This window comes from Akebia trifoliata, chromosome 8, assembly GCF_017979445.1.
Source record: "Akebia trifoliata isolate Shusen 1 chromosome 8, ASM1797944v1, whole genome shotgun sequence".
Classification (NCBI taxonomy): Eukaryota; Viridiplantae; Streptophyta; class Magnoliopsida; order Ranunculales; family Lardizabalaceae; genus Akebia; species Akebia trifoliata.
The window spans coordinates 48,824,284-48,895,967 of NC_141382.1; the positions used below are offsets into that span (position 1 = coordinate 48,824,284).

At 34.2% G+C, this 71,684-nt stretch overlaps 5 protein-coding genes across 16 annotated transcripts; 3 read left to right on the forward strand and 2 right to left on the reverse strand.

Annotated features, from left to right (window-relative positions):
• Positions 1-4,130: 4,130 nt before the first annotated feature.
• LOC147397435 (WD repeat protein) lies at positions 4,131-10,129 on the reverse strand. 8 transcript variants are annotated; one of them, XR_015180231.1, is made up of 9 exons: positions 9,931-10,128; positions 9,588-9,834; positions 7,822-7,884; positions 7,553-7,689; positions 6,439-6,476; positions 6,262-6,307; positions 5,613-5,723; positions 4,700-5,049; positions 4,131-4,399 (listed from the first exon to the last, which is right to left on the reverse strand). XR_015180231.1 is itself a non-coding variant. In XM_086449114.1 (8 exons), the coding sequence occupies exons 1-8, from the start codon at positions 10,037-10,039 to the stop codon at positions 4,811-4,813; spliced, it is 813 nt and encodes a 270-aa protein (XP_086305240.1). In that variant the 5' UTR covers positions 10,040-10,128; the 3' UTR covers positions 4,131-4,810. The 8 variants fall into 8 exon arrangements, 2 of the variants coding, with proteins under 2 accessions (XP_086305240.1, XP_086305239.1); XR_015180234.1 differs by having other exon boundaries at positions 4,131-4,390; positions 4,700-4,818; positions 5,613-5,777; XR_015180233.1 differs by having other exon boundaries at positions 4,700-4,818; positions 5,613-5,777.
• An 8,623-nt stretch (positions 10,130-18,752) lies between these two features.
• LOC147397436 (serine/arginine-rich splicing factor RSZ21-like) lies at positions 18,753-26,909 on the forward strand. Of its 3 annotated transcripts, XM_086449118.1 has the most exons (7): positions 18,753-18,906; positions 20,372-20,626; positions 23,483-23,584; positions 24,304-24,392; positions 25,052-25,256; positions 25,590-25,688; positions 26,099-26,909. In XM_086449118.1, the coding sequence occupies exons 3-7, from the start codon at positions 23,496-23,498 to the stop codon at positions 26,121-26,123; spliced, it is 507 nt and encodes a 168-aa protein (XP_086305244.1). In that variant the 5' UTR covers positions 18,753-18,906; positions 20,372-20,626; positions 23,483-23,495; the 3' UTR covers positions 26,124-26,909. The 3 variants fall into 3 exon arrangements, 2 of the variants coding, with proteins under 2 accessions (XP_086305244.1, XP_086305243.1); XR_015180235.1 differs by lacking the exon at positions 20,372-20,626 and having other exon boundaries at positions 25,590-25,759; XM_086449117.1 differs by lacking the exon at positions 20,372-20,626.
• Positions 26,910-29,662: 2,753 nt separating this feature from the next.
• On the reverse strand, positions 29,663-33,947 carry LOC147397437 (putative xyloglucan glycosyltransferase 5). The gene is made up of 5 exons (XM_086449116.1): positions 32,512-33,947; positions 32,015-32,323; positions 31,629-31,919; positions 31,432-31,545; positions 29,663-30,814 (listed from the first exon to the last, which is right to left on the reverse strand). The coding sequence occupies exons 1-5, from the start codon at positions 33,232-33,234 to the stop codon at positions 30,167-30,169; spliced, it is 2,085 nt and encodes a 694-aa protein (XP_086305242.1). The 5' UTR covers positions 33,235-33,947; the 3' UTR covers positions 29,663-30,166.
• Positions 33,948-46,688: 12,741 nt separating this feature from the next.
• Positions 46,689-55,165, forward strand: LOC147397438 (amino acid transporter AVT1A-like). Of its 3 annotated transcripts, none has more exons than XM_086449120.1 (12): positions 46,689-46,944; positions 47,991-48,190; positions 50,820-51,034; positions 51,862-51,885; positions 52,008-52,167; positions 52,523-52,742; positions 53,382-53,517; positions 53,638-53,657; positions 53,763-53,908; positions 54,223-54,266; positions 54,535-54,597; positions 54,836-55,165. In XM_086449120.1, exons 1-12 carry the CDS (start codon positions 46,775-46,777, stop codon positions 54,926-54,928), a joined length of 1,491 nt encoding a protein of 496 aa, XP_086305246.1. In that variant the 5' UTR covers positions 46,689-46,774; the 3' UTR covers positions 54,929-55,165. The 3 variants fall into 3 exon arrangements, with proteins under 3 accessions (XP_086305246.1, XP_086305245.1, XP_086305247.1); XM_086449119.1 differs by having other exon boundaries at positions 52,008-52,188; positions 54,836-55,164; XM_086449121.1 differs by lacking the exon at positions 54,535-54,597 and having other exon boundaries at positions 52,008-52,188.
• Positions 55,166-58,719: 3,554 nt separating this feature from the next.
• On the forward strand, positions 58,720-67,318 carry LOC147397439 (amino acid transporter AVT1A-like). The gene is made up of 12 exons (XM_086449122.1): positions 58,720-58,959; positions 61,649-61,926; positions 62,245-62,459; positions 63,100-63,123; positions 63,232-63,412; positions 63,538-63,757; positions 63,834-63,969; positions 64,083-64,102; positions 64,208-64,353; positions 64,812-64,855; positions 65,456-65,518; positions 66,810-67,318. Exons 1-12 carry the CDS (start codon positions 58,799-58,801, stop codon positions 66,900-66,902), a joined length of 1,581 nt encoding a protein of 526 aa, XP_086305248.1. The 5' UTR covers positions 58,720-58,798; the 3' UTR covers positions 66,903-67,318.
• Positions 67,319-71,684: the final 4,366 nt, after the last annotated feature.

The window sequence follows — 71,684 nt, forward strand, 5'->3', positions numbered from 1 at the left end:
TTTAACTGGTAAGCGACGGCTTCTTGGAGGGATTTGCCGGCATAAAATAGAAAAATAAGAATGTGGTTTTCATAGAAGAAAAAATTTAGTCTAAAAGGACGTGGGATGCATAGTGTCAAACGGACAGCTGAGATGAGAAGATATTCTTAGAGATTCCAAATATAATGATCTCTAAGAAATATGAAGTGATCCTACCAACCTTTTGTTTTCCAGAGATCCAGCTGTACGTTTGAGGCGAGAGAGAAGGTTTTTGCATAACCTGTTGTGTTGGCCACCGAATACCTATCCCTCCTCGATGACACCTACAATTTGGAGGGATTGACAAACTAATATTTAATACAAATTGTCTATTTCGAGAATATATGTCCAAGAATCAAAATCATAACTAAGAGAAATAATAATCAAGGATGGGACAGGTCATGGCTTTAAAAATACAAATCCCAATCGTTAAAAACACATAATCTAATTATCAGATTTATCTTAGCAAAATACAAGATGATTCTCAAAATATGTGCTTTATTTCGATTGTTGGATTGATGTGAATTGAAATGATAGTAGCAAAATAAGCTTAAAATTATTGATTGTTAAGTTTCAAATTCTAATCCCAAACCAATAACACAAATTCTATTATTTAAATTTAGCTCAAAAGTGTCGAAATTGTAAAAGAAAAAAATATTATAGACTAAGGTTCTTGTGCTTTCCTTAAAATTTATGCAACTCAGAGGTAAAACATAGGACAACTTAACTTAGTGGTAAGACCTTGTGGAGGTTGTTCTCAAGGTCTTAGGTTCAAACCCCTTGAATCCCTTATTATGCTTGTCTGGATCTGTCTCAATACAGGCTCACATATGTGGAGACTGTTCCCAAAGGTCCTTATGCTTTCCTTAAAATTTATGCAACTCAAAGGTAAAACATAGGACTACTTAGCTCAGTGGTAAGACCTTGGGGAAGTTGTTCCCAAAGACTTAGGTTCAAACCCCCTACCCCTTCTTATGTTAGCTCAGTGGTAAGACCTTGGGGAGGTTGTTCTCAAAGACTTAGGTTCAAACCCCCTAAACCCCTTCTTATGCTTGTCTAGGCCTTCCTCGATGCAAGCTCACATATGTGGAGTTTGTTCCCTAGGTCCTTGTCCTTTCCTTAAAATTTATGCTACTCAAAGGTAAAATATATGATCATTTAACTAAGTGGTAAGACCTTGTAGAGGTTATTCCTAAGATCTTAGCTTCAAATCCCTTAAACTCCTTCTTATGTTGGTTTAGGTCTGCCTCAATGCAAACTCACATATGGTTTTAAAACTTAGATTATTGTCTTGTTCGAGGCATCTCATCTCAAACTAGACCAATTATTTTACTTGAAATAATTTTTTTTTTGTTAATATATATATATATATGTTAGGTAAGGAGATATTGATTTTGCTAATTTGAAATGAAGGGTAATATCAAATCAGTAGGCATCATATGCATAGCACTATCGTTAAAATCGTCAATTTTAAAATGTTAATAACTGATAAGATAATACCTGATCACAAATAATATATATTTTACATTATAAAAAAAGAAATAAATTTATCAAAAAAATCCAAAACCTGATTGTCTTGGCATATATTTTCAAAATATCAAACAAGTAATCTCAGATCTTGGGCTAGTCAACGTGAGGGATGATTCACGTTGCATTTCAAAATATAGGCCCATATGCTTGAATGCAACCCAAGAGGACTTAGTCAATTTAAAATTATCGAAAGGACCCCATCCAGGCTCACTAATATCCCAATCTCAACCCAACAAAAGTTGTCACTTTTTTATTTATTTCTCATCTTATTAACAAATAAATTTCATCTTAGTTGAACCCACGATCTCCTTTATTACATTAAAGAAATGAAATTCTGCAGTTTAGACTCTAATTTGAAGTTGTAAGCTAAACCTCTTGATGCTACAAACAAAAGCGTGCACTGGGTCTTAGTCACTCACGGAATTAACTCGTGAGTCATTGAGTCAACTCAATCTTATCAACATATTATAGAGTTTTAAACACATCATACAAACTTATACAAAGGAGTTGTGACTCACCAGGTGGCATACTCTGGATTCGAATCCCTGACGTGGGCAGGTTTGGGAATTGTAGATTTGTACTCCTCTAGATATACAATTCCCTTGAGATGCATTTTTTTATGGGAAAACGCAATCATGTATCCCCGGATGTACAGATCTACCATTCTCAAGCTTGTCACTTCAGGGGCCAATTGAGTATGCCAACTAGCGTGTCATATTATCAGGACTCTTGTACAAAACATCATATCTAAGAGTTTAGAGATGTAATGTAATGGAGTCCGAGTTAGGAAGCGTTCTGAGTTGCAAACTCGGATTATTACACAAGTTGTAAACAATTGGACATGCTCTTAAGCATTATACATGATGGCTTCAACTGACTTTTTATACCATTTAATCATAAAACCTCGTATTAATCAAACTCATAGAGATCAACAAGACGAGAATCCCTATGAAAAACTTCCCACCTTAGCCGTTCGTTGGAAACTAGTATTTTCTTATAAATAATGAAACAGAGCTTTTAAAGGAAAAATAGCAGAGAAGCCATGGCTAAGGCTAAGGAGGTGTTGTTGCCTATGACCAGTGATTCATCTCAGCCGTTGGATTCAACTACAATACTAATGGAGGCTCTTGATCTCCCTCTAAAAACAGGGAAACCCATGTTCTCAATCACTCTTCTCTTGCTCTTCCCCTTCTCTCTTTTTGTTCTCTTAATTCTGCCATTAATGCAGGAGTTTCAGAACCTTGAACTCCATGATTGCTTCTTTAGAATCCAAAAAAACCTCGAATTTCTCGTGGGCATCGAAGAATTTTTCTGGATCATCTTCTATATCGTCACCCTATTCAAGATTAAACAGATTCTTCAGTTGGTGAATCTCAAGGATTTATTAATGAGGTTTAGATCGCTGACGACGATCTCGATGAAGACATGGGTATACTTTTCTTTAGTTACCGTTGCTTACATGTTACTTGTCGCTGTTTCGGTTGTGGCTTTTGTTGAAGTTACAAACAGAGGTAATTACTTCGATTTGTGGACTGGACTTGTAGGGGTTTTGGCTGCAGTGTTTTATTTAATCTTAGTCCGTGCTTGGTTGCTCGGTTTAGTTAATTCTGTCTTGGAAGAGGATTGTTATGGGTTCAAGAAGAAGTTTGAAGGGCATGTTCTCGTGTCCTTTCTGCTGCTATTAAGTGGTCCAATTTCTGTTCTGGTTTATCTCAAATCTTCTGAAAATAGCCTTGGAATCAGCTCAAGGTTCGCTTTAGGGTGTTTAGTGTCTGTTTATTTTTTTGTAGAGAAACTTGTCGTCTTTGTGGTTTATTACAAAATGTTAAATATCCATAAAGAGAGAATAATAGTGGAGGAATTGGGGAATGGGGAATGGGTGTAATTTAGTTCCAGATAATATCCATCTTAATGAGACACTCCCAATGATTTAGGTTTCTTGGGTTTAGTGTATCCCTTCTTGGGATTGATTTATTTTATTTTGTTATTTCGTTACAAACTAAAAAAGATCAAATAAAATTGCTGTTAAACTTTTAACTAGTTCACTCTTGTTTCTTGTAGCCAATCTCTCATGTTTCTTAAATAAGGGGTAACTTGGTTTCATCTACATATCATAGTAATTGGGGACCTTTTGTATTGTTCTAATCTGTCCAAATCTCATATCAAATATTTTTAAATTATAAAAATAACTTTCGATGGATACATCTGTGGAGTCGAAATAATTTCCCTTTATCTATGATAATTAAACTGACAAATAACCAATGTATAAGCAACAAATCTATTTTGGCTTTTAATGAAAAAAAAAAAGGGAGGGGAGCGTTTCATGCATTGTAGAAGTTGATAACGTTATAATTTAGTAATGTTTTAAAAATCGAATCGATGGGTGGGCAAAACTTTGCCAAATTTGTTTGATTGCACCCAGACCCTGATTTTGTTGGACCGACATTCGTTAAAAAAATTGTATAATTTGTATCCTAAATTATCTAGAGAGAGAGAACATTGAATATACAATATTAAAATTTGATTATTAAAGGCTTATATATAATAATAATAAAAAAAAAAGATAATAAAATGTCTTATCGTGTTTTAAAACATTCACATTAAAAAAAAAGAAATTTTTTTTTGCCCAAAATTAGGTCAAGCATGATCCATTCACTAGTTTAATCTAGTTTTTATAACACTGCCAAATTCAATCTAACCACCCATACAGATTAGAAAGCGAGAAAAAAAAATTGCTCACAGAATTTTTCCTCATAGGATCCGTTACCCCGTGTGTCTTGAATGGCATCTCCAACTGACAAAACTAACCTCATTAGGCTTTATGTGTCACAAAGTAGAGAACCTGTGAAATCTACAAGGAAAAAGCCCGTGAGAAAAAAATCCCTCAGAAGCCACCCTCTTACCCAAGAGTAAAGCGATCCCTATTCTTATTCAGCCAAAATGGTTTCTAGGTTTATTATATGTTGAAATGATTTTAAAGGAATATGCCATTTAACATAAAAGTGAGATTTTTTCCCAGCACTAATCCAGTTTTATTTTTAATTAAAAATAAATCAAATGCTTTTGAAATCTAAATCTTGAAAAATAAAATAAAAAAGGTAAAAAATTAAGCACATTATACTATGTCACCATTCTCAAAGGAAAAGCTTACCTCAAATCTTCAAACACAGCAAAATACTCTTTTCTGCCAAACTTGGAAACTCAAGACTTGACATATTTCACCGATAGGCTCGTTAGTCGATCTTCTAGCATTCTCATAGAACTACTCAGCTGCTCTGACGTATAAACCATGTGACAAGCAGGAAAAAGAAGAAAATACATTCGTTCATTTATTTTCTATGCTAGAAGCATAATTTTTCACCATTAGAATCTCCCCACAGAATTTTTTAGGTACTTGTTCAAGTGTTTTCCCTTCTTGCCATGCTTGTCCTACCATTACTCCAGGTCCCACATGACGAACATACAAGACCACATAATCATTGAAAGGCCATGGATGTTTTACTGTAATTGAGAAAAAAAAAAAAAAAGCATTGTCCCAATATTATGTATTGAAGCTACAAATGTAAAGATACAAAGAGATTACCACTTTTATAGGCTGGTTCAAGACCATACCTTTGTCCTATTTTGGGATTATTTTTTTGTTTCTAAACCTTAAAATTAGATGGTGTTCTATACTTGAATGGTGTTCCATAAGTTCAAAACATTATCAATTTTATGCTGGTTGGCATTCATTCTAATGTGTTTTATCAATTCAAAGATATACTATTCTGCAAATACATTTCTTAGAAGTTAAAAAATATCTACATAGAATTGGTATATTATTTATTACTAATAAATGGCATAAAGACAAACAAAGGTTCAATAACAATGACAACTAGCATCTGATTGTGATTATAACTAACAAAATAAATAATTATTCAAGTTCATAAACAATATCAATTAGATCGCCAGTGTAATGGAAAGAGCATGATCCCAGATAATGTACAAAGTAAGCATATTCACATGTAAACCATGAAACTTAGATATCATATGGAACTTCTTGTACTAGAAATCGATTAACTCACCAGGTTTTGGGAAGCCTTGTGGGTAGTCATGGAGATCCAAAAGCCCATCCCCAAATTCATATGCTAAATCACAAGGCTGTTCTGTTGACATTACTTCTTCATGCTTTCTTACGGTGAAGTACAATGGACTAAATGAATTTGCAAGTCCAGCAAGAAGTGAGCCACCTGAATATATATATATATTGTCAGATTATGAGAGAAATAAATGTCACTCACGAGAGACTAATCTTAGTTTTAATTTCATCAGATATCTTTAGGTTATTCTTTTTTTTTTTTTAAATAATTATAACTTATTCTTTTCATTCCCCCCAAATGTGTATATATAATGAGATTTGAGTTGCATGGACTGAAGGACCACCTATCAGTAAGGACTGCACATCCACATGGCAACCAAAAACATGATCAGGTGCCAAGCGGATGAAAGCACAAAATTTTTAACAAATTTTTTATTTATTAAGATGTGTGTGTGTGTGTGGTGTATATGATGCAAATCCCATAACCTTCAAGTGCATGCACACCTGAGGCACACCAGTCAACATCTTGATTAAAGGAATTTGGAAATGACTAAAATTTAATAACCTATACCACACAAGTATATGAACAATAAAAGATATTGTTCATATACCACAAAAGAATATAAACAAATTACCAACAATTATCCGCCCATAAGCCTGCCCATCGCAACAAAATATAGCCTGACACAATGGAATACAGAGACTGCAGTTAAATAAGTGGCCTTATTTGACATAGGTGGTGAGTGAAATAACAGAGCAAAGTAAAATATTGTAGCTTAAGGACTTCCCCGAAAACCAAGTAGAGGGTTGACCTTCGTGAAGAAATTTATCCAAGTAACAGGCAAGGGTCCTATTTCATAATGTTGAACACCAACATCATCAAATATTCAAATGAGAAGTATAACAAAGGTATAAGAAGATTTCAAGTTTAGAACTTCAAAAAATTCAGAGGATTACAAAGATTAAACATGCAATAGCACCAGTTTGACAAAATAAATAAACATACCTGCAATCTAGAAAATCCATAATAATGTAAATTTGACCTTGCATCAACATAATTTGTGAATACGCACATAAACTACTGAAATTTATGTATCTCACAAACATGTACATATAACTCTCACAGAAAATATACATGATTAATAAAATGTGATGAAAATCTGAGGATAGATACTCGGTTCATGGTCAAGGAAAGCTATAAAAAAAAAAAATCCAGTCAACCAAAGTCAATTGCAGTCAGATATGGTTAAACTGGCCCAACAACCTCAGGAATGGCTAAAGACATCATAGTTCCAAACAAAATATGACAAGAAATTTTATCTTTTATGGCATCTTTATGCAACACAGGAGTCTCAAATGATAGAGCTGATGACCATGAGTACGCTTTTAGCACCATTGATTTAGAACTTTTCTATATGTTTCTCGAAATTCTTGATTGGAAAGTCAGGATCATCCTAAAGAGAGAATTTTAATTCGTGGCTAAACCAAGGCAGGCCAACTCGAGAACTTTCCGGGTAGATGACCGCTACACAACCCCTTCTAAGACAGTGATACTTGTTACTTTTAGGAGTTGGGATCCCAGTATATAAATAAACCCCTCCCCCAAAAGGTATGATCATTCAATTCATTCTACCTATCCCTTATACTCAAATGCCAAATAATTTTTCAAGGTGTGGGGAAGAAGTCAGACCATAGCAGATTTTTTTCCCACATCCAATTCACCCAATCCTAGCAGCACACATGAGAGAGAGATTCTTAACAGTTCTTGCCAATTTCATTGCTCATACATTAGCCACATTAAAAACAAAGGCATATTTTCTAAACCACAAAACAGAATAATTATTTTGTAGTGTGTGAAGGATTTTCTAAAATCATATTTAAGCGGATAAGAACAAGAAACTGAAAAGGAGCAATTAGAAAAATTACCTCCACTTTTTCGGCAATTCCAAAGCTCAAGTGACATTACACTAACTCCATCAGATAGCAAGCAAGATGCACTTTGCTTCACTAGCTTAGAATCCTCATATCGTGTGCCAGCTATTTCCCAAATTCTTGATATCAACCTGCATTACAATCAAACAAAAATATCTATTACTTCTAATTAAACCATTTTTAAATAAGTAGCACATCATACAACTAAGGAGCATTCGTTATTTATCAGGAAAAAAGAACTTTGGTGCATTTGCAAAAACAACCTAGGTTCCAGCAAATAAAGCAACCGATGTCGTCTTTCCTCTGGTATATCTTCAATTTTTTTCCTAGAGATCATAACAGATCATAACAAACCAAACTTTTAATGAGACAGGAACAACAGTTCAGAATATATCATGAAGTGAACACGACTTAAAAAATATTGAGAGACTATCATGTGTTAAAATGAAGAAAGCTATAAATTTCTAGTAGTAAATCTTCTAACATGCCAAAATGGATACAAGCAGCTATTCAACTGAACAAGAATACTGACATGAAAAGCACAAACCATAACTTGAGTTGAATAATCTTATTCACATGCAAAATTATTAACTGGAGAGGAAATTAGCGATTATAATTAAACCTTCAAGAAACAAACAATAACTAACCCAATTTAGTATGGTAAATTGATAACTTTTCAGTGGCACTATTTATATAGGTTTACTGAATCGAATATACAAAAATGGCCTTCAATCATCAGGATCACTGAAATCAAACGAGTGAGAAAAAAAACTTTTTTTTTTGTAGGTTTAAGCGTGATGGTGGGGTTTGTATTGCCACTCACAGACTTTAGCACATCCCTGACGTGGTAAAAGGAGTCCATTTGGTTTAACATATTAACAGAAATGATGGAGAACAAGTAATTAGAACACACATTCATCCTTGTAGCATGTATGCCTTGGTAATGTTCATTATAACATTGCTGCTATGCTGGGTTCCATTAGCAATGCAATGTACTTAAAAGTTTCTTCTTAATGAACTTTTCAGAAGATGTCTATGAAGTTTGCACCTGAATTCAGTCCATATGCAAGAAAATAATACTATAGCTAGTGCTGTCTCATCTAGTCATCTCTCTCGGTGACATGTGCTTAAAGGTGTGCAATTGATCAACCTTCATGCAGTTCAAATTTCAAAAGACTGGTTATTATTGCAACATGCCTAGCATGATGCATTTATGACAAAGAAACAAGTAAGTTATGCCAAGACGCACAAATGGGCTATACATCATTGAAGGAACTACCAACTTTCGCGTGAGAAATCATATTGAAGGGGTAAGGATAATCATAAATCAACCTTTTGATTATTCTATGAACTTAAGCATCAAAGCCTCTTTAGCAGGTACCCTAGTGGTGCCCAAAGACGACAAAGATAGTAGGTTAAAACAGAGTTGATTGTGACCTATTGGTGATCTAGAGGTTTTCATGATTAAAGGGGAAAAAAAATCAAACTACAATTATATATTTGTATTAATACAAATAAACGAGGAATACTAGGTAAGAGAAGCTCCAAGATACAATGAGATATGTCTTTCTTCATTCTTAGCTAGGGAGCAATTCAATCCCTCAACCAATAGAAGATACTCCTAATTCAACATCTTGTCACATAAAAATGCTAATAACATAACATAACATAAACTATTTGTGTCGGGTAAGTCAATTAGATAAGAATCTCCACAATACATGCACGGTAAGTACATATGACAATTTCAATGGAAAGTAAGGTCATCCAACACAACTTTATATCAAACCTTTCTCACTATCGGCATCGTAAATTCCAAAGAGAGCTAAAAATTTATATCCCAAAAATAGTTCAAAATAGCACAATAATTCAAAGACTAATACCCACACCATACAACCATATTTGAAAAAAAAAATCCAAGTTAATTGCAATCTTTTAGATGCAAATAATTGTCTCAAATCAAATCGATTAAACCAGGAAATTCTCAGCTTGATTTGCTCAAACAAACAGAGGGCAATTATAGGAAACAAACCAAAGGTACGCAGCAGGATTATACGAAGATGGATCCAATGGAATCAGATCTTTCGGAGGATCGAGAAATGAGATAATATCTTGTTCATCGAAGTAAGCTCGCTTTCCACCAGGCAATAATTCGTACGGACTCTCGTCGTCCCACGGTGACGAATTCTCTCTTCTGTATCCATTAACGGATTTGATTCCTCCATAAGAAGCAGAAGTACTCCTCCAATGGCGGATCCGAAGCGCTGAATACTTCGCGTCTGCAAAAAAAAAATATGGGTGGAGATTCAGAACAAAGAGGAGAAATTGAGGCGACGCAGGAACAAGAACATCTGGTTTGAAGAAGCGTAGCTTACCAAACCCTAACCCTAGATATTGAAAGTTGATTTGGTGGGAAAAGCAAGCGGAGACCGTTGAATTTAAACACAGAGAGTTGCGAGGCGGGTTGCAGGTTATCGCTCGCATTTTGCAGGGAAGGGTTGTTAAGTGGGTTTAGCTCGTCGCGCAGAAATCGCTTTTCTCCCTCGCTTTTTTTTTTTTTAATGTCTTGTCTATTTAATTTAGACATACCCTGTTGGTTTGGGTTTTAGTGAATAATACACAAATATTTTTCAAACTGACGAGATACCCCCTGACCGTAATCTTCTATGCAATAACAAGATAAAGTGACTAAAATACCCTCATCGTCAATCTTTATCCTTTCAAGTGCAGCCTTGTTTCACACCTAGGTATGCCAATGGATCGGATCAGGATTGGGTAAGGGACTGATTCGATAAATATTGAATCGGATTCTTATCAAATTAGGTTTCATCAAAACTCATATTAAACTTTAGATCTGATCCATTAACAACTGGATTTAGTCAAACCCAATTTTATATACAAAATTTAAATAAACTTCACATGCCTCAACAAATATATGATATAAATTATATGATTTCTTATATTTTGTTAGATCCAATCCTTATAGGATCTGGACATGGTTGATTCAAATCCAATTTGAAACTATATAAGATCGGATCCTTAACAGAATCTAAAACATCAATCCAGACTTAAAATTATCAATTGAAATATATCAGATTTCGGGTCTGATCCGATCCATTGACAACTCTATCCCCACCCCCAACCCAAGTCTCTTGTGTTCTTGATTTTGGTCACACGATCGCCACTTGTCCGGGTAGGATTTTCTATTAGTTTATTTTGTGGTGCATAGGGATGTGTACGATGATGACATTTGATAATTGGATTGTTATTGGTGGATCTTTTATTCTCGTTTTGTTGGGGTTCGTGTAAGTTTCTTCACAAGGTACACAACATATTCGGTCATTTATCCGTGGAAATCTTGATGGACACGTCACTCTCTACGTGGCAAGAGAAAGGATCCTACTTACCCTTGAATAACCGACATTGTTTGACTGACACGTTTTGGGTTCCCGTGACTGGCGAGAAGTTCATCCTCCTGCGCTCTCTGTGTTTCTACAAAAGCTATCACCTTCACTCGATTTCAGGTAAACTCTCTCTCTCTCTCTCTCTCTCATAGTCCAGGTGCATGGAATCCGTTCAAGGACAAAAAAAAAACAAATACATTCCAAAAGACTTACTATGAATCCATTTTTAAGCCATTGGGAACAATTTTTTATTTTTTTTTGGATAGATCTTTAATTATGATTTCTATTTCTCTTTAATAATTAGACAGAAAAAGGATTTTCTGTTGAAAAGTTGTTATATTATTTATAAGCATAATTTAATCAATAAAAATACAAAGAAATCAACATAGATGTTCAAAGAAGTCGAGATGACCTAGCAAGACTACTTAACCAAAAAATAAACAAAAAACATATATTAGACGACCTGCTTATACCCCATAAGGCTTAGATTTCCATTTAAATTCATAGGTAATCTTTAATTTTGTAGACAAGTTAGATGAATGAATTGTTATGCATCTTCTATAAGATCTTCTCTTTGATAATGGTGTTCATTTCATTGTTCTCTTTTAACAATCCAATTTTTATTCTATGAGAAACATCTTTCTCAATTTCTCCATCCTTATGTGTAACAGACTGGAGATAGAAAATGATTGCTTTGGGATATTTTCCGACCATAAATTTGTTACGTGCCTAAATGCAAGGAAGGAAGTAGTGTAACTTATAATGGTTGAGAAGCATAAGATCATAACTCAAGTAGTTTTAGACTATATTTGTTTCATGTAACTAGTGGGGTAGATTATGGAAGTCTTAAGAGCTTGTATTTAAACTTATTAGTGAATCTAAATAAAATATGCAGAGTAATATTATTAAGTCCTTCGTTGGATTTAGGAGACTGACTAGGGGCGGAGTCAGGATTTTCTTGTAGTGGGGGTAAATTATAATTGTCCGAGAAGATTAAAGAACATGAATATGAGTGGTTTTGAGGCAAAAATTCATGGTTTGTTTGTTAGATGTTGTAGAAAATGGCATTTAGGTCATTTATTATTAGTCTATGAGAAAAGACCTAAGTCAAGTTGTATTTTCATTAACGAGAATGGAGATAACTGCTAAATATTAATCAAGTAAAATGGTTCTCCCAAAAACTTGAGTGGGGTGAGGGCAAACTCAAAATATATCAAATTCTTAAGGAGAACCTTTTTTTTTTTTTTTTTTTAATTGTGGGGGGCAAGTGCCTCCACTGTAAATTTGTACCTGAGACTGACCATCTCGAATTGATCTGGAGGTCGACTACCTCGAATTAGATCCCTTTCAATCTTATTCCTCTTTTATTTTTATTTTTGTATTCTCTAAAAATCAGGCACGTAACAGAATTTTATTCCACACTCCTCCTTGTAGGTGTAATACTAAGTTACACTCTACATATTTGATTTAGATTCTACTTAGAGTCGTGATGAAGGTACACGGTTGACGTAGATTCGTAGGTGATGAATCTAGTTGTTTGCCACGTCAAATATGCATCCACATCAGCCAAAATAAAATAAATTAGTTTTTGTTTCTTTTGATATCCCTTTATGAAATAAAACAGAGAAAGCCTTTCTTCTTACTCCCACTTCCACTAGACCTCAAAAAGGTTTCCAATCTTTCATCTTCTTCGATGAGAACATCTTCTCTAACGAAACGATGATCAAATAGTAGTGATTTTTCGACAAGACGACGATTAGAGCTATTGTTCAAGGTAAATGTTTCATCTTCTCCCACTCTCATAATAAAAAATTCAGATTAATATCCCTAATCTATAGAACATTAACCCTTTCTCCTTACTTATCTTTCATTGTTGTAGAAAAATGGGTTTGTGTAATCTTCATTCCTTAATCTACTAGAAACTTTATGCTAAAATGGGTTTGTGTTACCCTCACTCCCACTCTTTCCCTTACTCATCTTACATTCTTGTAGACGAATGGGTCTATCGATGTATTCTTGTAGACAAAAGCCTTTCTTCTTACTCCCACTTCTACAGAAACCTCAAAAAGGTTTCCAATCCTTCATTTTTTCCCCATCCCTCGTCCTTCTTTTTTGAAGTTTTCCCTTGTCATTTTGAATCCATATTCCAACTTTGTGACTATGTTATAGAATACATAGAGTCCAAGAACTTTAGAATAAGTAGAAGAGTCGTGATGAAGGTACACGGTTGACGTGGATTCGTAGGTGATGAATCCAATCGACCGTCAGGTCAGGTACGCATCCACATCAGTCAAAACAAAATAAATTAGTTTTTTTTGTTTCTTTTGAGATCCCTCTAAAACAAAAATACAGAAAACTTTTCTTCTTACTCCCACTTTTAATACAAATTGTCTATTTCAAGAATATATATGCCCAAGAATCAAAATCATAACTAAGAGAAATAATAATCAAGGATGGGACAGGTCATGGCTTTAAAAATACGAATCCCAATCGTTAAAAACACATTAACTATCAGATTATCTTAGCAAAATACAAGATGATTCTCAAAATATGTGCTTTATTCCGATTGTTGGATTGATGTGAATTGAAATGATAGTAGCAAAATAAGCTTAAAATTATTGGTTGTTTAAAATCCTAATCCCAAACCAATAACACAAATTCTATTATTTAAGTTTAGCTCAAATTGTAAAAGAAAAAAATATTACAGACTAAAGTCCTTGTGCTTTCCTTAAAATTTATGCAACACAGAGGTAAAACATAGGACCACTTAGCTCAGTGGTAAGACCTTGTGGAGGTTGTTCCCAAGGTCTTAGGTTCAAACCCCTTGAATCCCTTCTTATGTTGGTCTGGGTCTGTCTCAATGCAGGCTCATATATGTGGAGTCTGTTCCCAAGGTCCTTGTGCTTCTCTTAAAATTTATGCAACTCAAAGGTAAAACATAGGACTACATAACTCAGTGGTAAGACCTTGTGGAGGTTGTTCCCAAGTTCTTAGGTTCAAACCCCTTGAACCACTTCTTATGCTAGTTTGGGTCTACCTCAATGCAGGCTCACATATGTGGAGGTTATTCCCAAAGTCCTTGTGCTTTCCTTAAACTTTATGCAACTCAAAGGTAAAACAAATGACCATTTAGTTCAGTAGTAAGACCTTGTAGAGGTTGTTCCCAAGGTCTTAAGTTCAAATCCCTTGAACCCCTTCTTATGCTGGTATAGGTCTGCCTCAATGCAAGCTCACATATGGTTTTAAAACTTGGATTATTATCTTGTTTGAGGCATCTCATCTCAAACTAGACCAATTATTTTACTTGGGAGTATTTTTTTTTTTTTTGGTTAATATATATAATATTTGGAATCTATATTAGGTAAGGAGACATTGATTTTGCTAATTTGAAATGAAGGGTAATATCAAATCAATAGGCGTCATATGCATAGCCCTATCGTTAAAATCGTCAATTTCAAAATGTTAATAACTGATAAGATTGGTAGATAAGATAATACTTGGTTTCAAATAATATATATTTTACATTATAAAAAAATAAATTAATTTATCAAAAATTCCAAAACTTGATTGTCTTGACATATATTTTCAAAATATCAAACAAGTCATCTCAGACCTTGGGCTAGTCAATATGAAGTATGATTCACGTTGCATTTCAAAATCTAGGCCCATATGCTTGAATGCAACCCAAGAGGATTTAGTCAATTTAAAATTATCAAGACCCCATCCAGGGCTCACTAATATCCCAATCTCAACCCAACAAAAGTTGTCACTTTTTTATTTATTTCTTATCTTATTAACAAATAAATTTCATCTTAGTTGAACCCACGATATCCTTTATTACATTCAAGAAATGAACTTCTTGATGCTACACATGCTACAGGCAAAAGGGTAGACTGGGTTCTTAGTCACTCACGGAGTTAACTCCTGAGTCATTGAGTCAATTCAATCTGATCAACATATAATAGAGTTTTAAACACAACATACAAACTTATACAAAGAGTCGTGACATGCCAGGTGGCATACTATGGATTCAAATTCCTGATGTGGATAAGTTCGAAAATTGTAAATCTGTACTCCGTGAGATACACAGTTTTCTTGGGATACAATTTTTTTTTATGAGGAAGTGCAATCATGTATCCCAAGTTGTACAGATCTACAGTTCTCGAATTTGTCTCTTGAGGTGTCAATTGAGTATGCCACCTGGTGAGTCATATTATCAGGACTCTTATACAAAACATCATATCTAGGAGTTCTGAGATGTAATGTAACGGAGTCCAAGTTAGGAAGCGTACTGAGTTGCGAACTCGGATTATTACACAAGTTGTAAGCTATCGGACATGCTTTTAAGCAAAATACGTGATGGCTTCAACTGACTTTGTAAACCATTTAATCACAAAACCTCGTATTAATCAAACTCATAGAGATCAACAAGACGAGAACCCCTATGAAAAAACTTCCCATCTTAGCCATTCGTTGGAAACTATTATTTTCTTATAAATGATGAAACAGAGCTTTTAAAGGAAAAATAACAGAGAAGCCATGGCTAAGGCTAAGAAGGTGTTGTTGCCTATGACTAGCGATTCATCTCAGCCGTTGGATTCAACTACAATACTAATGGAGGCTCTTGATCTCCCTCTAAAAACAGGGAAACCCACGTTCTCAATCACACTTCTCTTGCTCTTCCCCTTCTCTCTTCTTGTTCTCTTAGTTCTGCCATTAATGCAGGAGTTTCAGAACCTTGGACTCCATGATTGCTTCTTTAGAATCCAAAAACACCTCGAATTTCTCGTGGGCATCGAAGAATTTTTCTGGATCACCTTCTACATCGTCACCCTATTCAAGATTAAACATATTCTTCAGTTTGTGAATCTCGAGGATTTATTAATGAGGACACGGGTATACTTTTCCTTAGTTACCGTTGCTTACATGTTACTTGTCGCTGTTTCGGTTGTGGCTTTTGCTAAAGTTACAAACAGAGGTAATTACTTCGATTTGTGGACTGGGTTTGTAGGGGTTTTGGCTGCAGTGTTTTATTTAATCTTGGTCCGTGCTTGATTGCTGGGTTTAATTAATTCTGCCTTGGAAGAGGATTGTTATGGGTTGAAGAAGAAGTTTGAAGGGTATGTTCTCGTGTCGTTTCTGTTCTGGTTTATCTCAAATCTTCTGGAAATAGCCTTGGAATCAGCTCGAGGTGTTTAGTGTCTGTTTATTTTTTTGTAGAGAAACTTGTCATCTTTGTGGTTTATTATAAAATGTTAAATATCCATAAAGAGAGAGTAATGGAGGAATTGGGGAATGGGGAATGGGTTTAATTTAGTTCCCGATAATATCCATGTTAATGAGACACTCCCAATGATTTAGGTTTCATGGGTTTAGCGTATCCCTTCGGGATTGATTTATTTTATTTTGTTATTTGTTACAAACTACAAAAGATCAAATAAAATTGGTTTTATTCTTTTAACATGTTGACTCATGTTCTTATCGCCAATCTTACCTTGGCTTCATCTACATATTATGGTAATTGGGGACCTTTTTTATTGTTCTAATCTGTCCAAAACTCATATCAAATATTTTTAAATTATAAAAACAACTTTGGATGGATCCATCAGTGGAGTGCAAATAATTTCTCTTTATCTATAATAATATAAAGTGACAGATAACCAATATATAAGCAAGAAATATATATTGGTAGTGTTATAAAAACTAGATTAAACTAGTGAATGGATCATGTTTCAAACTAACGAGATACCCCCTACCTGTTAGGGGTGCATATGATTCGGATTTTGACAAAATTAAAATCGAATCAAACATGATCGGTTCTACAAATTTGGAATCGAACCAATCTAATTACTCTATAGAACTGAACCAATCCAAATCAACCTTAATTCGGATTGATTCAGATCGGTTCTAGGTTCTCATTCTTATTATTTTGACTAGCAAAATTAAAATAGTTAAAACTTAAAACTAAACAAAATAAATATTAAACAAAGCATCACTCATTACATGTAACATACATAAATAAAGCATTAACATACTTATTATTTCAACATAAACAAAACATCACACTCAACACATTAAAAATAAAAATCATTTAACACTTTCCTTGTAAAGGATGATTAAAGATCAAAGTCATTCTTAAAATCATATGTTGTTTGTTGTTTATTCAAAGTCAAAATCAGATGTTGCTTATTGCTTTGTGATTAAAAGTAAATGGGCACATTTTTTTATGAGTTTTTGTTAGAAAAAAAGAACAAAGGAGATAAAGTTTAATACTTTGATGAGTTACCTCTAACACATTAACACAATTGAGAAAGAGAGAAAATAGAAGAACAAAATTAAGAAAATATTTTATTTTTAAATAAATAAATAAATATATTATAATAAATATAAAAATTGGTTCGGTTCTATTATACCCCTAATCCGGAATCGAACCAAATCAATCAAAATTTTCTTTTACAATCCGCACCCGAACTAAATCATGCTCAATCCGAATCAATCCAATAAAAAAGACTCGGATTTACCCAATCCAATGTGCACCTCTACTACCCGTAATCTTCTATGCAATAACAAAATAAAGTGATTAAAATACCCTCATCGTCAATTTTTAACCAAACAAGTACAACCTTGATTCCTACCCAGGTCGGTCAATGGATCAGATCAGGGTTGATTTGGTACCAATTCAGAAAGGATTGGATAAGGGACTGATTAGATAAGTATGAATTAGACTCTTATCAAATTGGGTTTTATTGAAATTCATATTAAGCTTTAGATTTGATCCATTAACAATTGGATTGGACCAAATCTGATTTTATATACAAAATCTAAATAAATTTCACACATCTCAACAAATATATAATATAATTTATATAATTTCTTATATTCCGGTGGATCCATTCCTTATTGGATCGGAACATGATTGATCCAAATCCTATCTAATAAGATCTTGGATTGAAATTATACAAGGTCGGATCATTAACGGAATCTAAAACATCGACCTATACCTGAAGTTATCAGATTTCGGATTTGATCCAATCCATTGACAACTCTATCCCCACCCCCACAAAGTCTCTTGTCTTCTTGATTTTGGTCACAAGATCGCCACTTGTTCGGTAGGATTTTCTATTATTTTATTTTGTGGTGCATAGGGATTCATATGATGACATTTGATAATTGGATTGTTATTGGTGGTTCTTTTATTCTGGTTTGTCCGGTAGGATTTTCTATTATTTTATTTTGTGGTGCATAGGATTCGTATGATGATGTTTGATAATTGGATTGTTATTGGTGGTTCAGTTATTCTCGTTACGTTGGAGTACCTAAATATTTAGCTACGTGTAAGTTTCTTCACAGGAAAATGTTCAGCAAACATTTGGACAAAACATTTTTCAAAACATGGGTTTGAGGTTTTGGAATGGGCTGTTTTTTGGTGAGGATGATCTCTATGGTGAGGAGATCATCATCACCAAAAATCAGCCCATTCCAAAACTTCTAACCCCATTAAAAATGGTTTACAAAAAATGGACGGTCCACAATTTTTCAACTTGTAAACTAGGGCTAGAAGTTTTAGAATGGACTGACTTTTGGTGAGGATGATCTCCTCACCGTAGAGATCATCCTTACCAAAAATCAGCCCATTCCAAAACCTCTAACCCATGTTTTGAAAAATGTTTTGCCCAAATGTTTGTTGCTGAACGGGACCCTTCTTCACAAGGTACACAACATATTCGGTCATTCATCCGTGGAAATCTTGATTCACTCTCCACGTGGCAAGAGAAAGGATCCTACTCTAGACGAGAATTCTGGACGGACCATCCGGAAAACTTGTTTACCCTTAAATAACCGACATTGTTTGACTAACACTGTTTTGGGTTCCCGTGACTGGCGAGAAGTTCATCCTCCCGCGCTCTCTGTGTTTCTGCAAAAGCTATCACCTTCACTCGATTTCAGGTAAAGTCTCTCTCTCTCTCTCTCTCTCTCTCTCATAGTCCAGGTGCATGGAATCGGTTCAAGGACACAAAAACAAATAGATTCCAAAAGATTTACTACGAATCCATTATTAATTCATTGGGAACAATTTTTTTTTGGATAGATCTTTAATTATGATTTCTATTTCTCTTTAATAATTAGGTAGAAAAAGGATTTCTATTTCTATTTATAAGCATAATTTAATCAATAAAAAGAGGAGAAAAAATACGAAGAAATCAACATAGATGTTCAAAGAAGTCGAGATGACCTAACAAGACTACTTACCAAAATATAAACAAAGGAACATAGATTAGACGACCTGATTTTACACCATAAAGCTTAGATTTCCATTTAAATTCATAGGTAATCTTTGATTTCTAGACAAGTTAGATGAATGAATTGTTATGCATCTTCTATAAGATCATCTCTTTGATAATGGTGATCATTTCATTCTTCTCTTTTAACAATCCAATTTTTATTTTATGTGAAACATCTTTCTCAATCTCTCCATCCTTATGTGTAATAGACTTGAGATAATGAAAATGATTGCTTTGGGATATTTCCCGACCATGAATTTGTTACGTGCCTATATGCGAGGAAGGGAGTAGTGTAACTTAGAATGTTTGAGAAGCATAAGATTATAACTCAAGTAGTTTTAGACTATATTTGTTACTTGTAACTAGTGGGGTAGATTATGGAAGTAAAGTGTTAAGAGATTTTTTCAGAGGTAGTTTCTAATTTTTAGGAGTGATCCAACATGTAAGCCTTGTAAAACGTGGGAATCTTGTATTTAAGCTTATTAGTGAATCCAAATAAAATATGCAGAGTATTATTATTAAGTCCTTCGTTGGATTTGGGAGACTGACCAGGGCCTGAGCCAGGATTTTCTTGTAGTGGGGCCAAACTATAGTTGCCCGAGAAGGTTGAAGAACATGAATATGAGTGGTTTGGAGGCGAAAATTCATGGTTTGTTTGTTAGATGTTGTGGAAAATGGCATTTAGGTCATTTCTTATTAGTCTGTGAGAAAAGACCTAAGTCAAGTTGCATTCTCATTAGCGAGAGTGGGATAACTGTTAAATATTAACCAAGTAAAAGAGTTCTCCCAAAAACTTGAGTGGGGGTGGGGCCAAACTCAAAATATATCAAATTCTCAAGAGGAGAATCTATTTATTTATTTATTTTAATTGTGGGGGGCGAGTGCCCCCACTATAAAACCGTCCCAGAGACTGACCATCTCGAAATTAGTTTGGAGGTCGACTTCCTTGAATTAGATCCTTTCAATCTTATTCCTCTTTTATTTTTATTTTTGTGTTCTCTAAAAATCAGGCACGTAATAGAATTTTATTGCACACCCTTGTGGGTGTAATTCTAAGTTACACTCTACATATTCGGTTTAGATTATACTTACTGTCGTGATGAAGGTACACAGTTGATGTGGATTTGTAGGTGATGAATCCAGTCGTCTGCCACGTCAAGTATGCATCCACGTCAGCCAAAACAAAATAAATTAGTTTTTGTTTCTTTTGAGATCCCTCTATGAAACAAAAATAGAGAAAGCCTTTCTTCAAACTCCCACTTCTACAGAAACCTCAAAAAGGTTTCCCATCTTTCATCTTCTTCGGTGAGACCATCTTCTCTGACGAGTGATGATCAAATAGTAGTGGTTTTTCAGCGAGGCGACAATTGGAGCTATTGTTCAAGGTAAATGTTTCATCTTCTCCCACTCACAATAAAAAATTTAGATTAATATCCCTAATCTATAGAACATTAACCCTTTCCCCTTACTCATCTTTCATTCTTGTAAAAAAATGGGTTTGTGTTACCCTTACTCCCACTCTTTCCTTTACTCATCTTACATTCTTGTAGACAAATGGGTCTGTCGACGTATTCTAGTGGACAAAAGCCTTTCTTCTTACTCCCACTTCTACAGAAACTTCAAAAAGGTTTCCAATCCTTCATTTTTTTCCATCCCCCATCCTTATTTTTTGAAGTTCTCCCTTGTCATTTTAAACCCATATTCTGACTTTGTGACTATGTTAGAGAACACGTAGAGTCCAAAGACTTTAGAATAAGTAGAAGAGTCGTGATGAAGGTACGCTGTTGACGTGGATTCGTAGGTGATGAATCCAGTCGTCCGTCACGTCAGGTACGCATCCACATCAGCCAAAACAAAATAAATTAGTTTTTTTTGTTTCTTTTGAGATCCATCCGAAACAAAAACAGAGAAAACCTTTCTTCTTACTCCCACTTTTATAGAAACCTCAAAAAGATTTCCAATCTTTCATCTTCTTCCATAGATTAGGGATATTAATCTAGGGTTCTTTATTGTGAGAATGGGATTGAGGGTAACACAAATCCATTTTTGCATAAAGTTTTTAGCAGATTAGGGAATGAGGGTTACACAAACCGAAGAAGATGAAAGATTGAAAATCTTTTTGAGGCTTTTGTAAAAGTAGGAGTAAGAAGAAAATTTTTCTCTATTTTTGTTTCAGAGGGATCTCAAAAGAAAAAAAAAAAAAAAAAACTAATTTATTTTGTTTTGGTTGATGTGGATGCGTACCTGACGTGACGGACGATTGGATTCATCACCTACGAATCCACGTCAACCGCGTACCTTCATCACGACTCTTCTACTTATTCTAAAGTCTTTGGACTCTACGTATTCTCTAACATAGTCACAAAGTAGGAATATGGGCTTAAAATGACAAGGGAGGACTTCAAAAAAGAAGGACGGGGGATAGGAAAAAAGGAAAAATGATGAAACATAAAAAATAAATTAAAATTTTTGAAAAATGTATGTATGATTTTTTTTATATAGGTAAATGCTTGGTTAGTACATTAATAATGTTAATTGTTAATAGTTAGCATAAGAAGTATGGATTCAAGGGGTTTGGACCTAGGACCTGGGAACAACCTTCACAAGTCTTACCACTTAGCTAAGTGACACTTCTTGCATACATAATACATTGGACATTTATTCTAAGTTTCAATATATTTTTTAGGAAGAAAATACTATTGAATGTATCTGCATGATAACTTGTTTTCACACATAATTATACATGTTACGATGCTACCAAGAAGTTTAATCAACATATCTTTTGTTTAAACTAATACACACTATTGAAAAAATTAAAAACCATAACTTCAATTCGTGAGATGTTTGGTGGTCCTATAATGAGCGAAACCCTCATTTTGTGTTGCTAAGACATGTGCTAAAGGAAGAAGTCTTTGCAACCGAAGTGAGCCGAGGAGCCAACCCATTTATGATTCCAGCTGAGAAGACTAGTAAAAGGAAGGATCCAGAATGTCAATCATATTTAATAGGATGGTACTCTCTTTCAACCTGACATGCTTCAGGGAACAGTTAATGACTACACTACATCTAGAAAGTCTTCAGCCTCTGATTGGGAGGCCGGGGCACTTACCCCATTACCGATGAAGGGAGTACATTTCTAGTCATCTTGGTTTGGTCAATCGAATGGGGAATAATCTCTTTCAAGCCAGTGGTTCTTCGTTCCCTAAGGATCGAGGGTTCGTTTGACTAACAAAAGAGTTGGGAGCGGATTTCATGGATGGAGTTGGGGCAAATCCCAACATTTATGAACTAAATTGAAACATTTATGAATCACTGATTCCTAAATCATGTATCAAATCCCACATTAAACAACATTTATGAACTAAAACATGGATAACCATAAGACCACAAAAAAAGTGTTCATTTTTTTTTTTTTGAAAGAGAAAAGTGAAAAATGTAGAAAAAAAATGCATTCAAAACGAAGAAATGATTTTTTTTTAATCGTCAGAGATACAAGACATGTTTTTCCTTAAAAATGTTGTTTTTGTGACTATTGTGAACATTGAATTTATATATATATATATATATATATATATATATATATATATGAACAGCGTTCCGAAGACTCATATTGGGACTCACATTGCGACACACCGTTTTGTCTTATATGGGCAAAAATGTTTGGAATGAGCTGATATTTTGTGAGGATGATCTCTGTGATGAGGGGATCATCCTGGCAAAAAATCATCCCATTCCAAAACTTCTAATCCCATCAAAATTGATTTACAAAAATTGGACGGTCTATAATTTTTCAACAAAAATTGGACGGTCTAGAAGTTTCATAATGAGCTGATTTTTGGCAAGGATGATCTCCTCACCATAGAGATCATCCTCACAAAAAATCAGCCCATTCCAAATATTTTTGCCCATATAAGACAAAACGGTGTGTCGCAATGTGAGTCCCAATATGAGTCTTAGGAACGTGACCCTATATATATATATATATATATATATATATTCAAATCAAAAGAAGCAAAGAAAAGAAACATGCCAAAAAATCCATTCCTCTTTGTACAATTATAATTTTTAACTTATATTTAACCTTAATGCAGCATGTATTTCACACATTTATCTAATGCCTATTTATTATTCATTTACTTTTGTCAATGTTGGATGAGTTGTTTGTGATAGTATTTCAAGGTTGTTTAACATCTTGTTAAATTTTAGAAAGCTTGTCAAGTTGCACCCATTATGTTGTGCAGGTATCTTGTAATAATGTCTCGCATATACGTTGGAAATTTGGATCCACGAGTGACTGAACGAGATCTTGAAGACGAATTTCGTGTTTATGGGGTCATGCAAAGGTAACATGAATTTGAAGCAAGTTCTTGTTGTTTAGACTAGTTTTGTTTTGCTAAATGTGAAATAAATATCTTTTTATTCAATTTTTCTTGAATGTTAACAAAAGAAAGCAAGCCAGAAATAACCAAAAGAAAATATGATAGAAAACAATGAAAGATGCAAGTATTGAAAGTATGTACAAACTAGACTGGAAGGCTTTTCTTGAGTGCCAGAGCTATTGGTGGCTTTCTTGTTGAGGGACACATGCATTTGGAGCTGGCCTGCTCCCAATCAGAACTCATCCATTAGTGTAATGCACCGAAACTAGCCCTAATGAAATTGAAAGTGATTATAACTTATATAGAGATGTTTTCTACAACTGCTTCATCCAAAGGGCCTACTTATATATGTGTGCATGAACATCTTTTGGCCAAAATTTGGTATCTGTGAGGGTCACACACAAGTGCAACTTGGATGAGCCAACCCAAGCACTTTGGTCAAGCTTGGGCTGGACTTTTCCTATCTCTGATTGGGCTCAGCTTAGAGCACGATCCAACGTCACGCTAGCATTGTTATTTCTGTACGACATTGTGCATTTTCACTTGCCAATGAAAGCCTAATCACTGTCGTGCAAATCTTAAGCAACATCTTATTTATTTAAAAGGCATTTATATGACTTAATGATTATTACTTTTATTCTTTTGTTATAGTTGTTTGACTTGCATTGTGTTTATGATGGCAGTATATGGGTTGCACGAAAACCACCAGGTTATGCTTTTATCGAGTTTGATGATCATAGGGATGCACTAGATGCAATTCGTGATTTGGATGGTATGTTGAAATGTTCTCTATATTTTCAATTTTCACTTGTAATCTAATTATGAGTTGTTGCATTTTTATAGCTTTTATTTCTGACTATTTATCTCTGATATTAGTAAGGATATGCAAAGGGTTAGAGTATTAGTTAAATTTTGTTGGTAGGATACTGTCATGGACAAGAGGATAGAATAAAAAATGAGCACACTTGGAGGAATCTAGAAGTAGCCCCAATAGGAATAAAGTAATTTTGATTGAGATGGTTTGGGTGTGTACAGTAAAGGCCAGTGACAACACACCAGTGAGAAGTTGCAATATGTTGTGATAGGGCTGTATAATGACCAAAGGAAGATTGAAAAAGATGTGGATTGAGGTATTAAGAAAAGATTTGAAAAATTAACACCTTGATGGAAGTTTTAGTTTCTAGGTTGAATTGAATGATGAAATATGATTATTTTACCATCCCTAAATAATTTGGACATGGTAGGCATCATAAATGATGATATCTCTGAATTTGGTTCAGGAACTTCTGAATAGATTAGGAGACATAGTTTGACTACTTTTTCCCTGAATCTTAAATTTTTACCTTTTAGTTTTAAGTATCATATACAGTTCCAGCATTTCTAGTGTTTGTGATTACTTTTAATTGTGGCTTGACTGGTTCTTTTGAATAGGTAAAAATGGATGGAGAGTTGAGCTGTCTCACAACTCTAGAGGTGGGGGTGGTCGTGGTTATGACAGTTATGGAGGTTCTGATCTGAAGTGCTACGAATGTGGTGAGCCAGGCCATTTTGCTCGAGAATGTCGAATGCGTGTTGGTTCTAGAAGATATCATAGTCGCAGCCCTATATACCGTGGAAGTTCCAGATATGGTCGAAGGTAAGGTCACTGGTACATGCATTTTGTTAGTACCCCCTCCAACAAGTTTAAAGCCATCAATTTAGTTTTAAGATGGATTGATGGGTAAGTGCTACAGATATATAGTCATGTGGAAATTACTTGGCCGGGTCCATATCCATTGGTATTGGCCAAGCTGAACTCGGAAACCTATACTTCATCCTATCATCCAGGGGTTGTTTTGTGGGGTTTCTAGAGTGTGGAGAGGACTTTTCTTAGTAATATATATTATGGTTATTACAATCTATGACTGGGATCAGGGCTTGTCTACTTTTGAATTAATGTTGTTTATCACTTCTAATTGCATGAGAACAGGAGTTACAGTCCTCGCAGGCGTTCTCCATCACCTCGTCGGCGTAGCTATAGCAGGTCACCACCATATCGTGGACGCGAGGCATCTCCATATGCTTACAGGTAAAGCTCCATAACTTCATGCACATACTGGGAATCACCTTAGATTTCTCCTTGATAGAGCTTAATACAAGGTGGAAACTGAAGCTTCGCATCCATCTACTTCTCTTAAAGACGTTCATAGTGTCACATTCCAGGGAGTGGTATCTGCCATTTACTGGTTACACCTTGTAAAAACAGACCTTTTCGGGTAGCCGTAATCATTTGGTCTAGACTTTATTCTTCTGGACCAGTAGTAAGTTCCTTTCGTTTGCTAGAAGATTGATAGGTTGGTTTCATCAGATGATGAGTCCTTTCCCGTACAGAACTTGTTTGGGCATTTCCGTTGGTAGACTGTCTTTATGGTCTGTCAGACACAATACTTTGTTTTCCTCTTATACAAAAGTAACTTAATGTTATGCATTGCTTTGCAGAAATTATGTCAGAGGTCGACGCTGAATCAAGAGCCAATCATTGGCAAGGATGGAAACTTGGACTATATATTGGGAGTAAACATGGATTAGGGGTGTTGAGATGGTGACACTTAGACTTTATTCGGACTATGTTCTATTGGGCCGACGTCCAAAGCTTTGATTTCCTGGATTTGGATAAGTTCATTTCTACTTTCTACTTTCTAACTTATTTTGTTTATACTATCTGTACATTATTGTTATAGTTTCTTTACATATAATATATAATATATAAAAGGTTAAAAGGAAAATTTAAGAAGGTTGAACAATGGGTAAGATTGTCACTAAAACCTTTACCTTTCTTTTGTGTCGAGGAGCAGTGATCCCGGCACAAGCAACTTGATAGAGAATCCATGCTGCTTCTGCTTCTGCTTCGGCACACATTCTACACCCCCTGTGGATTTGTCCCTCACTTGTCCCACCTTTGTGATCTTCAGTTTGATTGTTTGCGGGTCCAGCGCGCTACTTCACTAGTGATTCTCCGCGTGATTGATTCTCTTCCATGGTTTTGAAGTCATCTTCCTCGAACTAATGGTAATATTTCAAACTTTAGTGGATTGAGGAGCTCCTTGGAACGCTTCAGGTAGGTATTTCAATGAGTTGGGTGCTTTAGATTATCGTAAAATTACTGGGTGTGGGTTTGTCCACCCGATAGGCTTTCCCTTCGCGTATTAGGTGTGATCCTTTCCAGAAACTATGATGCTTACAACCTCTAGTACTGATTGAATTAAGTAAAATAAAAAATAAAAATAAAAAACAAAAAATGTTTACAACCTGTAACATCCTCTGCAGAATTTGGAAGAAATTAAACATTTGAAAATGTACCACTTCGGATGATTAGGATTTGGGAGTCTCTTTTCCTCTAAATAGGACCTTCTTCGTAAAGTAATTGTGATTGGGGTGATTTATAAAAGAAATTGCTGTTTTCAAGGGAAAACATGCAACTGAGTTCATTCTTGGACACCCTTCTGTTCTTGCCTAGTTTACTGATGGGTAGGAGGTGTTTTACCGTTCTAGTGAGTGAGTTTAAGTTGAGAGATGAAATGCTAGCTTCGCTCCCTATGAACATCCACGATGATATGTAATTGCTGTCGGTAGAAGCTGGGTATGATCTTGGTCATACCAGATGTATGCATACAAGGGCGGAGGGTTTTTTAATTTTTTATACCTCTGGTTTACTCATAAATTTTTTTTGGGGGATTTCGACGGGATCAAAGAAATTTGAAATTTCTGAATATAATTTATTTTATCTTACACAGTATGAGTTGGTCAATTTTTTTGAAAAACTCCATCTTGGTTGTTTGGTTTTGATTGTCGTGGTTTTGGTGTTTTTTTTAATTTTTTTTTTTAGAAATAAAATTTAGATTTTTATTATATGATATAAAATTTCTTATTTCTGTAGGGCATTATTTATTAATTGTTACTCCTATTATTACAAATAAATGCATTGTTTTTTAAATCAGAATTATTTTAATTCTTTAAGAAACCCGAATTTGTTTAGACTTTAAACTGCTTTGGGAGACATCGATTTGGCCAATTCCATCAATCGTTTTCATCTTTGATTGCTTAGCTCTTTCAAACCCAGACATTAAAGCCAAGACAAGTCTTCTCTTCCTTTCCCTTGATGTCTAAGGTCCAGTTAAAATAGATCTCACATCTAATAAATAAATCTTCCCAAAAAGAAAGTAGAGAAAAATTGTCACTTTCAAATATTGAAATCTTGTCTCCAGCCAATATCTCAAGTGGGAGAAATATTGACCTACGTATCTCAAAGTATTTCGAGATAGCAATCATATAATAAAGGAAAACTAATAAATAAATCGTTTTCTTGATAAAACAAACCTCAATTTTTTAACACAAACAATATTTTATCTATTACTTGCTTATGTGAATAAAATAATTTAACTCAATTTTTTTGGATTTCTTTCTAAATGGTCAAGTTTTGGGTGGTAGATTGTTAGTCCATCTAGTAAATTTTTCTTTTCTTAATGGTCTCTCATATTGACCAGCTCATCACTTTTTATTTATCGTCGGATTATAACATTTTTTATTGTTGAAAGCAATAATAAAAAAAAAATTTATGCTGACAATGGCAAAATTCACCAATATTCGTTTTTTAACTAAAATACATAGAAAAATCAACTAAAAACTTGAAATAAAGATTTGTCTATGAGATTTCAAACTAAAAAATCATCCTTGATAGATTTTTATCCAAAAATGAAGAATTTTTTTGGAAAAATCCTAATTTTTTTTACTTACATATTCAAAAAGTTTGAAAATGATTTTTCCTTCCTCAAATCTTTTCGACAAAATAATTTTTGAAACTCAATTGGGATGCCAAAAATCCAATTTTTTGGACATAGTTTAATTGAAACGTTGTCTCCCCTCAAAATGGTTATTAAACAAGAGACGACTCCAACCAACTACCTCCCAAACATAAGCAATAGAGGTTTGGATGGTTGTCAGTTAAACTTATGAAGGAACTAAGGTGTTCGATCACTACTAACATAAAATAAATAAATAAATACATAAATTTTTAAGCATGCCATTAGGAACTCTAAAACCGGCAATAAAGTCAATTTAGACTAGACATACCTGAGGTTCTAATCTGTAAAAAAGTAGTCACTTCAAACAGTGACATTGAACAATCATGAGAAATATAGTGAATGTCGTTCAAGGATTGATTAGAAGAAAAAAAATACTACACTAAGAGAAGCCCTAAAACTTAGGGACTACTTAGGAAGAAATCCCTCTACCAGAGTTCTTTTAAGTAATTTTCTCTATTTTGAAACAAATCTTTAGACATAATTAGGTCTTTGATACAATGTGTCTAACCATAACTTTAAAATAACTTCATGAACAAAACTTGATTACGTCGATACACTTAACTGATCAAATTTGCATATGCCCCAAGATTTTCAGAAAATAAATAACACATGGGACTCATTCTCTCCTTTCCCTCACCCCCTCACGGATCATAGCTGATTGGAGAGGATGGTTTTGTGGCGGAATTAGGTGGCCGAAGTTTTTTGATTCTCTGTTACTCTTTCGTTTACCATAAAAAACTTTTGATTCAATCAAGAAGGGGAGTGCTCTATATTTTCGATAACATGAAGATGTTTTTCATTAGTATTTAGATAGTTTCAAAATGCAAATACCAATGAAACACTACTTGAGGACCTCGCAAACTACTACAAGCCACTAACACTTGAATGATGGTTTGAATATAATATAATGCAGTCTTCCTACTCTTCAATGGAGGGTGGAATTGAATTATAAAGGAAAGTGTAGAAGGGGTGGTTTGGTCATTTTGCAGTGAACTCACACCAGCAACACTGCATTAAGAGGGAGAAAAGATGCTTTAAGGGACCTACATGAATGAGAAGCACTAGAAACTGTAAGATTCACACGTTCTTCCACATCATATCTTCTATTTAGACTCACTTACTGCCTGCCGACACTTTATTTAGAAAACCAAACAAATAACTAAGAAAATTAGATTAAAAAAAAAAAAAATGAAAGCCCATGAGACAAATCTTTAAATAAACTGAATTAATGCAAATATACAGATAATTGTTATACATATCCCCCAGTATAATTTGGACTTGAAAAAACACAAACCCAACTAACTAAATCTTCTCGACCTTTTTGGGTTCTTCAAGTACAAGATATTGGGCTGAATCTGAAAATACCAAACCACTCCCAAAGCAAGAATAGAAAGAGAGAGAGTCTGCAACTACCCATGACAACATCAAGAAGAAGAAGAATGTTTTATGTGACAAATACCCAAAAAAATGGATAGAGCACGACAAATGGAGGAGATATAAAGGTCCTATATGGGAACTTCAAATAAGATTTGAGAATAACATTTTATTTTCTCGGAGGGTTGTTCTCCGTTGCACCCGTAGTCACTTGGGGATAAAGTGCAGATCAAATGGATATAACTGATAGGTTTCTTTTTTTCTTTTTCTTTTTCTTTTTTCTCTCAAGTCAAATTTTTTTAAAAAAAACTTGTTTGCCTTCTGTCTTGCTTTAGCTCATTTGTTCCCCAATTAAATCAAGACCCACAAGAAGAAACGATACCCCTTGAAAGAGTAGGAAGTAGAAATGCATCCCTTGAGCTGCTAACAGACTCCTGACCGAGGCGGTGAGGAGAAGGAAAGCTAAAGCAAGCTCTTTTCTATATATCTTATTGACTTTCTTCTTTTCGGGTGGCAAAGCTATCTCTTGTCGTTCCTTCAATCGGTTCAGCTCATCAAGCTCACTCTCAGAGGCTCCTCTATGTAGTCGTGGTTGGCTCATGGCCTTGGATTCCTTATCTGCGGCGGCTAGTAGGTCAGATTCGGAAGACCTACCAGCCTTCTTCGTGACAACCCATTCATATGAGCTACCTAGCTTGAACAATCCTGATACCATAGCGTTGAATTTGGTCACTGACATGGTGTTCTCGAAAAGGAGGTATGGGACAATGAAGGGGAAGGATCGTGGTGCCGGGAGAATGCTGAGGAACGACATGAAGACGGGAACATAGCAGATGACCCATAAGGGTAATTCAGCCTCGGGAACGAACATTGTTAGAGGAAGAATTATGCAAAATAATGTGAAAGAATAGAATGGGAGGATCAGCTTCCTTAAGAGAAAGAATAGTAGAATTATGTTTGCTTTCTTCAAGATGGAAATCTGCGATAGTACAACATGGAGGGCTTTAGAAATTTTACAATAATCCAATTATAACCCAAAGTAGTATTAGTTCGCATTCTATAATCCGATTATTGCTTACATTTGATTCAGATTATAAAAGTGATTCTCCCATAATCAGACTAAGAAATCGACAAATTTTTTTTTTGCAATTTTGGAACGTTTCTTGCGCTTTTACCCTATAATATTTTGTATCACAAATGTAGAAAAAAGGTCAACTAAAGGAGATTCTGAAATCAGTTATCCAGAATCGGTTTAGCCAAATGACATTCTAGCTTCTGGAAGACAGATTCCATAACCTGCCTCTGATAATCCAAGAATCACGATCCAGAGCGGTGTCCCGTACCTATAGTAAAATACGGTGTCTAAATTGCATATTTTGGTTGGAGATTAAATACACCGAGCTGCGTGCAACGTAGAAAACAGCTTGATTAGAAGCCAATGTGTTTTAAACTCTGATTAAAACTTGCCACGTAGACACCATTCTTATTCTATAGGAACGGGACACCACTCTGGATCCTGACTCTAATCCAAAATCAAAATCTACAATCAGACTCTAACAATCCAAACAAAATGCACCCAAGATATTAAAAATGTACCTTTGAAGTTATAATAGCTGGAAGACATAATCGGAAAAGTTGCATTGGACCAGAATGCCATCGGTGTTGCTGTTTCTTGTACGCTTCATAAGACTCGGGAACTTCACAAAGGACCTAAAACTCATTTTCATACAAAATACGATCAATAGGAGGTAACACGACACAGATTTTGGTTGGAAAACAAAATCTAGGTGTACCTTGACATCATTGAGGAAGATGAATTTCCAGCCGTTGAGATGAGCACGAACGGCTATATCCATATCCTCAACAGTTGTCCTCTCGAGCCAGCCTCCAGATTCCTCGAGAGCTTTAATTCTCCAAACGCCTGCAGTCCCATTAAAACCGAAGAAATTTAAGAAGACCCCGCTAACCTGTTGTTCCACCTCAAAGTGGAAACACAGATTAATGTTTTGGAGACGAGTCAACAAATTCTCATCCTTGTTCACAAAAGTCCATCGAGCCTGAACCAACCCAAGCTCGGGATTGTCCTGCAACACAAGACAGAACCAATTCACTAAGTAAACCACCAAAAAGTACTTCATTGGGAACTTAATAAGATGAGCTATATCAATTTATTTTCAACCTTAAAATGTGGGACTGTCTTCTTAAGGAAATCTGGGTTAGGTTGGAAATCTGCATCAAAAATTGCAACATACTCGTACTCCTTTGCGTAATCGCAACTCATGGCAGACTTTAGATTCCCAGCTTTATAGCCAGTTCTAACCAATCGATGCCGATAAATAATTTTGATACCCCGTTGACTCCACTTGTTGACCTCGGTCCTGATTAACCACTGAACACTCTCGTCATCAGAGTCATCTAGAACTTGTATCAAAAAACGATCTTTCGGCCAATCGATTTGGCAAACCGCAGAGATAGATTGCTCATATACCTAAAGAACAGTCCCAAATAGTTATCAACATAGCAAAGAACATATGGAAACAGATATGGGTGTCTCTAGAACTTGAAATTAATTTCTACTTTGGTTTACAAACATTCAGTAATTATTATAATTACTAGATCTGAAAGAAAATTAAGTACCCACAAAAGAGAGAAAAAATGGACAATTGGGTTTCTTACCTCTTTCTCATTACACATTGGAATCTGAATTAGAACCATGGGGTACTCATAGCCAGACCCCTCAACATCCTCCAAGTTGAACGGATCCCCATCGAACCTGGGCTTTATCTTCTTGTACTTGATCCAAAAACAACCAATACACAAGATCATCCGATCCAACGACTGGATAAGGAAAAGTGCAACACAGAAGTTGGAGAGGGCTTGAATCGGGGGAGCAATGTAGTCAGCTCGGAACGATAACCAAGCAACATAAACCATATGGAGCCACCCTTGGATCTCAGAAGTCTCTGGAATGTGCAAATTGGGGTTCTTGAAATAATGCCAACCGTTGAAGTGGGCAAACACCTCGAAAACCAAAATTGCTAGAGAGATAACTAAGAAACCTCGAATAAATCTGAACAATAACCTCCCCTTACTCGAATTCTCACTCTCTGTTACCACTCCTTGTCGGAGAATCAACCTTTTCTTCACGGCTCCAAGCAATGTCCAAAGGATAGTGCCAAGCCAAGCGACACAACCAACTGCTCGATGGGCCTTAAGAAGCAATACCCATGTGAATTGCTTAGCGTTCTTCCCTCGGTCCTTATTGACTGGCCCGAACACGGCATCCGGGCCATCGATTTCTAGTACAGAGTAATTTGGGTTCTCCATCGTCACGATGACCGGAGTTCCCTTCCTAGTCTCCTTTCCCCACAATTTGGAAAAATCCAAGCTTGGAGCCATTTTCCCTTTATAGATCTAACTCAAACCAAAAACAAGGGAACTTCAAAATGCAGAGGGATCTTCACAACCCACATCTCAAAACCAAGAAATCTCCACAACCCATTTCAACTGAACATAAAGAGAGACTCAGGAACAAAACCCAGAGTCAAAAACTCAAAACCCCATTTCAGTTGCTTGCATCTCACTCCCAATGCAGCAGAGAAACCTAAGCAAAAGAAGTATATGGGGTTTTTTTTTTTTTCTTTCTTAGTTTCTCTACTATCAAAAGCTCTACAAGGCGCTGCTACATAACATGGGAAACCACCATCAAAGGGAAAGGTATCTGCAGTTGTAAAGCTCTAAATTATATGGATATTACTCTGTAAAACCAAACAAATTTAACCCCCCCTTTTTTTTAGCTTTTTACCAATATTACCATGGGGTTGATTCTTTTGGATGGACTATAGAAGGATAATTAGAGCCAGAACTGCCACACCAGGTGAGCAGAAGAGGGAGAAAAAAAAAACACCCTAATCCTTTAGAAAAAAAAAATCACTTTAGGGTTTACAATGTTGAAGAGAATTTAAATAGCAGGATGAACTAAAAGATAAGACAGAAAATTAAATTAAAAAATTAAAATGGGTTGAGAGAAATAATTACAGACAATGCAGATCCCAACTGGCACTGGACCTTCTTGGATTTAAAAACCAGCTCACCTTAGTTCTCAGTTCTCACTCACTCCACCACTCTGACAGCAAGAATATATTACAATAAAAAATACAGAAAAAAAATAAAAATAAAATAAAATATTGGTCTACTTTCCTATTAAGTCCTTGGGCATTGATATGGGCAGGCAGGTCTTTTAATAAATTGCTAAGTTCATTAAGTGCATTTCACGGTTACTGAGAGGAAAAAGAACCCTGCATTTAATGTACTTGCCAGCATAAATTGCCTGGTCTTATACCAAGGAAAACTTTGGTGTTTCATATTAATTCACATCTCACATGTTGTGAGCCAAACAGTTCCACGTGGATAATGTCAAGCTCATGAGGGAAGATGTATGAATCCAACGGATGAGAATCATCTTTAAGATTACTTTTCCTGTTTAAGTTTGACGAGGCAAATGTTAAATGAACCCAAGAGTATTCCACGTGAAACTTCCGGTATAACCAACATAACTGATATGATTGGTGATCAACATCAAGTATTTTTCTCTTTTTGCCTTTTAACTTTTTTAACTAATATTATAAATATATTTAAGAAAAATAAAAAAAGCAAGATAAATGAAGTAGTAATTAAAAGAAATTAACATGCATTATGCATGTATATTATGTAACAGCATACATGCATCCATGTATGAATTATGATGTCTCTATGTATGTTTCATAAATCATTAGAAACATTTTATTACAACCCATGAAACTTTCTAGAAAAAAACAAATTCTTTAACTTGGTGTTTATTAAATTGCCAAGTGACAATATTTCCCCTAAAAGGTTAAGTAAAGCATGGGCAATTTAGTAATTGTGGGTTTTTTGTTTTTTTAATGAGAAGCAATTGTATATTTAACCAAAAGGGTATATTTATATTATCATGATTAGTTTTATAATTTGAACGGTTGGTCCTACTAATTGTTCTCAATTAACAATATTAAAGTAATTATTAAAGTGATTGTACCTTTGAAGCTTGACCAACCAATTAGAATTTTTACATAGATTAATGATTTTCTAACTCCTCCCTTAGACATACGCTCCCTACATGGCTAGAATAATAGATTCTCTTCCTTAAGATACATTATCTGCACATATTTATGAGGATGTATAGTTGTGTATCCCGAGGGAAAAAAATCTATGATTCTAACCCATGTCATGTTAGGGCATATGGGGGACGTCACAAAATCATGACTCTTTATATATATTACATACGTATATACATACATACATTTAATCTATTGAATATTTTTTTTTAAATGCATAACTAAATGGCAGATGTCAAAGTTTTACTAATAAACAAGAGCTACGATAAAGTAACTTGAAATTCACTCGTTGACATGGCATGTGCATAGAATCATAGATATTTTTATTTGGGATTTATAAGAAAAAAGATCTTTGGTTCCATACGTACATCCACGTCAGCGAGTGACTTTTTTCAAATTAAGTTATCATTAGTGAGAAAACAAAGGAATTATTTGATTTTTTTTTATATTTTTATAGAGCTCAATAATTAAAAAGTGATAAGTGGCACTATGAGTTACAATTACTTGAAACATAACAACAAAAAAAAGACATTTGTTTTAAATATTGGACAATTTTATTGGTTAGGTGCCCATTAGTCTTGGAATGCCATGTTACATTTGACATATTGTTTGAAGCGACTTTAAACTTTTTATTCATCAAAATGATTTACATGGTCAAAAACATATTTAGTTGGCACTTAGACTTCTAAATTCAAATCAAATTTGATAGTCAAATATCGGTTAAATCCCAAGATGTTCTACTCATTTTGACTTCTAGTTTTTGTGGGAAGTTGGATGGAATGGAAAAATAATATATTGAGGGTGAAAATGACCCATTTTCTTAATGAGAAAAATTTGTCCAAGACTGTTTTATTGGATTATCTCATCTCACATCCACTCTTTGCACATCTAAAAATTGCTTTTCAGTTAATTTTGCAAATATTCCATAGTTGCTAAAAGTAATTTTTAGATTCTAAGATCTCCTTGAACGCTATTACAAAAAAATAGATGTCACAGCATAAATTCTTCTAAGATTGATTCAAAGAGAAGTTACTCCATAGAAGCACTTCAATTGAAAGTTGAATTGTCCTAAATAAGACGATAAACATAAAATAGGTGTAAAACACCTTAAGAATGGATGAAAATGTACTTTTTTTTAAATGGAAAAAATGTTATATGTGGATCAAGTGTCACGAGTTCTATAGGGTTTTGTAAGATTCTGATTTAAGGGATCTCTTTAGGGGACATATTGAGAATTTTATCAAAGCAACATTAAATGATAATTTTTTGTGAAATTCTATCATTTACCCAAAATCCTTGAAATTATATCTTCAATACAAGTTTTTTATTATTGTATATTTATTTATGCTTTTATCATTTTAATAGATCTTCTTTTGTATTTTAGAACTTTCAACTTATACATCCCTTTAAATTGAAAATTATGAACAATACCGATAACTAGAAAGAATCAAAAGATCGTGGGATCGACTGGACAAGTGGTTGAATTGATGAATCATGACTCGAAATGATGACTAAAAATTGTTAATTCTGTACATTTGGATAGAACCTTTTGATGCAAGTGATTGAACACAAGAACTACTATAATTATATGATAACTGATACGAATTAACAATGCAATTTTAATTTTATTTTGTAATGCAAATAATTTGCACCAATGGCAATTTTAGGTCCAATAAGTGGTGAGAGTCTGTAGGTTGTGAGTTTAATATCCAATGTGAGCAATATTTCTTCGGGGCCACCCGTGAGAGTACACCCTCACTTACCCAATGTATGTGATGTGCGGGCATTGCAAGTGCCCACGAGAGGGACTCATATGCCTTTGCTCCAAACTTGACTCCTCCAATCCCCTTTGTTGGGATGTAAGGACACCTCCATCAAAAAATAAAAATAAAATGATTTTAAGAAATTATTTGGATTTGCAAATGATTTAAAAGGGTCATGATATAAAAAATACCTTCTCTAGACAAATCTGAGATCCACGTAAGTAATGGGTTCTAAGTTCTAACTTTTAATTAGACTTCGAACGAAACTACACGAAAACTAGCCTTAAGAATCGCCGAGTTTTCCCGATGAATAAGGCGAGGAAGTCACCGACAGTCCAACCCTCACCGACACATTGACACAAATCATAGTCCTCTTATTTTTACCATCAGCACTCGCATGCCCATACCATGATAGTCATGATGACGTGGCAATAAATGTTTCTCACAAAAGAATCATATAAAAGCTGGCAGATTTCCTAAAACCAGGTATTTTTCTACGAAACCACTTCAGCCGATCCACCAATCTGCAACCAATGTGACCAGTAGCCACGTGTGCACATTTTTTACAACCTGAACCAGCAAAAGCATGTTGCTGGGGCCCACAAATCATCGACAATATTTGCTCCTATCTGTACTAAAAAAAAAACACGTAAAATTTGCAGAGAATCACAAGAGTTCACTTACCCACTAAATTTATTAATGAGTTCTTGCCGTAAGTGATTCTATACTGCACACTTAGTTAACTTCAACGTGTGTATAAGGTCAGCGGTGAAAGCAGGGGCGGAGCTAACGAAGAGCTGGTGGGGGCAATTGCCCCCACAAAACTTTAAGACATCCCTATATATTCAACTAATTACAAATCCCATTTGTCCCCATTTCCTCATCTTTCTCTTTTTTAGCCCCCACACTCTTGCCTCCCTCCAATTTTTGCCCCACACCCACTCAATTATTTATTTATGACATTGCCTTTTATATATTAATTGGAAATGATCTAAATATCATTTTTTTTCAATTTCTAACTAATAACTTTTGAATTTCTCCTTAAAATCATTTATTTTTAAAATTTTTAATTATACAATTAACCATAATTTTCCCCCATTACAAGAAAATCCTAACTCTGCCCTGGGTGAAAGGTAATGGTCAACATCTTCTCTATATAATTAGCTAATGAAGTTGATTTATAAAAGTAATTTCTAGAGGGTATTTAGGTAATTTAAATTAATATAAAGAGCATATCATCCATTTGAATTCATGGACGTTGACCAAAACATGGGGATTGCTATTTTTAAATGAATGAGAATGATTCTAAGTTATGTGTATCTCAAGGAAAATACAATCACTTGAGTGTATATGCTATTTTTTTTATTAGTTTAGCACATCCGTTTTTAAATAGCGATTATCTCTAATATTGGCCAACATATCGGGGACATCTCCAATATTGACCAAAACATGGGTACACAAGAATATTGCTTTTCACGAATCCAATACGAACCAAACCGTAAATCAATTCACTTTGAACCAATTCGTAATTCAATATGGTAGGAACGAATGCAATAACATTGATCTAAACCCTAATATTGTTAACTTAAACTCCCTTATAGTAAATGTATTAGCATTTTTCTCTAATTAGTACGGTGATGTGCACAACACTCAAACATAGCATGACACAATAAAGGTGTATGTTGGGGTAATGTTTTTTACTTGTTGGAAGATTTAAACATACCTCATTAGGTTTCGTTGAATATTTGAGATGTCCCTGTGTTTTTAAATTGGTGACAAACCCTTTAAACCTTGATTTTCTTTGAAAGACTAATACGAGACATTACTAGAAAATGACCTGACTAGATACCCTCATCTTCAATCTCTAGTAAAAAAATCATCATTTATCGATCTCTTACGATAAAAATTTGTACCATGTCTTCTACCTCAATAATTTATCTCATCAATCTTCAAAACCTAAGACAAGATTTCTAGGAAGAAGAAGAGAATGAATTTGTTATTAGAAAAACCAAGGGTTTTCTTAAGGGTGTCAATGGATAGCCGAAATTCGAATCCGAATTCGAATTCGAATTCGAAATTTCGGATATTATTCGAAAATTTCGGATATCGGATTCGGATTCGAATGTTATTTTAAAATTCGAATCAATTTCGGATACGAATTCGGATATCGCAATATCCGAATTCGATAATATCCGCTCCGATATATATATGTATTCTGTATTCATGTTTTACAACAAAACATTTATATATATATACATATCCTGTATATTCGTGTTTTACAACAAAATTTTAATTTTTTTTATCTTCCCTCACCGACTCACCCTCAACCACACGAACCAGTCGAAACCCTCCTCAACCACACGAACCATTCGAAGTAAACGGAACGAGGGTGGGGTTTCGACCGTGCGGGGTTGCGACTCCTTCTCCGGCCGGCGAGTATGCAGGTACGTACTCTCTCTCTCTCTCTCTCTCTCTCTCTCTCTCTCTCTCTCTCTCAATAAAACCCATTTTTTCGACGGTACGAACTTCATAACCGTCGTCTTCTCCGGCCGAAGAGCATCAACGATGCTCTCTCTCTCTCTCTCTCTCACGTAGAATAAATCCCCATTTTTTTTATTCAAATTCGAATGGAGTTGAAAAAAATAAGAAAATCAATTTTTTTTTTTTTTACAGATTCGAATAGGTGGAATTTCACTCACACACAGAGTAAAATCTCATCGTCTTCAGCCCTCATCCCTCATCGTTTTCCACCATCTCAACCCCTCACTGTCGGAATCTTTCTCAACGGCTCACCTTCGGCATCGGCGTCCATTGACAGGTGAATCGTTCGAAATCTCTCTCTCAAAACCCATTTGATTTTCTTTGGTTTTTTTTTTTTTTTCGGATAAATTTCGGATATTTTCGGATAGTTTTCGAATTATAGATTTCGTATTCGAATCGGATAATATCGGATATCCGATAATTTATTCGGATACGAATTCGAATATACGTTAGTGATATCCGATCGGATTCGAATTCGAATTCGGATAGTACTAAAAATTTTCGGATTCGAATTCGGATATAACACTATCCGATCGGATATCTATCCGTTGACAGCCCTAGGTTTTCTATAAGAGATTGAAAAGGTTAATCAGATGTTAAAGACATTGAAAATGACCTATCTTTAGGTTAAAAAAAATAAAAAATTAATAATAATAATAATAAAAAAAAAATGGATTTTAAGTGGAGGTTGAGATGAGGGGAAATGTCCATATCGCCCTTGAGGGAATACTTGAAGGGTAAGCCCCTCCCCTCACCGACACCACTAACTCACGGAATGCATGAGATCAACTTAAGGCAAAGTCGTGGACTTGTGACAGTGATAGGAAGTTCCAATCATCCACTCATTTAACACCACGTGGATCTCATTGCAAAAGGTGACAAAAGAAAATGGGATTCTCTACAATTAACAGTTGTGATTATAAGATTATTAGTTGTGGGCATGGGATAATAATGAGGGATGGGTATTTAATGGGAAAGTGATGCTATGTGTGTGGATGCGCTGAATAAATTGTAATCTATTTTTTAGACCATTGGATTTTCTAATCGATTGACATGGATTATAACGTTCGATAATGATCGAACAACACATGTTAATAGCATTACCTTTGTCTAATATTTCATACTCTTATGATAAACTAAAAGTGTTGAAAATCTAGTTTAATCTATAATTTTAAAACTAGTCGAATCAACTCAAAATTTGGTCAAGTCTACTCATGATTTTTTTAGTTATTTCAATGGATGCTTGAGTCAAGTCGAGTTTTCAAGATTTAAAACTATGGTTTAATTAAGTATGGGTTCAATTTTTCAAACAAATTTTGTTTTGTTTTTTTTCCTTTCACTTGATCATGATTTAGGGGAGACCATGACAAATAAAAGAAAGAAAGAAAAACATAAAAATGAATCGAAGATTGAATGCTTCCTCCAGGCATCGATTGTCTTTGAAAGAACAAATAAAAACCCTTTGATTTATAGTCATGACTCTTTGATTCTTTTTTTTTTTTGGGTATGTAACCTTACAGTTATATTACAATACACCATAACATTCAAGTGGTAAGATCAATGATCAATTAGAAAGTAATATTTTGATACAAGTCGAACGAGATAATCTGATGCCCTCTCTTCATCACAGAACCATAAATCATTTCCTCGGGATACGCAAGTAAAAGATTTTATGATCCTGTGTATCCTAAGGCAAATGATCTATGGTTTTGTGATTGGAAGGAGGGGGGGGGGGTTCAGAAAATCATTATTTAATAAAAAAAATATAGGAAAACATGTGTACTAGAATACAATTGAACAAGAGAAAAAAAAAAAGATTCATTTTCCAATCGCTAATCTTTAAGATATGTTCATCCGTGAAGTTGAAAGGTAAAGCGATGAGGTACCCGTATAAAGGTGTTAACATTATAAATCAATATAACAATTTTCTAAACCTATGTTGAAGTAGTTCTCTTCATGAGTCATGACCGTATGGATATCTATATATTTATGATTAATTATACTATTAAAATGTACACACGATGCACTTGAATAATAAAAAAAATGATTGGATATCAAATGTATGAAACAAATCAAATAAAAAATATAAGAAAAAATAGATACGATTTGGATCAATACTTTAAAAGAGATAAATACTTCCAACTAAAATTTATAGAACTGAATAAAAGTATAGAAAAAAAATTAAGAGATAAGATCAGGGTCTTGGATTTATGCATTAAATAAATAATAGTTCGCACCATGAAAATTTCAAAAAATTAAATAAAAAATAGCATATTTTCATCTAAGAAAAGGAAGGTTCGAACTCATGACCTTCGTTTCATGAGACGTGGTCTTGGCCATCTCACGAACCCTTAGATGGTTAAAAAGATCGTTTCAATCAACAGTATTCACAGTACTTTCTCTCATTGTAATAAGAAAGATAATATATTGAAACCCTATTGATATGGTTCAATTCCTCTCCATAGACATGATGCTATGTGGTCCATTTTCGAAGGACCATTTTTAGGAGAAATTGATTTGCTTGAAAATTATTTTCTCGACAATCACACACACAATGTTGGGTAAATGAACCTAAGAGAAAACCTACTGTTTCGTCTTTTTGGTGATTAAGATCTTTTCTTTCTTGTCTCAATGCTCAGATGCGCTCGTTAAGGCACTTCTCAAGGCATTTTCGGAGACAAAAGTGGGGCCTATTAACTCCTCTAATAGTGGTTTAGAATATAAAAAAACAGTTCAACTCACAAAACACTCCATGAGATGAGTTGCAAGTACAATACTTTAATCTTGTCCCATAATTACCTACATGCCCCTAAGGTCTATATATCTTTTCCCACAATTACCTGCATATCCCAAAATTCTACCTAGGTGTCGGCTGGATATTAACCTTTTATCCTCAAGAAAGTTGGACAGTTAAGTTAGTTATTTGGAAGTGATTATGTACTCCAGTTAGTTTAATGCCTAACTAACTACATGTCTTCTTTAGCTTGTGATTTCTAACCATTTGATTTGGGAGAAAGATTGGTGGGATTAAATGATAAAAAATAAAAAATAAAACTGTTTAAACATTGGATTTGAGCTAATTTTCTCCTCGAGATGGGCTTTATACCACCTCATGGATCTATTTTGAAAACCTAAAACAAAAAATTTCTCATACCCAACTGTTGAAATCGCCAATAAAACTAATGTTTGGTGAGGCTGTAAATATATATATCATTTTCTTATGGTCAAGAGAAATCGCAACACGTCAAATCCTGCTATATCTATTTTGTTTTGTATCGAATTAAATCATATGTTCTGCTATTTGCGTGGACCACTAAAAAGGGTGCTACGTGGAGTGAAAAGAGACCTAAAGCTAAGTAGCTTATCCAATTCCGTGGAGTATATATACTTAGAGGTTAGAAGAATAGAATTACTGTTTAGTAATTAGTACCCTATCTGCATGTTCAACTGAGGTTGATGCTGGACTAATCTGGGTCCCACTTGTTCCATTACCTTCTATAATCAGGCCAATTTGTTCCTTAAGATTATTGGATTGGGTGAATCCAGGCCCATAGACTACCCAATATATCTCTCTTGTACAATGGTCCAACAATTTCCCAGTTTGAAGTTCAGTTCAGAACTTGTTTTGTTTTAATGAAAATATGAATGAAATAGCTTAATTTGATCACTTAATTCTACAAATCGGTTTGTAATCTATGATTAACATACTAAGATGTTGACCTGACTTAGCAAATCCGGTAGTTAAACAAGATTGAAGAACAATGGCCTGTGATTTAACTTGGGCTGGGCTTTTTTTTAGTTGCCCAAGACTAGGCCTTAGTGCGTGTTTGGTAACAGACACAGCTATTCTAAGCATTTTAACCTATTTGGATTTTATCTTAAATTGGGAAGAATTAACATACATGTGATATTTGTCCAAACGACTATTAGAAGAGTGGACAGATGATGACAGATCCCACTTTTGCCTCTAAATATGCCTTGAAAGATTGCTTAACGTGCGCACTAGAACATTGAGACAAGAAGGAAAAAAATCTATCTTTGGTTAGAAGTCAATATCACCCAAAAAACAACAAAACAAATTTGGCTCTCTCAGGGGTTCATTTACCTAACAGTTTGTCTGACTATATAAAATTAAAAATAAAAAAATTGTAATTAACTTCGTACAAGAAATAACAGCCCTCATTAATAACTATTAAATGTTGTTTAATTGGTAATTAATCAAATGTGGTAGCACAACCTTTTCAATTCGGAGTAATGTGGAAATAAAAACCTGAAAAATGGATTCTTCGATTGCACCAAATAATCACTCAAGCCGATGGCTTTAAAATATGTATCCCAAGAATATAGTACGTATCTCTAAGATATTTCCACCTTTGTTCCCATTCTTCAATTTCTTTCTAAATCTCTTATTATAGACCCCTTTTTTTTCTTTTTAGGATGTGATAGTGTGTATTCTTCATTCTTGATACCAAATTAGTAGCATGCACGTGCCAACTGTTCAAGTATACTTGTATCGATGGATCATGCCGGGCCATTAATGGTCTGGTGCTAATTGGGCCTTGTTAAAGATTGGCCCATCTTCCAAGCCCGCCCCAACTCGTATGTATCTGGGTAGACCTAAGGCGGCAACTGGGGCGGGTTAGGGATCAGTTAGACCCCAACCCAAACTTGACAACACCAACTTGCGCTCATGCCCTACTCGACCTCGAGCATGAAATGCTCAATCCGAACCCAATCCAAGTTGGGTTGTTCTAGTTAATTCATTCCTCATTAATACTAGATAATTTAGTAACGATAATGGCTTATATAAAGATAAATAGTATGTAAAAGAACTTAAATTTTATATTTATTTGTCCTGAAAATGTGTTTCAAAATTTACATCTATAAAATTATGAGCAATTATTTATTTAATAAAATTAATCACACATTAGTTTTGATATATATATAAATAAACAAAAGCATAATACTAAAATATGAATTGCGAATGCTAAAGAAATCAAATATATAAGAAATACTTTTAAATTATAACCATATTAAGTTCAGGTTTGAAAAAATCGGGTTTCCTGATACCTATGCTGATACCCAACCTGATCTGAGTTGGGAATTTTATTTTATTTTTTTGTTGCCTGAACATGAGACCGAACTCAAGCTAACTATGCCCACACCTGACCTAAGGTCAGGTTCAACCCAACGAGTTTGGGTTAGGCCTGCCCAAGTTGCAGCTCCGACCTCCAATAAATCTAGCACCCAAGCCCAAATCCAGTCCATTGATAGCCAATAGACCTATACAAAGCTATTTGAGCCAAAATAATAATGATAATATAAATAATAAAAAATTAAGTTCCCTCACCAAGGTAAAAGGAACTATTACGATAAATCATAGACCGGGCTTTAAATGGACCGGACTTTTTAAGGCTAGAAACTTTGCCCGAGCACCACCCATCTAAAGATGGGACCGGGCCGGACTTAAGAAATAAAACCTTAGTCCAAGCCCGGTCCACCTATAATCCGCCCACCAATATTCGGGTCATTTGCGGGCTGGGCCAAATCCGTTTTTAACTCATTTTTATTGTATTAAGAGCATACCAAATAACAAAAAATCAATCAAAATAATATTTTATTATCAGATTTGAAAAAATTAATTGCATTCTATACAATAACATTTTTTGGGCACCATTATTAATTTAAAAAATATATATATTATGTAATATATCTTAATATAATATAGTGGACCGGACCACCCAACGGGCCTACATTCAAAACCCAAATCCGGTCTTATCCTAAATTGGGCTTAGCGCGGCCCGATAACTAGATGGACTAAATTACTAAATCCAAACCCGGTCCATGACAGGGTTACTAGCTACCCCACCAGGTCCTTACTAGCTCCGCCCTTGGCTTTAAAGTCACGCTCCACGTAACATAGATGCTTGTATCTCGAAGAAAAACATATATGGTTTTGTGCACACATCTACACATTAAGACACTTTAGCATTTTTCTATTATTAAATTTTCAAACTACCTTCAGATAAATTTATTAAAAGTCGTGGTCGAGTAACTTTAAAATCCACGTTGTTTCACACTTTGTTGACGTGGAGTTACATAAAGAAGCATTTATATCAATATCAATCAATAAAAAGCAACGATGGTTCCGCACAATTTGCGTCAGCAAAGTGTGAAATAGAGTGAATTTGAAAGTCACTCAAGAATTTTTCCATCTATTAAATGTACGCCTTCATGAGACATGAGTAGGTACACCATTGATTAACAGTAATGCTTGAGTCGATCAAAATTGCATTTAAAAAATTGGACAGTTGTAGTTGCAACTACCTACAACTCTACAGGCTCTCATGAATATGTGATCCACACGTTTTACAGGAGCAATCCTGTACTATTCACTGGAACATGATTTGGGCCCATGACGCACTGCCACAAGTAGCGTTAGGGCCTCTCGTGCTGCCTCGATCAGACCACGAATGATCCAATGGGGATCTGATCGAACTCGAAACAGTCGAGTAGCTTCACATAGAATTCTCGTGGGATTGATTTTTTTATCGGATCTCAATATTAAGATTGAACAAGACTTCATTTTTATGAGTCAATTGATTTCAAACTTAATTTTTATATTTTCTCATATTTTAATAGACATCTATCGAACTCATAAATTTAAAATTAAAATTCAACAGTTAAAATTAACATTTCTCCCCTAAAATTTGTAGAATTTTATCCTATATAAATATGTGGCATCTTATCATATTTTTGAATATTAGTAATTAATGTAATTAGTATTTTTTTTTTTATAGTAAATATTTGAATAAGATCTACATTCTTTAAAAAGATTAAATATCTATAGCACCTTCACTTGTTTTAATTAAATACTTATATTTGATTAAGAAAAGAAAAATGTTGAAATGACAAAAAATATTTATTGCGATTCTCACAAATCTGACGTAGGATGTGCACATAACCATAGATGTGTTTCCTCACGATACGAGTAAAAATCATCTACGATTATATATACATCTCTACGTCACAATTGTGAGAATCGCAGAAAAAACTCTTAAAAAAATTAAGGATATTTACTCATTTACAATGATGTGGTTCTCTCACTAACGATTCTTTTCTAAAGCAAAGAAATTCTATTTGGAGAATGTTGAACGACTTCCTTAGACCCAACATTCAAACATTATGCTAATGCATTTTCTCGAGATAGGAGTAAATTGAATGAAGAAAGAAAGAAAAAATTAAGAGTCAGGTGATTTTATAACTCTCCCTCGAACAGACTCCCCAACCTCTCCCACGTGGTTATGCATTGAACCATAGAGAGGAAAATCTACGGTTGAATGCATGGCCACGTGAGAGAAATTGTTAGAGGGGGACTCAAATGTATCATTGTTGAAAATTAAAGGAGCTATCGAAAAAAGATACAAGTTGCCCGCTGGTTTACGTCTCTACTCTTTAGTGTTTGTTCTGTTCTCTGCAACTTTTCTAACTTGGAGAAAAACAATGGCTGACAAGGGTTTAGAGTCTTACGTGGAGAATGTTGAGAACAAAGACGAGATACAAGAAAACAAAGTTATTATCAGTAATAGCAGAGACGAAGAGACTGGAAAAGATGAGAAAGGTTGGAGTTTGTCTTCGTTAATAAAGTCTTGGAAATGGCCACAGAATTACAAGTAAGTTTGATTTCATTGCTTTTATTTCTTTCATGGTTCCTGACAATCTTAAGATGATATTTAAAGGATTTAGAGTCTATTTTAAAGGCCATTTTAATTTATTATAGATAGAATATATTGTGAGGATGATCTCCTCGCCATAGAGATCATCCTCACACAAAATCAACTAAATCCGAAATTTCTAGGTCACACAGGACAAAAGTTTTGGCAGCGTTTTGTCATCTTAAGATTATCAACCCAATGCCACCCATACATGGGTATGTGTATGGGTCAGGTTCAATAGCCAAATTCCTAGTAAAAAATCCTGGACAAAGTTTTGTGGATTAAAAGTTTTAATTTTTTGTGAGGTTGATCCCCTCACCATAGAGATCATCCTTGAAAAAAATCAGCCCATTCCAATATATTTAGCCCATATAAGACAAAACACTTTGTCCAGGAATATATATAAGTAAAAAAGCATAGGTAAAAATAATCATTTTTCAAAATATAGGTTAGAAATTTCGGATTGTGCTGAATTTTTGTGAGGATGATCTCAATGATGAGAAGAGCATCCTCACAAAAAAATCAGCCCATCTGAACCTTCTAACTCTATCAAAAGTGATATAGAATGTGGACTGTCGATTTTTTTACCAGGAATTTGTAAACCACTTTGATGGATTTAGAGCTTTCAGATTGGGCTGATTTTTTGTGAGGATATCATAGAGATTACCCTCACAAAAAATCAGCTCAATCCGAAACTTCTAACCCATATTTTGAAAAATGATTGTTTTTACATATGTAAAAACTTATCTCCCATGAGCGCCCCACTATATGTATATATATATGATTGATGCCTTTGTTCTCCTTGAACGATATGCTGACGCGGGCATAGAATGCTTAAACAATAAAAATTGAGAATATTTGAATAAATTGAGATTTTTATGATACAATTGTATTGTTAATTATGTTTCCTTGAGAGAATATTTTCAGCAAATGGAGTTACTGTCACATTGTTTTTTGTTCTCATAACCCTGGGATTTTGGCCTTCTTTTTCATTTTCTTACTAGAAGCACCCCAGAATCTCTTTACACAAGAAGTTCTAGTGAGGACTTAGATGGGAACAAGTCTCCTTTGCTGTCTGACTACAGAAGCATATATGATGAGAAAGCACAGTTCTACTCGGACAATGGCTTACCAGACAAGCAATTTAATGGAGAAGGAACCATTGGTCATGGCTCATGTAGCTTTACTCAGACTGTTTTCAATGGTAAACTACACTGATCTTTCATTTTGGGGAAAATTACTTAAAAGTCCCTGGTGGAGGGATTTATTTCTAAATAGTCCCTAAATTTTGGGCGGTAGCATGATAGGACATTTAGTTTATTTCTTAATGGTACCTCACTATTGGAGAACTCACCACATTTTTATTTATTATCGAGTACACCACTTTTTATTTATTGTCCCTGGTGGAGGGATTTATTTTTAAATAGTTCCTAAGTTTTGGGCAGTAGCTTGATAAGACATTTAATAAACTTTTTATTTTTTAATGGTCCCTTATTATCGGATAACTCCCCGTTTTTTTTATTTATTATCGAGTTCACCACTTTTTATTTATTGTTGAACTCACCACTTTTGATAAATTTGGGGGTTCAACTCAAAATCGATTGGCAATGAGTGGAGAGGCCTAGGAGCTTATAAGGAGAGAGACAAGTCAATGAGTGTCCAATGTGGGACTAAACTCAACAATTTTTTATTTATTGTTGAGTTCACAATTTTTATTGTCAAACTCACCACAATTTATTGTCGAGTTCACTGGTTTCTTATTTATTGTGGAACTTGACAATTAAAAAAATGGTGAACTTGACACTGGTAAAATCCACCCATTTTTTATTTTTGAATTTTCTTTCGACTAAAACCTTGATATAACGACTTGTTTAGATGATTTAAAAAAAAAAGAAACCATTCTTGATGGATTTTCATAAAAAAAAACTTTAAAAAAAAAAAAAGTGAAAGAATCCCTTGAAAATAGCTTCTTCTTCCTTCTTAAATTCTTTTCGACAAAATGGAGTCTCCAAAACTCGATTGAGATGTTAAAGGTCCAAATTTTTTTATGAAAACGATGAGCTTGAATGGTTAGGGCATTCAATCGTGAGAAATGTGAGAGACGAGGTCCAAGGACTGTTAAGAAAAGAAAAGTTTACTAAATGGACTATTAAGACATCGCCCAAAACTTAGGGACTATTTAGAAGAAGAAAAAAAAAATCCCTCTGCTAGGATCCTTTAAGTAATTTTCCCTTAATTTTGTTATAGTTTGTGGATCCCAATGGTATTGGTCAATAAGGAGTACTTATTGTTCATCATTTGACACAGAACTATTCCCAAGGGTATTTTCAGAATTTCATTGGTATTATGTAAATGTCTCGCAGACCTAAGTGTTGCATTTTATTAGGAATATTTACAAAAACATGATAAACTTTTGACGAATTTACGATTCCGATTCACTGTTCATTTTATTTACCAAAACGTGAATGGTAGCAAATACATAGGTTTTAAAGTTACTATTTCACAGGTTTAAAGTGACTGTCACGCAGGTTTCTCTATTTTTAGTAAGATAGTCACTTTAACCTTGGGAAATAGTCACTCTAAAACCTCCGAATTTGTTACTGTTCATGTTTTGGTAATTAAAATGAACGATGAGCCGGAATTGTAAATTCGTCAAATTCAACTCATGAAATGGTAATTCACCCCTTTTATTACAAAAGCTCCCTTGGAGTTCTGACAACAAGAGCTCCCAAGAAAACCTTTGTTACCCAATGTTGGTTTCTAGTGGGGATCCACGTCATAAAATTCAAATTGATGCGGTTAAGTTGTTACTTAACATACCTTGGAGTGGAACCTAATTGCATCAATTTGTGGAATTCAAAAACATGATTTGATTCCACAAGGTTTTTATAGACAAAATTCTAAGAATTTTGAATTTTTTTTTTCTTGAGAAAATGTTAATTTTAACTATTTAATTTTAGTTATAAATTAAGGAGTTTGATTGCCATCCCTTTTCAACACCTTCGATCAAGTTCAAAAAAGATATATATATATATTTTTTTGAATTTTTTTGTTTTGAATCTGAGTCTTTCCATGTGGGCCCAACGACCGTTAGTAAGATTTCAAATATTACTAAGTCTATCATGTTAGCCTATTTCACAAAGTAAGGTTTGCCCAGTAACAAACTTGATGAAGTAAGGGAGTTTTGTAATAAATTTGCAACAGATAGGTGTGTTCGGTAAGTCTCTCTTTGCAAAATCTTATTTATGTTTTCCCGGGGGGTTAGTATATATTTCTCTTTTCTGTCAAAAGGGTGTAATCCGTAACTGAGATTTTTCTCTTATAGTAGAATCGGTGTCATCTGTGGACGTACCTCAATCTTAAGGGAACCTTCCCACGTAAAAGAAAGAAAAGGTTTAAAAAATCTCTTGGGATTTTTCTTTTGCGAAAAAAATACCCAAGAAAAGATTTATACATGTTCAACAAAAGAACTCTTCAGTTACTATTTATTTTGAATCGTGATAATATGAGTCCCCCACATGGCATACTCAATCGACTCCCCCTGACATGACATGCAGTAGAACCGTAGATCTGTACTCCTCGTGTAGTTTTTTTTCCCGAGGAGTATAGATCTACAGTTCTCGCACATGTCACGTCAGGGGAGTCGATTGAGTATGCCATGTGGGGTAGTCAGATTAGCACGACTCATTTATTTTCTATACTTCTTCACGAGCCCTTTCAGTTCTTATATTATAAGTTATCAATTGCTACTTGTATTTCCTTCATAACTTTGAAGTTCATCTTATTTCTAAACCTTTTCTTTTATATCTCATTTTGGTCTGTTTTGGGGACAGGGGTAAATGTATTGGCTGGTGTTGGGCTTCTGTCAACTCCTCATACGGTGAAAGAGGCTGGGTGGGCAAGTTTGTTATTGCTATTTATTTTTGCAGCTATTTGTTGTTATACAGCCATTCTCATGAAAAACTGTTTTGAGAGCAATGAAGGCATCACGAGCTACCCTGATATTGGTGAAGCTGCCTTTGGAAAATATGGACGTCTTTTCATATATGTGAGTTTGATACTTTAAATATTGTAATATCTTCCATTGAGAATGTTGGAAAAAACTCCAATTTACCATCTCGTGATATGAAATTAATTGAAGAGAACGAACAAGAAATGATAGTCAAGAAATAAAAGCCAACACAATGCTTGTAGTATTTTTCTTATGTGGAACAATTGTTGACAACAGATACACCTCAACACACCTAGTCAAATATCCTACTTCCTCCACATCGACCTTCACCCCCATTAATCAAACAATTATTTTTTAAATTTCGGATGGGTAGAATGCCAACATGACTAGCTAAATTGCTAGCCCCAATTAACATCTTTGAAGTCTGACACGCAAAAAAATGTTTTTGACAAATCGATTGGAGCAAAAAAAACGGGGGAAAAAATGTTAGTGGGCCTGACACAAGTAGACTATGAAATAGTTCAATTGTAAATGCTCTATGTATGCTTCTTACAGTTGTCTGGTCAGACACCGTTTACTTGTGTCGGACATTGATACCCCGTACCCGTAACAAATGTCTTATTACATAGGTTTTAGATATCATTTCACCAAGGTGAGAACATAAGTCTCCTATTTGAAATCTTATTGAGATGTTCAAGTAAATACTTCTGGAAGAAAACCCAATGTTAAAAACTACTTGGACACCAACAATGTGTTTGCTAAATACACCCACCCCTTTTGCTTGCTAATCGAAAAGAGACTAATTATCTTTTAAAAAAAAGTTAAATTAGAGATTCTAAACTTAAAGTTGTACTCATTCCATTCTTCTATTAATTTTTTAGGAAGCTTTTCTAATATTGTGTCACTCTTGAATCTTTATGCAGGTCGTTCTGTACACAGAGTTATACGTAAGTGGAGTCTATAGTTGTGAGTTTAGTGGGAACATCACCTGCTTTTATGAACCCTCAAATTAAATTTATTAAATCTCTTTATATTAAGTTTATTAGATCTCTTTATTCCATAAATGCAGTCAACTTGTGTGGAATTTATTATCTTGGAAGGTGATAATCTCACAAGGCTGTTCCCTGGAATATCTATTGGTTGGATTGGATTTCATATCGACTCTTGGCACTTCTTTGGGATTTTAACTGCTCTAATTATTCTACCAACTGTTTGGTTGAGGGACCTTCGTATGCTTTCTTACCTTTCAGGTGTACCATACTTTTTTTTTTTTAGTGTTTCATGAACTATTCAATTTTTTTAGAGTCTTGATAATCTGACTCCCCCATGTGGACATGGGGTGTGCCAGAACCATAGATTTCCTTTCATTGGGATACAAACCCCAAAGCAGTTGTGTATCCCAAGGCATAAAGTCTATGGTTTTGACAAACCCCATGTCAGGGGAGTTGATTGAGTATGCCATGTGGGGGAGTCACATTATCACCACTCATTTTTTTTAACAGATTCTAATGAATTTGGCAATTAAACAATTTTTTTTTTTTTTTTTTTTTTTCCATTTTGGTTTTGGCTTTATTTATTTTGCAGCTGGTGGTGTGATTTCAACAATTTTGATAGTCCTTTCGGTGCTTTTTGTTGGTACCTTTGATGGTATTGGGTTCCATCAGAGTGGTTCAGTGGTGACCTGGAGTGGTCTACCATTTGCAGTTGGGGTCTATGGGTTTTGTTATTCTGCGCATTCGGTGTTTCCAAATTTTTACCAGTCCATGTCCGATCGAACACAATTTAACAAGGCATTGATAATAAGGTATGAGTTAGAAGTTACAACTAATGTCACCTTCCCACTTTGACGTTGGGAATTTTTCCATGTTGACTCTTGTTGGCACTTTGACACTCCTCAACATGGCACAGACACTTCTAGACATGTAAAATCAAGTACCACTACCTAAAATTAAAAAATGTCTGAATCATTAGAAACTCATTGTATAATATTGAATAATTGAAGTTAGGTGCTGACATACATAGTTTAACTTTTCACCTTTTTGTCAAGTAGGTTTTGCAATCAACTTCGTTATATTTTCCTGTAGTTTTGTTTCATTTATATGTATGCTTCATATCTAACGTGTCGAACAATTTGCATAGTTTATTCTTTATTCTTCTTCAATTATGCTCTCTGTTTTTTTGTTCTTTTAAAAGAGTCATTTCTGTTCATATAAGCGTGATCTCTAAAATAGTTTTTGGATTGTAGTTTTTTAATAATTTACCTTTTTATGGTTGTGTAGCTGTATTCAAATTTTTAGACATTGATGTGCCAAACACATGTTGACACCTTGACGCTTGGCACACACGCCACATGACATTAGTTATGATTTCTTGTCTTGCTGTTGTATATACGCTATCTATAGTAGTTTTCCTTAAGAAGGTCTAATTTTCTCTTTGCATGCAGCTTTTTTGTGTGTACTTTGATAAATGGGGGTGTTGCAACCATGGGATATCTCATGTTCGGTCAGGATACATTGTCTCCGATTTCTCTGAACTTGCCAAAACATGCAATTGCTTCCAACGTTGCAATATGGACAATCGTAAGTATGGGATCCTGAATTCTCCGTTTATGCTCATTATAACGATGTTTTCTTTTCTTATTCACTTTGTTGTTGTTGTTGTTGTTGTGATTTTCAAATTTGTTTCTTCGTTTCTTGCAGATTATCAGCCCTTTCACCAAATATCCTTTCGGCTTTAAAAATTCTCAAGCGATTGAAATTATTGATATTATTTGGATAATTTATTTTCTTTTTTCATTCTAATTTGCGTCCTTAACATCCATCACATATGCATTATTGATGACTCCATTGGCCAAGGGTTTGGAGGAGCTTCTGCCCATCAGAGCCTCTAATAGATTTTGGTGCTCTATTCTTCTAAGAACAGGACTTGTCCTTTCAACAGTATGCGTTGCTTTGTTGCTTCCCTTTTTCGGTAGGTTTTAGTATTGGATTTCAGGAGAATCACGTGTGTAGTAATTTGACGAGAAATCAAGTTCACGATCACCACAAGATATTTTTATTGGCTAGTTCATGTGAACTAGTTTCTTTTGGATTATTTAGGAAGCATTCAATAGTGCTAAAACTTGAATACATATAGTCGACATGAGATGGCTTTAATAGTTTTAATTATATTAAACAATTATCCCATCCCATGTATTCAGATGCAATCACTTGCCTTTGGTATGCTGTTTCATTACTTTTCACATATTAGAAAACTGAGTGTATTTCATTTTATTGCAATTTCAGGTCTTGTGATGGCTTTAATTGGTTCTCTCCTCTGTATCCTTGTGGTAAGCAAACTCCTCTTTTCCATTTAACACTTAGTACATGCATGCATTGTACATATATGCTACATGACTGGACTCGGGCGTAAATTAAGTTCTTTTTTTCTATTTTTTATTTTTTATTTTATAGTAAAAAACCTCCCGATTAAATAAAATAAAATTTGTATATTATTTAATACTTAGTACATGAAATGTTAGGTTTATTTTGTTGCTCCAATATTAATCTAGTGGAAGGACTTTGATAAATTTATAAATGTGGTTCTTGTTCGATCAGGCACTTATAATACCCGCTCTTTGCTTCTTAAAGATCATGAAAAAAAAGGCGACCACAATGCAGGTAAAGCATATATAGTGAATTGAAGGATGCGAACAAAGTCTAGGGTCTTTCCCCCTATGTATGGCACTTTTTCTTAATTGCCTGATCGAGAAGTGGCCCGAATTAAGAAAACTTGAATAAGGCATAGATGAATCGCAAACTCTCTTCCATTTCTTCCATTCATCCATTCTTTCAAATTGATTATTTTCTCTTTCATTTACTCATTCGTTCACATTAATTATTGCTTTCTCATGTTCAGGTAATTCTTAGCGTCGTAATTATTGTATTGGGCATTGTCAGTGCAGTCCTTGGCACATACTCATCCTTATGGCAGATCGTAAACAGCTACTGACTTCCTAATGATTCAAAGCTGATAGGTAGCCTTTGTTCTCACATTATATAGGAAACTGTTTTTATGAGTCAAGCCTTCAATAATTCATGTATAAATCAGCCAGAAAACTAAATCTTACTAATGTGCACTGGTGTCGATTAGCTTATAATGAGTAGTGCCCTGATTTGATTTGCACAGTTGGTTTTAATTTTAATGTTGGATGGAATTCGATCATGGTGTATTGTATCTGTTTTTCCTAAATTTCATTTATTTTATTTTTATTAATGGGTTTTAGTGCCCCTTTACACTAAATTGCTGGTTCCAAGTAAGGGTGTCAAATGGGTAACCACTAACCGATAGTCCATGTGTCTAAAAGTAATTAGTCGGTTTTGGATCTATAATGAGAGAAGGATGGGCATTGTTGACACAATCCGCATTATTTGGTATAGTTTAATTTTGAAAGAATCATTAGACTATATTATGCCATCAAAATAATTTATTTATAATAATATAATATAAAAAATAATTTTTAAAATTCTCTTGACAAGTTATAAAATGTGAAAGAAATTGTGATTTTGAGTTCTTACATTAACACATGTATGATACATGTTTCTTCCCATGGGTTTTACTTTGGTAACAAGAGAAGAGAAAGTATTATTGTTGATGCAAATTCATATTAACTAATATTTTATACAAAATTCTTCGAATACCTTCTCTGTTTTTTTTTTTTTAATATGTTAATGACAATCAAATTATAGGTGTCAAATCAATTAAATGAATTGACATCCTTAGTCTAAACATGACTCGTTTAATAAGCATGTTGGACAGGTCAATACTATTATGACCCTTACTCATTAATTTGGTGTTTTTTAGTCGTGTTAAGATTGCCACCTCTAGCAATGGTTAACATTAAGGAAAAATTACTTAAAAGACCTTTGCGGAAGGATTTCTTTTTAAATAGTCTCTAAGTTTTGCATGTTAGTTTGACAGGACATTCAATAAACTTTTTCTTTCTTAATAGTCTCTCGTATTGTTGAGTTCATAATTTTTACTGTCGAACTCATCACTATTTATTGTTAAGTTCACCGTTTTTTAAATAAAAAGTGGTGAACTTGACATTGCTAAAATCCACCCATTTTTTATTTTTGAGTTTTTTTGATTAAAATACATGAAAAGATCAATTAAAAATTTGAGATAACGACTTATTTAAACGATTTCAACCCAAAAAAACCATTATTGATCGATTTTAATCTAAAATACATGGAAAAAAAAAAATCCTAATTTTTTACATACAACTTCAAAATATTGGAAAAACTCTGGAAAATGACTTCTTCTTTCTTAAATCTTTTTAAAGGAATTGAGTCTCTCAAACTCAATTGATGTGTCAAAAATCTAATTCTTCGATGAAAATGATGTGCTCGATCAGTTAAAGCATTCAATCGTGAGAAAAGTAGGAGATGAGATCTAGGGACCATTTAGAAAGAAAAAGATTATTAAATGTCCAGTCAAGCAACAACTGAAAACTTAGGGACTATGTAAAAAGAAATCTCTCAAGTGAGGGTCCTTTAAATAATTTTCCCTAACATTATTGGATTAATCATTATTAGTGTGTCAGCTAAACAAAAACGGAAAGACAGGTCAAGTCGCAATAAGCTACCAAGCAATCATGACATAACATGGATACCACTTTGAGAGTAGTGATCCTGTACTACTAACGTTCTGTTCTTCTATGCAGCTTATTTGCTTGGGCCCACTGACTTGCACACAAAATTATCTTGATCTGTAAATTTTAACTTATTCATTTGGGCCACGAATATTGTACCTACCACATGCCTAATTAAATTACTTTGATCTGTAAATATGGTTCTAACCCAAACGGCCACACATAATGATCTCAAGTAATATCATATTAAAAGTACTAAACCTAATGTTTAAAATTACATTTGTTTGATTTTCCATTGAACAGAAGTTGGAAAATGATTTTTCAAGGAATTTAATTCTCTATGATTATCTTTCTACCATGAAATTCATTTTCTCTTAAAAATAAAATTAATGTCTAAGCGAAAATCCATTTTTTCCATCTAGACCTTTGAGAAATTGAATCGTTAGACTTCAGTTCTTCTTGTTGAAAAGTGTTCTCTCATTTTTTCACAATTTAGTACATTCTTCTTCTTCTTCTTTTATTTCTGATTGGAGTCTTCCCTCTCTTTTTTAATTACCTTTTTTTATAGTTATTTATATATTTTTTTAGATACAATCAAATAATGAAATTCATTTTTTCACATTTTCACTTTTCCATCATCAATTTTCAAAGAGATTTTTTTTTACTCAAATAAAAATCAGTCTAATTTTTATTTATTTATTTATTTATTTCAAAATCTCAGAGTGATCAATTACATATACTTATGTGTATTAAAAGAATTTCCAATTTACAATTAAAATTGATAATTGAGATTATGTGAATGGAAAATGCTGTAGTGCATAAAGAATTATAGATTTTTGTAATTGTAATTAAAACTAATAGTCAAGCTTATGTGAATGGAAAATGTTATAGTGATAAAGAATTATAGATTTTTGTACTTGTATTCAATGAAAGAAATCTATAATTATTTTCCCCCCTACTCCGCAAACGCATGACCCTATGTGAAGTTCAAGGATGACTTTTATGCGAGTAAAAAATCTCTCAAAGGACTTCCAAATCCTTAGAAAAATCAAACATTACCTAATGGAATCTTTTTTATTTTATTTTATTTATAAGTAGCAATATAGTCATATGAACTAATGGAATCTTTCTTCATGTGTGTAAAGCCAAAGTTTTAAAAAAAAAAAGACGTTTGAGAAAGTGCCACGTGTAATGCAGAATGTGGATATTGAGTTGGGTAGTTATACAAATCTGAAGTATAGAATGTGAACTCTTCTAAGGGACGTTTGAATCCCTCCAAATACTTGTACCAGATTTTGTTGTTTATCCCTCATTTGTGTCCTCTCCTCTCCTATCTAAATCAAGAATGAAGTAGTTTGTCTTTCCATTCTAGCTCCTTATTTATAGAATTGTGATAATTTGACTATCAGAGACAAACTCAATCGATTATCTGACGTGATAAGTTTGAAATTGTAAAATTGTGCTTTCGATATACATAACTACACTTCCCATAAAAAAAATATATCCTGAAAGAATTGTGTATATCGAAAAATACAAATTTACAATTCTCAAACTTGTTACTTGAGGTAGTTATTTGAATTTGTCATGTGGTATAGTCAAATTATCGTGACTCTTATTTATATTTAGAATCACGTGATTTTAGGATTGACTACCTACATGACAAACTCAATTGATTATCTAACGTGATAAATTCGAAATTGTAGATCTATTCTCTTCGATATACACAATTAAATTTCCCTTAAAAAAAATGTATACCTAGGGAATCATATATATCGATAAGCACAAATCTACAATTCCCAAACTTATCACCTAAGTGTCAAATAGTTGATTGAGTTAGCAATGTGGGGTAGGCAGATTATCATGACTCCTATTTATATTCGGAATCACATGATTTTAAGGTTGACTACTCACGTGGTAAACTCAATCAACTATTATGACGTTACGGGTTTGGGAATCGTAGATCTGCGCTCTTCTGGCATACATGCACTTCCTCATAAATATACTGTATCTCGAGGGAACCGAGTATCCCGAGGAGCGCAGATCTATACTTCCGAAGTTATCACTTGAGGTAGTCGATTGAGTATGCCACGTGTAGTCGATTGATTATGCCACGTGGGTAGTCGGATTATCACGACTCAAATAAATATCAAATCTTTTTCGCTCTTATTCTCTGGATAGATCCATAGGTTCTTTGTTATTGGCTAGTTTTCTTACCCGAGGGAACGATAATGGCGGAAAAGGATTTAGAGTTTTTAATGGAGGATGTCGAGAACGAAGGAGAGATAGAAGAGAACAAACTTCTTATGAGTAGCAGCAGCAGTAGCGATGAAGAGGCTGGGGAAGGGAGTTCCTCTCCTTTCTCGTCTCGGCAGTGGCCGCGGAGTTACAAGTAAGTTCGATTTCTTTTCTTTCATGGTGTCCGAGCACTCGAGCTTTAATTTTTTAGTGATTTTTGCGAAGCCAAACCAAATTAATCAGAGTCGTGCTGGGGTGACACAACCGGAGACACAAAGGTGACAAAATTATGTGGTGTTGCGCACATTACCGTAGATGCTTTTCCGCGAGATACGAGTAAAAAGCATCTACGGTTATGTGCGCGCTACCACATCATTTTTGTCATCTTTGTGTCTCCGTTTGTGTCATTCCAGCATTTTCCAATTAATCATGTTTTAAGGATTTAGCGTCTTTTGAAGTTCGTTTCTTCGTTCTAAAGAGTCTAATGGTCTGTTTGTATTGGTTTTTTTGTACCAGAGAAGTTTTTTTTTTTTTTTTTTTGCGTGAAAGAGCTTGAAATGGTCTCCTTTTTGGTCGAAAAAAATGCCAATCCAAACAGTCCATTACAATGCTAAAAAGTTTTTTTTTTGGGGTGTGTGTGTGTGTGTGAGTGAGTCTAATGGTCTGTTTGTATTGGTTTTTTTGTACCAAAGAAGATTTTTTATTTATTTTTTAAATTTGTCTCCTTTTTGGTCGAAACAATGCCAATCCAAACAGTCCATTAAACTGATAAAAGTTTTGTGTGTGGGTGTGTCTAATGGTCTGTTTGTATTAGTTTTTTGATACCAGGGAAGAAAAAGATGTTTTTTCCGCATGGAAGAGCTTTAAATGTGTCTCCTTTTTGGTTGAAAAACATGCCAATCCAAACAGTCCATTAAACTGATACAAAGTTTTTGTGTAGCCCTCAGTTAAGTGTGTGTGTGTGTGTGAATTGGTATCTTGTGATAAGTTCTGGTGAAATACTTTAGTTGTGTAGCCCTCAGTTAAGTTTTATAAGCTGACTTTGTTCAAGGGATTGGGTCTGTGGAGATTTTCTTTCTTCAAGAGTTGAGTGTGCGTGTTGTGTTGTGGAGTCTCTTTATTTTCTGGGTTCATTGATTATCAAACAGAGAATGAAGCAAAGGAAAGAGAGTATGGTAGGATCCCAAAGAGATATGAGCTTAATTTTCTGCCAGTGTAGTCAAGGCTAGCACCTCAAGGTGGGGCGGACCAAAGTTGCCTTAATACATGTGAGGCAAGGAAATTAAAGACTAGTGCACCCCACTAAAAATGAATTAATTTAATTAATTAAGACACTAATTTCAGATTGGCTTGTATATTTTTTACATACAAAATAAAGTGTATTGAAAGTTCAATTTTTTACCATTAAAAATACTGAATTTTATATTTGGTGATTACTCAACCTAAGCCTGTTAGGACTTAGTTGACTTAGGCCCCATAAGGGTATCGGGCTAGTCTAAGGTTGAGCCTGCCTTTTTAGGGTTTGGTTAGTGCTCAACCAAGCCTGACCAGAACCCACCTATTGATAGCCATAGTTGTTGTTCCGCCATAGTAGCAACAACACATGTTGTTGGCCTACTTTTATTTCGATTTTTTTTACTTTTACTTTTTTTTTCTTCCCTACTTTTTTTTCTCCTAATTCTTCTTCAATTTTTCTCTTACCATTGATCGTTTTTCTTCTTGAAGTGTTGAATACTTTAACTTGTTTGTAAAAACTCACATTTCTACATGTTATGAGTGTAAAATATCTAGAACCCACCTTTTACTATTTAATTTTTATAATTTTATTGTGCCTTACTTTACTCAGGTGTGCGCCTCAGGCACTAATAGGCCTTTGCGCCTTTTGCCCTTCACTACACTACTTTCCGCACCACTAACACCTTGGTATTTTTTGTATATTGGTTGTGCTTGTATCATAGTAGTGCTTTTGCAGCCTTATTTAATACCCGTTTAGATCGGGATATTCTTTATTGTCTATGTAACATGGAATGCGTATTGGTGTCGGAGCTATTGACCCATGCAAGCCCAATATGCTGGCACGGTCGTTGAATGCCTAACAATAACGGCAGAAAATATTTGAATAAATTGATATTTTGTTTTGGAAGGAAGCACCTTAGGACCCTTGTAAGTGCTTATTATGTGTTCTTAAATGAAAAATTCTATCTTTTTCTTGAAGTTGAGAAGACATTGCTTAAATGATGTATTTTTTTTACATATTAAATATGAACTTCATTAACTCATTGAATAGATGAAAAACCTGGACCGATATTAAAATTCAGGGGAGTGTTGAATCCTAGATGTACTGCTATTGTCTGGGTCAATAAAATTGAAATTCAAGGGACTGTTGAAGACTCTAGTGTAACATTTTCTTTATCAACAGCAATCCATTTTATTAATGATGTGAGTTTAATCTTAGAATTGAATCTGTATTTCTATTCCCATTACGTCATTTACAGAATAAAACTCGTTGTGGTGATAGCTTAAATAAAGAAACAAATAAAACTTTTGAGTTCAATTGGGACTCTCACTCTATCCAAAGGAACCTTTTAATTTTACATTCGCGCTCTGTTTTTTTTTAGGCATCATCAATATCTAAGCAAGTCAGTTTCATATCCAATGAGCCTTTTTTACGATGATCTACGTTAGGATGGGTGCTGTGGTTCTTATATTTTCTGCTTTTGTTTAAAGAATTCCCTCAGAGCAACACTCAATTTTCTGCATTCAACGTTGCAGGCTCTCTCTTGGTTTAGGTTCTTATATGAGAATTAATTGATTACTAAACATTTACTTCTTTCATCTGGCAGGGAAACAACTGACCCTTTCACAATCACTGCATCGCCAAACTTCGGAGTCCTTCGTCATGCATCTAATCTTAGGTACTCAGGTCTCGACCTCTGTACTAAAAGTAGTCAGGACATGGATGGAGAGACTCCTTTACTGTCTGACTACGGAAGTATAAGCGAGAAACAATACTCTGACACAGGCTTGGGAACCCTATCAGAGAAGTCTTCCTTTAAAAAGCAATTTACTGGAGAAGGACACATTGGTCATGGATGTAGCTTTACTCAGACTGTTTTCAATGGTAAACTACATTGATTTTAATGTGTCACAATCAATCTTTATTCAAGTTCTCATATCCTCCATGTTTTCCTATTAATCTGCTTTTTAAAAACTGTCGTAGTTTCTTGTCAGAAAATCATTAAAAACAAAGAAAGAAAAAACTTTAAAATCTCTTGGGAAATTCCTTTTGCGAAAAATACCCAAGACAAGATTTATACTTCTTCGCAAGCCCTTTTGGTTCTCATATTCTAAGTGACTTAGTGCTACTTGATTTCCTTCATATAATTTTGATTTTCATCCTTTGAATTTGTTTTTTAGACATTTTGGGGTTTTGGAACAGGGGTAAATGTCTTGGCTGGTGTTGGGCTTCTGTCAACACCCTATACAGTGAAAGAGGCTGGGTGGGCAAGTATAGCGCTGTTAGTGATTTTTGCTGTTGTTTGTTTTTATACGGGCGTTCTCATGAAACACTGTTTTGAGAGCAAAGAAGGCATCATGAGTTACCCTGATATTGGTGAAGCTGCCTTTGGGAAATATGGACGTCTTTTCATATCTGTGAGTTAATACTGTGAATATTGTAGCTTGCTTAGCAGGTGCCAGCTAGCTTAGTTGGTAAATTCTATGAGTGATGATATAATAGACCTGGGTTTGATTCCCGCCAGTACAGAGTTACTGAATTCATTAAAGGTTTACTGATCTAAAAAAAAAAACATTGGCCAATAACCTGCTGGGTCTGGTCATGGTGATCACTAACACACCGAAAAGGTTTAAAATGTCCTGAAAATGATTATATTTCAGTCCCTTAAGTGTAGGAAACTTATCATGCAAGTATGGAACTCCATTGTAAATTTTTAGATAAATATTGCCATTACTTTGGTGTGTCTCCTAGATTGATATTTGATATTGAGACCATGTGATGTCGATTCGCTTTTACTTTTCTACCTAGCATGGCAAAGGTTGCTATAATATATTATTGTACCTTCTCTTTGGTTTACCTTAGAGCTATAGTTGAGTGAAACCCTGCAGTTTCTCTATTGCATTCCTAATTCCACTTCTTTGCTTGCTAATTGCAAAGAGCACAACTATCTTGAAATAAAAATAGAGGTGCTACATCTAAAGCTTTACTCATTCCATTTCGTTATTAATTATGTCTAAAGCTTTTCTGATGCCATGTCACTCCTGAATCTTTTTGCAGATCGTTCTGTACACAGAGTTATATGTAAGTGGAGCACATTTTGTGATTTTAGTACTACCTTGAAGGCTTGAACCACCTGCTTTTATGAACCCTCTATCAAATTTATCAGATCTCTTTATTCCATGAATGCAGTCATACTGTGTGGAATTTATTATCTTGGAAGGTGATAATCTCACAAGGCTGTTCCCTGGAGCATCTTTGGATTGGACTGGGTTTCATATGGACTCTTTGCACTTCTTTGGGATTTTAACTGCTCTGATTGTTCTTCCAACTGTTTTATTGAGGGATCTCCGTGTGATTTCTTACCTTTCAGGTGTAGCATTGTGTTTCAAGTGCTTCTGCTTTTTCAGTATGGTCCATTTTCCCCATATTCTAATCCAATTTGGCAATTTAACAAAAAAAAAATTTCATTTTGGTTTGGCCTTATTTGTTTTGCAGCTGGTGGTGTGCTTGCAACAATTTTGATATTCTTTTCAGTTCTTTTCATTGGTACGTTTGATGGGATTGGGTTCCATCAGACTAGTTCAGTGGTGAACTGGAGTGGTATACCATTTTCTATTGGGGTCTATGGGTTCTGTTATTCTGGGCACTCAGTGTTTCCAAATATTTACCAGTCCATGTCTGATCGAACACAATTTAACAAGGCATTAATATTAAGGTATGAGTGACAACTTTCTGTCTTGCTGCACCAATTTTTTGTTTCTTATAAGGCCTAATTTTTTCTTGCCATGCAGCTTTTTTTTGTGCACTCTAATATATGGGGCTGTTGCAACCATGGGATATCTCATGTTTGGTCAGGGTACACTGTCCCAGATTACTCTGAATATGCCTAAGCATTCAATTGCTTCCAAAGTTGCTATATGGACAACTGTAAGTATGGGATTCTGGATTTTTTTTTTTTATGCTCACCCTAATGATGTTTTTCATCTTTTTGGCACCTATCGAGCGGTTTTCAAATTTTTTTCTTGTTGTCTTGTTTGCAGGTTATCAATCCTTTCACCAAATATCCTTTTGGCTATTAGAACTCCCAACTTATTGGAAATTAATGATGTTATTTGGATCATTTCTTTTCTTTTTCATTCTACTTTGCATCCTTAATATCCACCACATATGCGTTATTGATGAATCCATTGGCCAGGAGTTTGGAGGAGCTTCTGCCTATGCGAGCCTCTAATAGTTTCTTGTGCTTTATTCTTCTAAGAACAGGACTTGTCATTTCAACCGTATGCGTTGCTTTTCTTCTGCCCTTTTTTGGTAGGTTTTGGAATTGAACTTCAGGAGAAAGATCTAAGTTCTAGTCTAAGATAGAATGTGTGAAGTAATTTGGAAAATCAATTTCATGGTCACCATTCTGTATCTTTATTGGGTTGGCTATTGTCATGTTGTTCCCCCCACCCCCCCACCATAATTTTTCGTTCCGATGATCTTTAATTTATTTTGGATTATTCAATTAATGGTAAATTTGATTACACAGTTGATTTGAGGATGCTATACCATGCAAACTGGTCTAAAAAACTATTAATATTCAAATGTAAACGAGCCTATCTTCTTTTCTCACTGGTAACAGTTCTAATTACATTAAATAACTGTCCCATGTATACTGATACAATCGCTTGCTTTGTTATTTCGATGTGTTAACTTTTATCTTTAGCATTCTGTTTCATCACTTCCCCCATTAGTAAACTCAGTATTTCATGTTATTGCAATTTCAGGTCTTGTGATGGCCTTAATTGGTTCTCTCTTCAGTATCCTTGTGGTAAGCACACTTCTCTGTTCCATTTAATGCTCGGTACATGGTGTCTTTGGATGCCACGTCTGTACATATATGCTACATGTAGGGAAATGGGACCCAATATTTTTCTATGTTTTGCATCTATTGTCATGGATGTGCATGTCAACATGTCCATATACACAGCCTCACATATGTAGCATTGTCACATTTTATCTAATGTTTCATATAGAAAATGATTTCTAAAAGAAGATACATGTTTTCAATCCTCCATGCACTACTAGTATACTACTTTATTAAGGTATTGGATAGCTCCATGTTATATGAGACAGTTTTTCTTTTAATTTTCATATGGTTCTCTTGCCTATCAAAATAATTGCAGATTAATCATGACTTTTTCAAAAAGACAATGTTTTTTTTCACTATGCTTCTCGAACGAATTGTTTCAGATGTCTCATATCTGTCACTTGTACTCAACCTATTTTCATATGATCAATTATTTTATTTATTTGTTCATTTTAGTTCCTTCTATTTCCTAGTTTTATAATATTGTAGTTAGGTTTGTTTTGTTGCTCCACTATTTTTCTAGTAGAAACTGATAAATTGATGAATGTGGTTCTTGTTCAGGCAATTATAATGCCAGCTCTCTGCTTCTTGAAGATAGTGAGAAAGAAGGCAACACTGGTGCAGGTAAATCTTTCAAACCATCATCATTGTCAAAGCCTTATCCCATTTCTTGGTTGGCTGAGTGAGTGCTGTTCCTTGCAATGAGATATTTGAATTAATGCTAGAAGATGAAAGTTTTTATACCGGTTCCTCTGTCCGGGCTTGGGACTGACAATGCAAGCCTAATGCTCATGCTGGCAAAGTTGTTTTTTGCTGAGAAAATGATAAACATGGAAAAAAAAAGAATGGAACTTTATTCAAGTCATGATCAGATGACTGTAGGCTGTAACTTGGGTGGGCCAAACCCGAACCGTTGGGTTGAACCCAACTTTGGTCAGGTCTGGGCATATTTAGCTTGGGTTCAGTCTCAGGTTTGGGCCAAAAAATCACCGACTTAAATCAGGTTGGGTTTTGACCATAGGCACTGGGCAACCCGATATGCCCAAACCCGAACTTAATATGGTTATAATTTCAAAAAAAAAAAAAAAAATCTTTTATCTTTGTTTCTTTTGCATTCATAGTTCAGATTTCAGTATGGACACTTTTGTTTGTCTATATATCAAAACTAATATATGATTGTTTTCATTAAGAGCCCATTTGGATACACTTAAAAGACTAACTTTTTTTACTTTTGAAAGCTGAAAAGCTTTTTTGAATTATATTTGAAAAGTAAAAAAATCTCAACTTTTTAAAAACCATAAGAAAACTACTTTCTTCCTTAGTTACTTTCTACTGTGTACACAATCAATTGCTATATTATTACAACTTTGTTTATCTAACACTATATTGCCATACAATGATTATATTACAACTTCAGATTATACATATTCAAATGTCTGTTTTATCAGAAATTTCAATTAATTAGAAATTGTGATTAGCAGTAAATAGAGGTGGTTATTTTAGTTAATCATCGTCTTCTTTTTTAAATCTGCTTATAATATTATGTATGCAAACTTGGAAACACATTTTTAGGACAAATTTTATGTATTTCTACATCCCACTTATCTTTATATATAAGTTCTTTTCATTGCTAAATAATCTAGTATTAATAAGGAATGAACTAACCCGACCAGCCCACTCGAGTTGCAACCTTAGATACCTGTCAATGTGAAACTTCTGGTTGCTTAAATGAAATTTGAGCACTTCATTGCAGGATCTAGAGTGCTGAACCACCAAAACAAAGACCAGTCTAATTGACATGCTGAAATGAGACATATATGAATAATACAAACTTTCTAACTGTGCATGAACCTACGACTCGTTCCTCTCTCATTTACTCAGTCATTCACATTAATTATTGCTTTCTCATGTTCAGGTTATTCTTAGCGTCGTAATTATTATATTGGGCGTTGTCAGTGCGATTTTTGGGACATACTCATCCTTGTCGCAGCTTGTTAACAGTTATTGAGTCTTGGATGATTCGAAAAATATTCAGTATTGCTGATTGGTAGGTTTTTTTTTTCCTCTCACATTATATGGGAAACTGTTTTTATGAATTAAGCCTGCATTAATTGGTTCATTTACAGCAGAATCCATAAAAATATGACCTCTTTTGGGATGTTGCAGCTGAATCTTACTAATTTGCACTAGTGTCAATTAGCTTATTACTTGAGCCAGGTCAGATTTTTTTGCCATGGCTGTGGATTTTTCGGGTTACCATTTCTTCCCATCTTCAACCAAATGTATAGAAAAAGTCCACTTATAGTTTTATTATCAATAATGTATACTGTTGTTACTCATTTCAGCTTTAGAGCTATCCCAAAGAATTTGATCATGGTGTACAGTTCCCATTTGTCCTAAATTCCAATTTTTTTTTTTAATTTTTCAATAATTAATATTTAGTCTACAAATCTTGAATTCACAAACATGTGGAAAAGGGTTGATCAAGAACCATTTGAATGAAAATCACATCCCTCGTAGAGTCGATGACATGGGGGGATTTTGTTCAGGTATAAACTTTATTAAGGTTCCTGGGGATTCAAGTCCTTGGATCATGCAACAACAAACGTTTGGAGTTTATTAATATCGATGTTCTCATAAATTAAAAAGATAAAGAGTGTTTTACCAATTTGATCAGTTGAGTAGTCTCCAAAATTATGTTGGGTTTGATTTAAAAAGGTGAATATCCTATAAACAAATTCATAAATGAACTAAAAAATAATAATAATAATAAAAAAGATATAAGAATTGTTTCTTCCAATTTTGAAATCTATTTTTGGTGTTTCATAACCATAAATCAAACAGGTTATCAAAAGAAGATTTTAATTTTAGATTCTAAAATCATTTTTTAATATTAAGTGTTCCCCTACGAGATTATGGGATTTAGAAATCAATTTTTATAATTTGATTGATAATTCAAAATCAGAATATAACAATCCAAATCAAGTGACTCCTTTGCTGGGGTGAAGATTATTTTCTATGATAAATTATCTGTTTTTATTTTTTTTTTTAATTATTTCAAAAATAAAGTAATTTATTGAATGATATTTGGCAATTTAATGGGATTAAGTTTCAACAAGTTGAGAAACTTAATCTTGGGTCCGTCCTTGTCTGTTTGATTTTGGGTAGTCTCTAGACTTTAAAAGATAATAATTATTTGGGGTCGGTCATAATGTAAACAAGTTTTTAGCACCATTTCAAATGTGTCCGAAAAAGAAGAGTAAAGCAAGTGAGCTGTGTCCAAAAGTGAACCAATCCCTTAAACTGCTATCAAAAACACCATCAGATTTCAATCCCATCTACAACGATGTGGGGATGTGGGGATAGATAAATAATAATAATTGAGACATATGTTGGAGATTTAAAAAAAAAAAGATAATATTAATAAAATAAGCCAATGATTTTTGGACTCGAAAAAAATTAGGGCACATTTTAAAGTTCATTAAATACACTTGAAAATTTGAATTTTGTATAAAAACACAAATGATTTTCTGACTAAAATTTTTTCACTTAGTCCACACTCGACTGATGCGGCAAGGGCATAGGATCGTTGATCATTTTCCTTGTGTATCCTGAAGAAAAAGATCTTTGGTAATGTACTGTTGCCACATCAGCCAAGTAAAAATTGAGTGAAAATTTTCGTGTCAGAAAAAATCACGACTCATAAAAAATGTCCTCAATTTTTTTAATACCAAAATACCTTAAGATACTTATTCCTAAAGTGTATTTAGTTAACATGTGCCCTAACGTTAAGAAGACCCCAGTTTGAATCTAATAAAATGTGAAAAATACCTTCACGAAGGGATAAGGTATGAAAGAGAGAGTAGTGAGAGACAAGTGGCATAGGAGGAGGGTCCCATATAATAAAAGAGATGCTGAGAATACATCCAAAAGGAGGCCTTTACACGCATCGCAATAAAGAAGAAATTAATTAAGGGGAGAGAAATACTGCGGGCGTGAGCCTACGATTTGAAGAAAATGATTGTGTAAGGGAAGCAAAGACAGGTAGTTGGGTTTTGTTTTCATTCCGAAAAAAAAAGTCCATTTGACTGGAAATTATATGTGATCCTTTTAATAATATATATATATATAGATTAAAATATTTGTGTTTATTTTAAAATTTGAAAAACTAACAAATTATTTTATCACGCTTACACTATTATTTTATTATAAGATATCAATGATTAAATTAAATAAATTAAGATATGAGATAACTTTTCCATGTTTTCATCATAAAATAAATTCCTTTTGTTAGATATGATCTTTATGCAAAAGTGAGAAAGAACAACAAGAATATCAAATCAAATATATCCCTTCTAAACTCCTTTATTTACGTACTAACTCGTTGTTTGATTTGTATTGTATTACTAAATTTAGAGAAAGATTTCTTGTACCTAAATCATAAATCGAATCTTCAGATGATCAATAATTGAGGATTTGTAAGAAACCTACCAATGGTGTGGACGGAAGAAGATTCAGGGAGAATCAATTAAACGAGTTCTATTTTTTTAATTTTATTTTGTCTAAATCCATGCCTTCTATTAATGAAAGTTTAGGGAGAGTAAAATTTTAAAATTCAACTTAAGGTGTTATAAATAATAATAATAAAAAATCAGTATGAACCTTGAGGGGGTGGTTCAATGGTAATTTCTGATCGAATAAACAATAAGAGTTCGTAGGTTGTGAGTTTGATACTCAGTATGTGAGGGCGCACCCTCACTTACTCGGTATGACTGATCCAGGGATCCAACTCTCCTAGTTGGACGTCATAAATATAAAAAGTTAAAAAATTAGTATCATACACACAATTCTTCCAATTGTGTAATAAGATGATGTGGAGTGAATATAAAATAGAAATTTTACATTTTAATGTATTAAGAAAATGTTAGTAAAGAACGCCGTATGTAGAGAGCACTTCCGTAAGACCAAACACACTGGATCACACCCTCTAATAAAGATGAAAAGGTCATGACTCATGAGTGCGTGTGGTGGGATTGAAGTAAAAAAGCGCCACCGGCTTTTCTGTCTGCATTTGGAGTTCAATAAATGAGGACTTTTCCAGATATTAGGCGTAGGGGGAAGAACTTTCTCCATCCTTCTTCAAATTACTAAACTATCCCTATAACTTTTGTTTTATAAGACTAATGATTTTCTTTTCTGACGCTCCTATCACAGGTCACAGAGATCGTTTGCCTCGGGATATGTATAATCATAAATCTTTTCTTTCACATCTCAAGACAAATGATTAGGGAGCGTGTGTCAAAGAAAGAAAGGGTGTTATATTATCACGACTTTTTATAATTATTAAAATAATTTAAAAAACTTAAAGATTGACCTCGTTTCACACTTTTCGAACGTTAAAGTATCTATTATTCAATGCACACCTCCACATCAGAAAAGTGTAAAATGAGGTCATTCAACACGACTCGACTAGTCGACTTTTCATTGTGATGTTGATAAATACATGTGCTCTCAAATTCACATGATGTGGAGCCACACTTCTTCTCTCTCTCTCTTTTTTTTCTTTTTTGTTTTCTATTTCCAATAAGATCAAGATGCTCTTCCCTATCAATCATCATCTAAATTTTATTTCAAATAGATCATTGCTATAGAGATTTGGAATGATACTCGAAGCAATATTGTGTGCAAAGAAGCATTGATCTTTAAGCGTATAACACTCATATTTTGAGAAATAGCATCTACATATTTTTGTACACTCAAGTACACTTAACATTATTTCAAGTCACTTGAGCATTTTTCTTCCAAAACTTAATGTCAATAATATAAACACATTTTCACCATTAACTCTATATGGAGTGAAAAGATTTGACAAAATCTATATATCAAAATCTTGAGATTGGCTTAATAGTAAAACTAGCGACATGGATTTGTTCTATTTAATAATATGTTCAAAATTAGATATCCTCCTGACTTACTTTATTACACATTGAAAAAATTGTATAGTGTCGTAAGGATTAATCCTAAGGTGTGAGGATACCATCATTTTAAATAAATAAATAAAAATCAATACATTTAAAAATGTAGCACAGAATATGATATTATAATAAGAAACAGTACATCACTATCTCGTACACCCACTTGTAAAATTACTGTTTTGGGTTTAGACTTTAATGATAATGATGTTAGATATTTCGTCCCGCCCACATGAGGCACACATTTGTGAGTTTTGAAGATGACAAGTTAAGACCCAAATTTTCAATAAATGTTATCAAGAAACTGCAACTTAAAATCTTGGGATGGGGGAAAGGGGGATGTATTGGAGAGATAGTAAATGAGATCACATGTATGGTAGGAATGAATGGGCCATGGTTTCATTAATATGGCCCACATTCATGGCATATGCTTGTCCAATTCATGAAAAATACACTTGTTATTTATAGAATTCATTTATTAATAAGTATAGGGCCCATGGTTATAAATCTGGTCCGAGACCGTTCGAGTCATCTGGGTATCATTCCATAATATACACAACGTCTCAACTTTTCACACTATCTCGCAAGATAAACAAGATGACTCAAACGATATTTTGAAAATTTGTGCCAAGTCAAACAAGGATTTTGTAGATTTTAATTTTTTTTATTTAAAGAATTTAAATATTTAATATTTAATATGTATAAATAAAACATGATTTTCTGACTAAACATCTTGTAATCTCCCTTGTTTTGTTAAAAAATTATAATTATTTTCATTTAAATATATAAATAAATTTTTATAAATCGAATTAAATGAT

Bases quoted from the DNA above. Each gene is read 5' to 3' on its own strand.
- LOC147397435 (XM_086449113.1), bottom strand. From the start codon at position 10,039: ATGCGAGCGATAACCTGCAACCCGCCTCGCAACTCTCTGTGTTTAAAT. The intron at 6,477-7,552 runs GTAATTTTTCTA...ATTATGAAATAG, and splicing joins GAATTGCCGAAAAAGTGGAG to GACCCTTGCCTGTTACTTGG. The intron at 6,308-6,438 runs GTCAACCCTCTA...CCATTGTGTCAG, and splicing joins GGATAAATTTCTTCACGAAG to GCTATATTTTGTTGCGATGG.
- LOC147397436 (XM_086449118.1), top strand. From the start codon at position 23,496: ATGTCTCGCATATACGTTGGAAATTTGGATCCACGAGTGACTGAACGA. The intron at 24,393-25,051 runs GTATGTTGAAAT...TCTTTTGAATAG, and splicing joins TGCAATTCGTGATTTGGATG to GTAAAAATGGATGGAGAGTT. The intron at 25,257-25,589 runs GTAAGGTCACTG...GCATGAGAACAG, and splicing joins AGTTCCAGATATGGTCGAAG to GAGTTACAGTCCTCGCAGGC.
- LOC147397437 (XM_086449116.1), bottom strand. From the start codon at position 33,234: ATGGCTCCAAGCTTGGATTTTTCCAAATTGTGGGGAAAGGAGACTAGG. The intron at 31,920-32,014 runs GTTGAAAATAAA...CTTGTGTTGCAG, and splicing joins AGACAGTCCCACATTTTAAG to GACAATCCCGAGCTTGGGTT. The intron at 30,815-31,431 runs GTACATTTTTAA...GTACTATCGCAG, and splicing joins CAGCTATTATAACTTCAAAG to ATTTCCATCTTGAAGAAAGC.
- LOC147397438 (XM_086449119.1), top strand. From the start codon at position 46,775: ATGGCTGACAAGGGTTTAGAGTCTTACGTGGAGAATGTTGAGAACAAA. The intron at 52,189-52,522 runs GTGTACCATACT...TTTATTTTGCAG, and splicing joins TATGCTTTCTTACCTTTCAG to CTGGTGGTGTGATTTCAACA. The intron at 54,598-54,835 runs GTAAAGCATATA...TCTCATGTTCAG, and splicing joins AAAAGGCGACCACAATGCAG to GTAATTCTTAGCGTCGTAAT.
- LOC147397439 (XM_086449122.1), top strand. From the start codon at position 58,799: ATGGCGGAAAAGGATTTAGAGTTTTTAATGGAGGATGTCGAGAACGAA. The intron at 63,970-64,082 runs GTAAGTATGGGA...TCTTGTTTGCAG, and splicing joins AAGTTGCTATATGGACAACT to GTTATCAATCCTTTCACCAA. The intron at 64,354-64,811 runs GTAGGTTTTGGA...TTGCAATTTCAG, and splicing joins TTTTCTTCTGCCCTTTTTTG to GTCTTGTGATGGCCTTAATT.